General features: G+C 41.1%; 1 protein-coding gene across 2 annotated transcripts; it reads right to left on the reverse strand.

The window, feature by feature from the left end:
- Window positions 1-2036: 2036 nt before the first annotated feature.
- On the reverse strand, window positions 2037-46799 carry pcdh7a (protocadherin 7a). 2 transcript variants are annotated; one of them, XM_072383315.1, is made up of 6 exons: window positions 46310-46799; window positions 44202-45964; window positions 41500-42676; window positions 35741-36514; window positions 7659-7860; window positions 2037-5936 (listed from the first exon to the last, which is right to left on the reverse strand). In XM_072383315.1, the coding sequence occupies exons 2-6, from the start codon at window positions 45626-45628 to the stop codon at window positions 5398-5400; spliced, it is 4119 nt and encodes a 1372-aa protein (XP_072239416.1). In that variant the 5' UTR covers window positions 45629-45964; window positions 46310-46799; the 3' UTR covers window positions 2037-5397. The 2 variants fall into 2 exon arrangements, with proteins under 2 accessions (XP_072239416.1, XP_072239415.1); XM_072383314.1 differs by having other exon boundaries at window positions 44202-46178.
- Window positions 46800-72089: the final 25290 nt, after the last annotated feature.

Below are 72089 nucleotides of genomic sequence, written 5' to 3' on the forward strand. Positions count from 1 at the left end.
TACTCAGAGGCAATTCACTCCATCTTGCTGTAACTTGGGGGGGGGGGAGTGTGTTTAAGGCCCTGAAAAGCTTCTGACAGCTCTGAAGAACGTTTGATAAACTGGGTAGTGTAACTGAAGGTCAGGGATTTACCTCAGCAGGAGGCCTTGTAACATAACGTTTAAGAAATCAATAAAACACACATCTGCTGGGTCTACCCTTTGAATTTAATTAGGGGTTCAAAATAACCGACATCCTTTCTCTTTTTCCGGTGCAGAAAATTCCTCGTCTGTTTACCTGGTGAAACAATGTGTCATTTACAAGCCTTTTATTAAATAGAGCTGACTGATTTGATGAATGATGGTTTTGACAAAGAAGGTTGCCAACATCTTTTATTGTATAATTCAATGATTTTTCCTTTTTATGTGTGTTTTTATGACTTTATTGCCGGCTACAAAGGACAAAGATCCTTCTGGGATGGTTACGCCTGGTCTGCTCTCAGTAATTCAAAGATTTCTTTTGGTTAACAACAGACTTTTGTTGGATGTGGCAAACTCTGGCATTCTAATACAAGCAATTACACTGATTGAAGATTCTGAGGACACGATTATTTGGCTTTAGAATCCACAAATTGACATTTTGACAAAACTTCAACTCAACTGTGAGATTAAAATGTACCACACTCCTGAAAAGGCTCAGCGTAACCAAAAATTGGCCTCAGTCTTTTTCTCAAACGGCATCAATAATTCCACCTGTGATGTGGACATTCAGTTACGATTGTTTGAAAAGTCAAATAAGGAGGCTGCTTTGGATCTGCATGAAATAACGTGTCTGTGACCAGCACAAGACATCATGCGCTGTGAGGATTAACTCAAATTTTTTCTCAGATTTATACGTCTGAACTTTAAACGCTTTATACATCTGCAGTCTCTTATAGACCTAATATGACTTTAAAAATTACAACACAAAGAGCTTTTTCTCATAAATAATCTTGCCCCTGATTGTGCAACATTGAGTCTCTTTGTTTAGTTAACAGAAAAAGCATTCTGCAGTAAGTCAAACAAGCTGTTGTGTTGGCTCATACATTTTTTATTATATTTTATTGACTGAAAAATGAACAGAATTTAATTACTGATGCGTTATATTGTTTGGTGAATTCAAATGAAATCCTGTGTCCTTCTTTGTTTTCAGTTTAACTAACAGTTCTGACCCCTCAATGTGAATTTTAAAGAGAGAAAGTGATTAATAAAGAAAACCAAGAAACAGCGGTATACTAATACATGACCACATGGTGTCAGTGTTGCATACTGGACATAAAAAAATACACATTGCGGGACTTTCTTTTTTTTTTTGTGAGTCCTTCATACTAATCTTTGCAGCAGTTAACACCTGTGAAGCATTTTCTGATAAGTCTTAAGTCCAAATTGCTTCTACATTTGAAAAGTTTTCATGGAGCAGGATCAAGTTCAAAATATGCACCTTTCAGAGATTAAGTTGATGGACTGCACCGCATCTCCGGGCTATACCAGACATGTCATCCTGCTGCAAAACGACATTCCAGACATACATTAATATAAGGCATCATGCTGCTTAATGGAGGGATTTTCCTCCAGTTTAATACTGTTCAAATGTTGCCCTTGATAGTCCACGCTTGACCTTGAAAGGAAAAAGTTAACAACTTCAGCTCCCGGTCTTCTTAGTAACTAGTTCTGGAGCTTTTGGCTGCATTAAACTGCCACAATCAGTGGAAGAAATCAGCCCAGTTGAGTTAAACTGATATTCTTGAGGCAAATATTGTATATATTACAGTATATTGAGTCTGATATTGGGTCTTTTTTGCTTCAAACACTTCTTGTCTAATATTTTTTGAACAGCTGTAGACCCACACATCACAGCTTAGTGCAGTGTTCCTCAACCTCATGACAGTTTCTAACGAGGTCAAGGAAAAGGGCTCGTGAAAAGACTATGGAAGGTAATTCTCTGACAATTTGACCTATCAATGTTGCTCTAATTGAGATCATCCCTAAAAAAGTGAAAGAGTTAAAAGTCAAACGGCAGGGTTTGAAGCTTTTAATGCCAAAGTCAAACTTTTACACGATTCATCTTCATACCAAACCAATTGTTAACAACTCCTCTTCTTCCTCATAACAGCAAATGCAGTTAGTTCATGATGTAATTACAGGAAGGGAGTGGCAAAATGAACAAAAGGAGCCTGTCCCTTAAGAAGAGAAACCAAAGAAGAGGAAAGTAAAATGACCTTTTTTTTTCACATTTTTTTTCTCGAGTGCAGATTTGAACCTTAAGCATGCTCTTGTCTGTTATGGTTTCCAGTTGTCTGTTCTACAGTGTAGCTTTATCTGTACATGGCGAGGATAGCTGTAAGAGCGGTTGGACAGGTCCATGATGTTCACCAAAGTGTCTGTTTATAAAAAAAATGTCTTGATTGGTGGCTCACAGAACCCAGACCTGACCAACCCCCTTCTCTGTCTGTCTCCCCCTCTTTGTTTTGCAGTAAATTGAAACATATTCATGTTTAAACGTGCAGTATAAAAAAAGGACACACCCACACAGATTCATGTACAGTAGGTTCCCGTAAAATCCAGACTTAAGGGTTTGAAAGGTGCCATTAAGGAACTGCCATAAAACAGCAGTATGAAGAAATATGTGCCACTATGAGGAGGCAGGGCTGTGTCAAGAGTCTCTTTCCAAAACTGAATCCCCACGAGTGCTTCACGCTCCCCTGGGGACTGAGAAAAACAAATCCCAACTCTTTTATCCCCGAGAATGAGCATGTACGTTTTTGTCTCTCAGAAGATGTCCCAGTGCCGGATATCGGGATTGTTTTCAGCGGTCACCTTTTCAACACAAAGTCTCTATGAACAGAGAAATTCCAAAGCTTCGAATTTTGGTGCAGTTTTCAGCACAGTCCATCACAAACAGAGCTCAGTAAACAGCTAGGTCGGGGATTTTTGAGGGTAATGAAGGCGAGGGAGTAAATGCCTCAGTGGGCTCAAAGCTTAAGTAGTAAAGTTTGAAGTATATACAGCTTTACAAAGTGTGATCACACACAAAAAGAATCTCTCATCCTAATTACCCCATTAAAAGGTAAGGAGGTGTGATGATTACTGCTTTTTTTCTCTTCCAGATGTTGAGTGATCTGTCATTCAAGCAGCAGTGGTGTGAACGGGTTAAATACTGTCGCGCACCTGAGTTGGGTGCTGCTCTTTTTTTCTCACTTCCTCAACAAGGATGTCTCCTCCATCTTGTCTGATCCACACCAACCCGAAAAAATTAGGAGACACACTTACTGGCATTTTCCAGCAGTGTTACTGTAGCCTATCCAGACATTAATGAGATCAGTTTGGATCGAGGGAGGAGAGGAGAGGAGAGGAGAAAGGAAACTCATTAAGACCACAGGGACGACCTAACCCTATTATCCCTATCACACCACCAAGCCACACACACTGATGATGGGAATTAAGATGCGTTGGCCTCGATCCACACCCACTCTTCAGCCCAACGCAGCAGAGTGTGTCGGAAGTTGTGCAGCAGCTGATGGGAAGGACAAATGTGAAGGAGTCTGTTATCTGCTCAGTTCAGCACAGCGGTATGGGCGTGTTCAGGTCAGCACTGTGCAGTGAAACAGGTAGCAGCAGAACTCTGCTCTCCTGCTACAGCGTGTTCTCTTTAGTTACAGCCTCTGGCACACTTTGTGCCATCTCCTGGGCTGTGGAAAGTGAGAGAAAAGCCCAAACATGTTCACCCGCTGAAGCCAAATCTCTGACTGCAATCATCATCTCCATTTCCCTGTAAGCACGCACATTTTAGTATAGATGTATCCAAATAGCCGTACCGTCCCAAAAAATAAGCATGGGGTTTAAAAAAAAAAAAAAAAAAGAGAGAAGAAAAATTTGCATCATCTTCCAGACATGCAGAGTCTCTTTTTCCTTTCCTTTTTTTCTAACAGAAATTACAGCGATTTGGTTTTTCATGAGTCCTACTTACAGAATGCGGAGCATCTCCGACTCCAACATTTTCTATCAATTACTTACAGTAGATGTAATTGAAATTCCCTTTAATGTAGCCACACGCATCAGTCAAAGAGATGAGTAATTATTTAAATACATTTCATGTTTAAATACTGGCTGGAGAGGAGCAGGCAAAATGCTACAGCTAGTTCAATGAAGAAATATGTTAGAAAATTATGATCAAAAGCACACACACCTGGTTGTAACTGTAATATGTTTGTATGTTTGTGTGTGTTTGTATGTGCAATTATTTTTTTTTCTGTATGAAAAGTGAATGCAGGTTAATATATCACTTGTTACACAGCCACTAAATCATGTCACAAACTGTGGCCCTATGCATGTTCACGTTCTGTAAATGCACTGTATGAGTTGGAGTTTACATGCTGTGTCTGCATGCTTGCACGTGTATGTGGGTGTGTGTGTGCGTGCGTGTGGATCAGAGAAGGCTTATCATACATGAGCACTGTTGGGACACAGCAGATGTGAAATGAACTCGGCACATCTGTCTACTCTGGAATGGCGAAGAGCAGCAGACACACAACTCGGTTTCATCAAGTACACAGACATGATATATACATACGTACTGGGTGTAAAGTAGAAATGATAAACATTAGTTTCATACACGGCAGAATACTGTGGCACTAGTGACACTCCATGAGAACCTCATATTCCGAATAGTTCAATCTGAGCACTGTAAAAAAAAGTCTTTGTTTTCACCTTGTTGCCGTTTGTTCTGATTAATGTTTTTAAAGAACAGACTTGATAGTCAGAGTTTCATGGGACTGGTTAATATTTCCCACCTGTGTTATGATACATTTGATCAGGCATTAGAAAGTTTGATTGGTTCGAATTAGATCCAAGTTACTCAATCAAAGGCCCATTACTTCTTTTTATCTATTCTAACTGGATGAGACCTCAGTCGTTTTTCAGCAAAAGGCTCATCAGTTGAGTCCAAATCTGACCTCCTGTAGTCTCAGTTTTTAGATGCAGTCAGGCATTTAGAGCATCATGATTACCACAGTCTGAATCTCTCTCTTCTTCACACAGATTTCTCTGTGCTCAAAGGGTTAGGCATGCATTGGATTCATTAAAAAACAAGAGAAGATTGTCTTCTTCTACGTAAACATACAGTCTTTGCCTGTAGGTAGCTTTCAGTCGTTGTTAGAAACTTTTTTTTTCTAGAAAGTACTCCGAGTGAGAGTGCTCCAAAGAGTTCATCAACAACTTGCTTAAGTTTAAGTGCCTATAATCATTAGTTAAAGTTCAAAAGTTTGATGAAGGCTTTTGGAAACCGTCCTTTTCTTTACACTGATGACTTGCCAGTTCAGTTTCAACTCTCCTTTTTCAAAGAAGAGAGAATTTTGGCGAGGACTCCCCACAGCGAGGCCGTCACAGGTACACCTCTCGACGTGACAATGTGAGGCAGGATGTTGTCTTGTAGTCCCCTCCTGTCCGCGTCAGTGGTATGACCTCAGGTGGGTTCTGGCCTTCCCCTCCCTCCTCCTCTGGTTGGCGCCTCCCGAAGCCTGCGCTGCTAAATGTGTCGTAGGACGCCGAAGTCATCTTGCGATTCAGAAGGTTACGGTTGTGATCGCCCATGTTCCTGTTGCGGTCTCCGCGACCCAGGGTGCCAAGAGGATCCCCGTTGGCTAAAGGTAACCTTTGACCTTCATCAATGACCACCACCCCGGGTTCTGAGCTCCCCGCACTGCCAGCGCTCTCGCTGTCGCTCTCGTGGTTGTTACCACGGAGATTGTTGTTGTCATCTCCTGGGGCGAAAGTTGAGAGTCGTGGGGGGTCGCTGCCGTGGCGCTGCCGCTGCCGTGGTGAAGGGCGGACAGGCATCCAACACGTGTCAGAGTGGCCAAACTCATCGCATTCCCTGGTACACTTTCCTGTCAGAGCTACATCTGGCAGCTGTCTGGCATCTGGATACAGGACAGGCACAAGAACAGGTTAAAATAAAAGAATTGTTTCATAGCTGGAAGTAAAGAGCCACACTGGGAACATCATAAAAACGAGAAAGGGGGACTGTCACAACCAGAATAAAGTGCAGTGGCTCAAATCTTATGATATCCACAAGGCCACCTTGATGCCTCAAGAAGAGGCAATTAAACAGAAAGAGTAGCAAAAGAGATGAGCCAAACACTAAATGAGGGTAAAAGAAACAGAAACTAAAAACAAATTTAAAGACACCATTAGGTTAAAAAAATTAAAGGATGGGTTTGAGCTTGAAGGGAACAAGAAAGGAAAGAAAATGCTGGTGGAGCAAAATGAAAATTGCTGACTTTGAGTGTTCAAAAAACCCAGCTGTGCTCAGCATTACATGAAAGGTGAAAGGTGAGGTCAAGCCAAACAACGATCAGAGCCACAGGGAATGTAATTATCAGCCATTTGAATGGCAAATCTAAGTTTCTTTACGTGCAAGGACAAGATTACATGTTTTAAATATTTGCTGCTTCTCATGGGTGCTCACTGATGAGGTTAGTGAGGACACCACTTACTGAATGCTGATGTCCTGCAGGGCTCTGATTATTAGCTTTTTAAAAGCAATCATTCATATAGCTATACTCACAGCAAGTTAAGTTGAGAGAGATAATTACACAAGGAACGTAAAGATGACTTTCCTGCTAACAACACAAATACTTCTAATATACAGGAAAACATTCCATCAACATTTAGAGGACATAAACTCATTTAGGGTTTTTACATATTTTTAGGGTTCTCCTGTGGATTCGTGCGTGCAAGTCCATGCTGAAATGAGTTACTTTCTCCCATCGAGGACACTAGTGAAGCAAATCTAAAGTGAAGGCCGCAAAATAAACAAAAGATGCAAATCAAAATGCAAAAATCCAATCAAAAACTGCAATGGAAACCTATTGCTGTAACCTAAGCAGCTCCAGAGCTGCTTGGAACATTTAGCTAGCAGCTCAGGCTTGTCTTGTTTTTTATTGTTGCTTCACCATGTAACACATTACATGTAACCGTATAACATGCCTGTCTAGCGGCTGCCTCAGCATGCTTTAAAAAAAAAAAAAGGAGCTTGCATGCAACTATTGCTAACTAATCACCTGACCAACTCAAGGCAAGATTTCAAAATTAGGTGAAAAACTAAAAATTTTACTGGAAGCACACTGAGAACCCCAAATGTAACCGGTTACCATGGTCACTATGACCTTGGTGCGTTGCCACGGTTCCACTGTTTGATCACGTGCATTGTAAAGAGAAGGAAAATACTTCATATTTTTTGCCATTGACAGAGATGAGACTCTGTCAGCACAGACTGCCGCACATTAGCTTTTCTAAAAATCTCCTAAAATAATACACGGAGGCCTTGTACACAGACAAACAGCAAGTGCAGTGCATCCAGACACACAAATCAACTGCTTTCTTTTAGTGAAACACATGAGACCTTGACAGCAAGTCAAGGTTTCAGTGAAAGTCTTTCACTGGTATGTTTGGGTGTTTGTGTTTTGTGTATGTGTGGAAGAAGAGAAAGAAAGTGTGTGTATCATCAAAACATGTCTTAGCTTGTCACAGTATAAAATACGTACAGCCTTGAGATATAAAATAAAAGTATTTGGCAGCATCTCACTTTCAATTAATTTTATTAGCTGAGCATTGAAAGGTGTTCTGAATGACTGGTTTACCATTCTCTACGTGATCCTCTTCCCCTACGCTGCCCTCTGGTGTGGTTCGCTCGTAGCCCTCCTCAGGAAGCGACAGGGCTCCCAGTCGTGGCCCTGAAGAACTCTTGCTGCTAGGCGTCTCTGAATCTTCCATGCCGCTGTCATAGCAACCGCCGTCCTGGGGTTGGCTCACAACTGAGAAGGTCACCCGACGAAGGGTCCCCTGCAGAGAACAAACACACACACACAAACAATATGGGATTAATCCTCCAGGATTCTTAATCTGAGATTCTAAATCTGAGGATTAGACTGTTGGGGAGGGTCTGCAAAGACATATTGGGATTATCTGATCATGTTCGCCTTGATTATGGGTTTAGCTGCTACAATGCAGGGTAATAGTTATCAACCAATCCCAGCAGTCTCTCAAAGTTTTCAGTTGTCTTTTTTAATCCCAGTTTGGATTAATGCCACTGGACATGGCTGGTGTTTATAAACCTCTGGCCTGTCCAGAGACACTTACTTCCCATCTGGATGAGTGCCTAATAGGAGCAGCTGAGTAATACAGAATCCACTCTCAAAAACACTTAGTTGGTTCTCTATTGAAGCAATTGATGGATGGATAATGAGTGTTACAATGCTCAACATCTGCATCAAACTGTGAAAGAAATGTTTGAACTCCTTAAAAAGTTTTGTCTGTTTTTCCAAAGCTCCACAATTCAGCTTCTTCAATTCAATGTAACACTGCTCATGCTGTTACAGTTCAATGTTCTGATGGGAAAACCTTCATCACGGCATTCTCATTTATGTTACTTTGACAGAAGCCGCTGACCTAAATGTATCTGCACACTAGTCACCCCCTACCTTAAGGAAATAGCACTTTCCTTTAGCAGTAGCCTTGCCCAGCAGGACAGCAGTAGGTGCCAGAAAAACTCCCCAGATAGCAATCTGGTGTCAATCACATGACATCTGTGGGAAGCAGGCTCCAATCCACAAACTAACAAAACAAATACACAAAATCCAACCCCAAAAGATCTATTGCTAACGTCCCGGTACCAGACTTTTCAGGACACCCTCGGGTGCTTTGTCCACTCTATTGACTGATCAAGTATGTTTTTGGCAGCATAAAGAAGTTGTACTCCCGATAGAGCAACATCATTTAATAACATCTGCCACGGACAGAGGAGACTGCTTGAAATAACACTTTAACTTGGCAATTTTTTGTCATCAAAACAAACCTCAGTCTCTCGGCGAATGTATACCGATACACCTTCATATTTTTTTGTCATGTTGAGAGGCCACAAAGACGCCATCAAAAGCCGTCAAAAATGTCAATTGACCAAAAATCAAAAATGGTGTGGTGTGGAGCTGGAAACCAAAGTCATGAAATGCAGTATCGCAACCCCAAGCCAGGCCCTCCAGGGCACTTTCAGGCCCAGGAAAATGCATAACAAAAGAGCTCAGAAAGACATAGTTTTAAAGTTCACAAACTTCTCTAGTGTTGCTTTAACTCACAGATCATGACTGGTTTTGTTTCTTAGTCTTTAGTTCTGGATTTCTTAGTAATAACAGAAATATAAAACATTACAAAGTCTATGGCATTTATTCTTGATTTGAAAATGAATTAATTACATTACATAAATACTTTTTGTTTTTAAATTGGTTTTGTCCAAGCTTCTTTTCCCTTTTCATTGTACTTTGTTTCTTGAAATGACTGTTTTGAATAAAATAATTTTACACTGGGCAAAGGAATTGTACTTAATCACTAAGCCCATTAGGATGATTGTGAAGACTTGAAACGTAGTAATAAGCCTTTAAAAAGGCTGCACCCATCACTGTGAACGCAGAACAGTGAACTTTCTACAAAAAAAGCAATTCTGCTTTGGAGGTGGTTTCAGCACTGATTTATAGTATGCCTATAACATAAACTGAGCAACACAACTCCTGTGATTTTAGCATAGAAATTACCCCTTTGTTGTTAGCAGAGCAGTTTTAACTTTGGAGGGAAAATAAGACTGTAACTTCATGCTGGGAGAATATCAGAGAGAGCTAAATGACTCCATCTGGCCCAAAGGGATCACTTCACACCAGGAAACCTGTTTCTATAAGACACCCATCCCATCTCCTCTCATACTCATTTATCTGCTTACAAAATTACAACCCTTTAAATCTAGATCTGCTTTGAAACATGCAGTGTATAGTGAGGAAAGCGAGGGGAACAGAGGGAAGAAGACGATTAGGGCGGAAAAACTTCAGCTCTGAGTGTCACCTCTGGATAATCTGGAGGGAAACTGATGGACGGCTGGGATGAAAGCTCAAATAGCACCAATTCCTCCCTTTCTTTCAAGACAAAAAAAGAAAGTGAAACATTTGAACAGTTCATCTACTGAACACACAAGACAAGAGAGGAGAGAAGCCCAGCAAAATTAATTAGGCAGAAGGAGGGAATTAGCAGAGCAGTCGTTTCTTCTGTGACTTCTTAACAACTTTCAGATGAAAGGGGGATGAGAGAAAGTGACTCAGACAGCAGGGAGGGTGAGCAAAAGGAAGGCTGAGGAAGAGCAGAAGATGTTAGAGTCTAATAGAAAGCCATAGGTTTTTGGGATGTCAGTGGCTCCATCTCAACTCTCAGACAAAACTACTTTTGCAGCATTAGTCCAGATGAAGCAGTCCATTGTTTTTTCCCCCAATGCATTAAGATGCAAGCCAGTGCCACAGATAGAGAAAAATGCACAACAGAATACAAGTCTGAGTTTAAAGAGTCCAAGAAAGCATGGGAATGGCATTTTTGTTTTCTTGTACATAAATCTTGATGTGTAGACCTATCCCATTACGTTTTTTTTTTTTTTAAAAGTCAGAGATATATACAAATACAATACATAAAATACAGTAATTCCTCTATTTCTGGACTTAAAGGGCTGTCAAAGCACTTTTCTTTGGATTATAGGACATACCTCGTCAACGTCATTGCATATTGTGTGTTCATAATCACAGGATGAGTTTTTCCATGATAATGATGTAAATTTTGAATGATTTCTGACCTCAAGATCTTAGCACCCAGCCTTCTGTTCACATGATAAAAAAGAAAAAGAAAGTTAATTAGCATACTAAGAAGATAGGATCTTCATTAACTCCATTTTCTTATGCATTATCATACTATAATGACATTACTACAGCAGAGCTTTATATCCACTTTTTAAAAAAAGTACTCATCAATTTCTAAAAAAACTACTTAACCTATCTACCTAAGTGTTATTTTACAAACCTTTCACACTTTAAAAATCCCAAGACTTTTCTTTTTAACAAACTTAAAAGAGAAATACTAGTAGAAAGAAAAATGTAGCCACTATATTGGCAAAGCTGAAATTTGTACCTGTAATTTTGTAAAATGTAAATCAAAAACCTATTCTGCTTTTATGCATAAAGAGCAAGGACATGCCATTCTAAAGCAGTACAAAAAGAATTCATAATCAGAAAAACTAGCTTACAATCATTCTATTACACAACAGAATGATTTTGTTTTCACCTGGAAGTTTTATGATTCTGGAAAAACCTTCAGAACACTGTAGTGACATTAATAAAAGCTGCTCTATGATGCTGTATTTCAATACAAAAATGCATTGAGGGAAACGTTAACATGCTCACTGCTAATCTAGTGAGAGCAGTAGGTATAATGTTTACCATTTCCACAGTATAGCAGGCTAACATGCTAAGCTTTGCTAATTTAGTACTTAGCATTAATGAGTGAAATTGACAGAGAAACTAACTGAGGCGGTTCATTTTTGTGTCCCTTATGTTACTTATCAGTTAAGTGATTCTTAATCATTTTAAATTATATGAATTTCAATTACAGTTATCATGTGTGATATAATAGCAGCTTTAATCTTTTTATATATTGCCTCATATAAAGTGATGTGAACAAAGTCAAATGTCTGCATGTTATATTCAATTAGTATAAGACATCCACAACATTAAAATTCAGCAGATGAGTCAACAGAGTCGACGTTTAATGAATCAAAATGATAGATTTAAATGTTGATCTGATGATGGCTTCTGATAAACAGTCAGGGAATTATTAGGGTGATCACAAAATCAGACAGAGGGAGACAGGTGGGCTTCAGATTTCATGGTATTCTATAAGTTAAATAAGTCAGAAATATAAGAAGAAACTCAGGGGCTCTCCATGTTTATCAGGTTTAATCCTCTTGGTGGTCGAGCGGTCTTCTAAGAGATTTTATGCCGCTCCATCCAGTAGTTGACAAGTAACACAGTTACACGGCAGTTAATAAGTATTTATTGCTTTATGTTCTTGGACACACGCACAAAAAGTGGATGTGTCTACTTTGGGAATAATAATAATGTGTCTACTTTGGGAATAATATCCACATTTCACCCAAAAACTTAGGTTCATTGCCAACATGGGACCATTACATTATAAGTTACATATTAGTTTTCATACACTATTTGATTAGGTTTATGTACAAAACTACTTGGTTAGGTTTTAGCATCTAAACTACTTGGTTAGGATCAGGAAAAGGTGTCTTGGCTTAAAACAGAGCCACGTGCTTATAAATCTTGTGGGTTCCATATGCATGTATGCTTCTGAAAATCTTGGCTGTGTGACTTAAATGGAATAAAGTACACAAGTGGCACAAACTGGGACTAGGTTTACTATGTGACTGTAGGATCCAGCCGACACCACAGGGTGGGCCTTGATTGACAAGGGATACGTTCTTTGTGTTGGTGATGTCTGTTCTCTGTGTTCTATTGTAGAATTCATCAGTTCAGCAATGATTCCGTCCAATTCAATTTCCCTCCTTCAGGCCATAGCTACCCTCTCTCGTTCCTTCATCTTGATAAATTTGTTTTCTATTTCCCTCCTTCTATCCTTTTCTTCAGCCGATCCAACAGTTGACTGTGCTTTTTGCTGCTGCAACTCTGTCTTCTATTTGTTCCTCCATCTCACTTCCTCCCACCTCCTCCTCCTCCAACCCCTTCCTTTCCTTGCCAGTCAGCTTTATGATGTAGCGATCAATAATGAGTCCTTGACCTCGTTATGAATCCCTCTCTGCTTCCCCCACAGCAGGGTTTATTGACCCATAACTGCTCCTCAGTCCCTAACCCCTTTTTACCTCGCTTTTTTCACTTATCTTCCTTTCAATCTCAAAAGTATCACACTCATTGACAAGCCTCTCTTCCTTTGCCAAATGTCATATTTTGGCTACTATTAGTCATTACTTTCCACTGACTGTACACTTCACATGTCTGCACTGGTCCCTCCCTGCTTCTTGCTGTTGCCTTCCATTTTGTGATCCTCCTGCTACTCACTACCCATTTGAATAGTTTGTCATTATTGATTTTTAAAAATCTTTCCCCATGACTCTCATTTCCTTATATCTTAAATGACTTTCCATCTGCTTTACCAGCTCCAATCTTAGTAGAAATAGCATTTCTGGAAGTTTTCTAACCCAACTATATTTGTATATATTTGTGCTTTCTATTTATTGTCTGAGAAAATGCAATAAAGGTTGACTATAAAGTATCCGAAACATCCACTGAAAGTCGACACACATTCATCATCAGTCTGATGGCACACAAACACACATAAAAAAAATCGCCTAAGGTCCAGTGTGGCCTATGAATTCATGCCTGATGGAATATTAATTGAGTTTGACGGAGGACATAAAAAAACTTTCCACTTAATCTGACACGGGCCATTACAGTTCAATACTGACATGGGAGCCTCACTCATTTGCATGGTATGGTAAGAGTGTGTGGGTGTGTCATTATGTTTTTGAACGCAATGCAGCTATATTGTAAAAACATTACCTGGATACAGTATGGGAGATATTGTGAAGCTATTTTTGGCAGATGGCTGTGAATCAAAAAGACGCATGATGGGTCTGAGCTAAGAATAAGCGTAACCATGTGGATCGTGCAGCTCTGAAATAAAAAGAGAAAAAGTTCCTAATATAGCTTTCATTTTAGGGCACGAGTGTGTTGCAGTGCACATGAGTGTGTGCATATGTTTGTGCACGAGCGGGACTTCACACATTCATGTTTGCATTTTTGGACTGTGTATGAGTGCGAGAGTCTAAAAGCCTGCAAGATGTGTCATGTCAGCCCGTGAAAGTGTGTGTGTTTGCAAGTGTGAGGACCAGCATTTGTGTGTGCATGCACAGGTTGGCTCAGTCATCAAGGTAATTAGTGTGTAAACCTCCTCGCTGTCGGTTCAAAGAGAATTAACGAGCTCTAGTTAATTAACAGTCTCCCTCTCTTCTCCTTACATGTGTCTGCATATTCAACACATATGTGTGTATCTGCATATCTTAGTGTGTGTGTGCGCGCGTGCATATTTGGATTAGTGTCTGTTTGTTTGTTTGTTTGTTTGTCTATGCCCTGTTACACTGTGGTCTGCATAATGAATCGACAGGTTGTGGCTTATGCATAAACCAAAACTACAAATATGGTTGTAGGAGAAGAGCCACATTTCCCTTTGGCTCTCTACTCGTTCTCATGCTTGACATCATTTAGGTATGGGGGGAGAACCACCATTTAAAGGCTGACTTCATTATTTATCAGTTAGTTACAAATGCATAATACTCTGTGGTTCCTCTTTCATACACAACAAGTATGTTGCTTTTAACAATGCCCTGAGGTCAGGTTGCAGGTCAGATTCCAACCATGGAAATGCTTTTGTTCAGTTATTAACTTAATCCTAAGACACAATGCATGCCACAAGAGTCAGGCTGTGATGAAACGTCCATAGGTGACCAAGTGCTTTGACCTTCACTTTTTCCCATATCAGATGTTCTTCAACCCTTTACAGTCTACTTTCAGAAAACTAGGACCAAATGAAAAGAGAAAACAAACAAATCAACAGCAACTATTGTTTTTTATGCATCAAAAATTGTTACTATAGCTGAGGTCTGACTGCATCGCAAAATATTATTCTGCAGTATGGAAAAAACTCTCCCGCTTGTTTGCATTTTTTAAACCAGCCACGATAATCTCTGATGGCATCATACGTGAACAGCCAATGTTGTTAAAAGAGACTTTTGTGGCAAAGAACATAGTGAAATAATAGGTTGGCCAAAGCAGAATTTGATGTTGCTCCAAGCCGATCAGAATGTCGGGCTTAAACACATAGTCGACAATCAGAACAGATTGAGAACAATATATCTTTTTTTAAATAAATTGTCATTTCTAGGAAGATTTTTCTCTTGAACTTCACAACTGATCTGATGAATTATTATGTGCTGCTTCATGTTTGAATTTGTTGTTGAGTTAGAAAACAAGTTGGAGGTAGAATAGCTTTTTCTTATTTTGTGATGGGAATGTTTTCGTGTTGCAACTGACAATTCCACGAGCAACACATAAATCAACCAAATGTTTGACATCCTCTTTACAACAGCTCCCTCCAGACACCTAGAATTTCCCAAACAGTGAGGGGCTTTAGTTGTCTGATGTCCCTGACTGGTGATCTAAGCCTGAAAACACATCATCATGTTTGATGCAGAGTATCAACAGTGTTTGAAATATGATTTTCTTTTATGTCAGAAATTAGATTGTGTGACCCGAAAGGAATAATGAAAGTCTCAATTAAAGGTGCAATTCTTTAAGAAGTTTAGCTCTTTTAGAAAGCAAAATTACTTACATTTACACCATTTACATTTAAGTATAATGCATAAACACTGGAAAACTGGTTTCACAGTACATGTTGTCTTCAACGGCTCCGAACAAGCAGATATCTGATCTTTAATGCCAGATAAACCAAAGTCTAATCCTGTTATTCAAATGATGTCATCTCATGCTGTATAACTTAATGTAAGCGCTTACTTACAGCACTAAATATAATTGAGATGATTAAATGTCAGTCTCATGCATGTAACAACTATAACTGTGCAAAATAAGTAAGGTGATACAGTGTAGCGTAGCACACAATGGAAAACTAATATGCCTGTGTTGACACCAGATGGACACAGTCCAAAGTTCATATCTGGAATGCTGATCAGGAATAATGACCTTTTGCCACTGCTGTTGTTTAGCCTCTGTTTAGAGATCATGTTCTACTAATACAGCTGGTAAATGTGAATGTGCAACTCTACCCATACTTTCAGAGTAGAGTGAATGTTGGCACGAATAAGTGAGTTCAATATCAATGGCTGCATAAGAATTCAAATATTACTGAAAAAAGGTCTGTACAGAGTGTTTTATAGGAGGAATGTTGCCAATTTCAATGATTAAACTGCAATATAACGGTGCTATCTATTGACATGATATAGTTTAATTTTCTTCATTAACTTCAAATGAATGAAGAGTTAGAAAATCCTTTAGGAATGTTTTCTAATATTTCAGCTGCCACTTAAGATTCTCTTACCCATTCCAGATGTCTTGTTTCTCTCCTAAGGGACTTTTTTACAAGCACCTCAACTGTGAAATTTACTGGTGAGAAAACTGCATGAATAGCCAGGGTGTTTCAATCTCATCAACACAAACAAAGTTTGACTAAGTTCATTTATTCAGCATTCTATTGCAACCCCTTTCTCTGGTGCTGTGTCTTATCACCATGTCGATGAGGCAAGCAATTGAATAAACAACTCATCTTTGACAAAGCAATTGAGTCAACAGCTCAAATTTCTCTCCGGTTACGGTACACTTGCTGCTAAATGTAAGAAAATGTTCTGAAACCTTTTTGCTGTCAACTGTTAAGCTATGCAATAAAGGCAGTGAGAAGGAAAGAACAGTGAAATAGACAGAAAGGATCTAGCAACTGCCGCATGAACACGACTGATGGGTTAGAATCCTTTTGATGATGACACATTTACACTGGTTATCTAAATATAAACCTGATCTAAAACGGCATTCAAGCAGTTGCCGCTGTGATGGAACGTATTGGAATGCAATTCCCTGATGCTGTGCTGAAAAGGGAATGTGTCCTGCTTGCACAGTGTACCCACGAGGTCAAGCACCCCGACAAAAATGCTCTGAAAATAAAGTCGTCAATGCCAAAAGCGGGGAAGGGCTATTAGAGGATATAGTGGCTCAACATGTTCAGGTAGATGCTTCCTCAGTTTACTTTAAAACACGGTACCTAACAGGAACAGGCGAAGTTAAACTGATGTCTGGAAGACTAATCAAACTGTCAGAGATAGCAACTGAAGGATTGCAGCATTCTACTAATAGAGAGACAGTGATGCTAAACACCACTAAAAATGGGCTTGGAACTACTTCAGGAAGCACAAACTGTAGTTTTGTAGTGAACCTTTATAGTCCTTTAACTTAAGCATCATCAAAAATATGTACAAAGAGTTATTCACACCACACATTCACAGCCCAAGAATTTCACTGAACCAGAAGCGTCTTTCAGGAATAACGGGCAAAAATCCTCCCAACAAAAAACACACTCAAGGCTGTTACAAACTGAGGTACTTGTCAAAGAGGGTGTTTGCAGAATGGTCAAACTCTCCTTTTTTTTAGAAGCTGTAAAATATGAAGATAAAAAAAAGCAATCTTGCCAAAAACATTTAAGAAATGTGTCATCTTCAACTTCATGTCTACTGGGAACTGTCGCCTTTTCCTAGCTTAGCTAATCCAAGTAACAAAAAGTGTCCACACTTTTTCATGCCGCTCTGGCACAACTGACGGCTGAATAAAAAAGAATAATAAAAAAAAACTGACGGCTGAATAAAAAAGAATGATAAAAAAAAAAACAGTTTACCAACATTTACGGTAGAGTAAAAAAACAAAAACAACTGACAGAAAAACTGTTTTCATGACTGCAGTCTGTAGAAAGCAAGAGACAAAGAATACTGTGTTGCAGAATGCAAAAAAAGGTTTGGAGCAGGTTGAAACTCAACTCGGAGAGGGATGAAGCAATGAGAGAAGCATTTCATTCGTTTGTCTGATTCACAGATGTTGACGGCGCCGTATGACACGCGCACACATGCAAATACCATAAACGCACCCATTAGGCACACCTGCATGCTTCCACACACTCTTGCAGGTATGCACACACACAGATGCTCTTGCACATTTATACCTATGCAGCAGCATGTTCAGTGGGACCACCTCTGCAGTAAGAGCAATCCCACACTCTACTTCTGCTTTTCCCCTCGTCATATTTCTCCCCCTTTGTTCACTCTCTTCTCTCATTTTTCAGCATTCTTCTCCTCTTCCTCACTAGTCCTCTCCTTCTTTCCCTGCCCTTCTCCTCTGTCTTTTCCTCTGCCTCGGTCTCTCCCTCTCCATTGCTCCCTCTAGAAGCAGGTGATGTAGAAGGGTGCTCAGCAGTATCTGACTATCAGGCCTGACTCTGTGAGAGGAATGATAATCACTGTGCTGCACTGCAGAGAGAGAAAGAAGAGAGGGAGAGACAGGGAGAGAAAAGAGGGAGGGAAAGGGGCATGAGGTAGGGGAAAAGGGGGGTAAGTGCGGCAGTAGGAACGAGGGAACGCGGGGGTTGGGATGAGGAGGGCAAGAGAGTGAGACAAAGACAAAAGAGGGAGAGGTAGGAAAAGAGGAATGCGGGAAAAAGAGTTTGAAAGCAAGATGGGATAACAAAACTGAGCACTGCTTTAGTAGCATATATCTTCTTGGTGTCATGCTCCCTCTTCCCCCTTCTACTTTTCTAGTTCCACTAATCTCTCTGCTCTTGCATTCACATACTCACACACACACACACACACCCACACACACACACACCCACCCACACACGTACACACTTCAAACAACAACACCCCTTCCATCACAATAGCTTGTAGAACAGCAGCCCTGCAGTCTAAGAGAGAGCCTTAGCCTTGTGTCTGAGCGCCAGAGAACATTAACTGCAGCAGCGAGGTCATCTGATCGACACTATGCGGACCCTCTTTCTCTCTCTCCCTATACTCCTCTTCAGACTGCTGCAGTCTGCTGCGAGTTCCCCCCATGGCTGACACTGGAACTACCAGCCTTGCTGCCTCCTGGCACACCTGTCCGGAGTAAATGTTTTGTGTAGTTCTTTTATAGGGAGCCAATTTCACTTATTCAAACCCCTGCAGCCAGTGTTCATTATCATACCCGATGAGTGTGTGTGCTTTTTTTGTTTGTTTGAAGGTATCGTGTGTATGTTTCTGCAGGGATAGACTGTTTCACTGCAGGCGGATCTACTGCATCGCCATCCACCATGGCTTTGTTACCATCAAGCTGTCCACTCTGGCATTGTGCTCTCTCCCATCTCCCTGTCTCCATCTGGGCTCTCCACCCTGCAGATACACATTGGAAATCACCGACTCTATTCACAGTATCGGGCCTTTGAAATGTTTATCCTTTTGTGCAGCTGTGGCTGTCTATGAGTAAAACACAAAACAAGAGACAAAAGCTTGTAGAGTGAGATATAAAGCAAGGCTTTCCGGACAAATGCCCGTGATTCAGATTAGCTCCTTTGTTGGCGTGTGTGTGTGTGCGTGATGGTGATGTTCATCACTTTCCACTGCTTGTCCTTAAAACAGTCATCTCTTTTAATATCCCTGACAGAAGTCATTGTTAAGAAAGATGCAAACAGGATGGTGGCATACAACTGGTCCTCTGTGTGCATGCGTGAGTAACAGAGACCATACATATGTATGCGTGCTATTTGGATGGAATTTACAGGCCATTCTCTGTGTATATGCGTATGTGTGTGTGTGCATTTGGACCATTAGACTAATGTGTCTTAGGGACAGGCTTTCCCACCCACTTCTATTGTCCATTAAGCTTGACCAGATGAGTAGACAATAGCTTCTCTGTAGGGGCCAGTGTATGAAAAAGAATAAGTGAGAACGTGTCTAAAGATACGCGCTCTCACACACGGGGCTGGAAAACGAGCACATACACGCGAGCACAGACACATATAAAACCAAGTTCCCTGTTGAGAGTGATTAGGATTGCTGCTGTGAACAATAGACAGAGTCAATAAAAGACCTCAGAGACATCCGGATACGGAGGAAGGTCTCTGCCCCCCCACACTCGCTTCTCCATCTTCACCTTCGTTCACTGTCACATTTTTTTTCTTTCTCAGCATTCTGTCGCCATTCTCCTCGGTCTTTTTGTCACCACTAAAACTGCTCTTCCTCCTTCACTTTCCAAACCAGTTAATTTATCACATTGAACCCAGTTTCCTCTACGCCTCTCTCATTTTTCGCCTTGTTTCTCTGTGCCTTGCACAGATACTCGGTCTCCTTTGTGGCACGCTCCCGTCCTTTAGTGAAAGCGGCGCACGGGCTAAGCTGACAGAAGCTGACACGACGGAGCGCCGTGGCAAACTGAAATCCATCCTGTCAGTTTAGAATCAGTGTCACTCATTTTACAAGGTTAAAGATAGCTTTGCTTAATGTGCTGTCTGATGCAAACAAACACACATCAGCCACTCGTACGGCATCACAATCACACATACACTGCAAGTACACTGGAAGCCAGGCACACACTCAGACAAGCTCTGCACTCCAGCAGAGTGCCGCATTAAGTAACATACCTGCATTTAAATATGACCTGAAATGGTAAGACAGCGCATTTGTGTATGAGGGCTGGAACTTGATGAGGGTGTATGTGAGTGAGTGTGTACTTGTATTACTCATGTTGAAGGGTATTAAAGTGTTTACAGAGACACATCATCAGGACCAACCTCTTATTTGGGAACCAAAAGCAAAACCCCTATAACCTCTCACTGTGGGCTGAGGTTTAGGTCTAGGCTTAGGGGAAGACGTAGTGTTAGTTTGTTAGTTATGTAAGGGGTAACCGTTCACTGTGCCCCCCCCCCCCCCCCCATCTGCATCTGTTTTACCACAGTGAATCTAGGCTAATCTTGGAAGTCCAAAAATTGTTTTTTTCTTCTCTTTTGCCCAGCCACTGGGGAGCACGAGCCAGTGTATTTTTAGTGCCAGTCCCAAGCCCAGATAAATAGTGAGGTTTGCGTCACGAAGGGCATCTGGCGTAAAACATGTGCCAAATCGATGATGCAAGATCGACTCGCTGTGGCGACCCCTGATAAAGGGAGAGGCAGAAAGAAGAAGAAGAAGAATCAACTTTTCTCTTTATTGGCTTCAAGAAAATAACCAGCAATAATGCATGCTTTTTTATTGTGGAAAACTTACAGAGAAGCATCGACTCTGAACTCAGACCTTTAGTCGCAAGAAGCAATTCTTGCTCACCACTCAAAGTTAAACTTCAGAACAAACATTCTCTTTCCCCAATTCAACATGGAACACTGGCAAAAGTGACTCACTGTGACAGGAACCTTTGTCATGACAGCACATTACAGACCCAATTCAAACACTGTCCTCGGCCATACTGACATATCAACAGCTTTCCCACTTCCAAAAACACAGCTAAATTGATGACCAGAATAGAAATATGACATGCCAGCGAAGCTACAGCTAAAACCTATTTGCAGCACTCTGTGAAAAAGAAAAACGCTTCAACCTCCATGTCATTATTACTGTTTCAGGTACCAGGTAGTGTTAAGTATGTATAAAACAATGAACAATGATTTACTACACAGAGTCATGTAATTATTCACAATTAGAATCTTTAATTGCTTGACAAAATTACAAAAAAAAAATCCAACTTTGTCTCTGCAAATGTTAATGATGTGAAGGGATATGAAGTGCGATCGGATTTCTGCAGTTGTGTCTTTATTGAGCCGCTGAATTCCGTTTCTTTTGTGTCCACTATTCAACACGCAACAATGAGGACAAAGCAAAGTAAAAATCAATGGAAACACAAGCAGAGAGCTACAGTATGGAGAATCACATCCAAGGGACAAACAACACACAATGAAAAAACATCCCTATAAACTGACTCCTGGCATTCTGAGAGGAGCTTCTTGTCCAAGCAAAGCTGGATGCAGCCAATTGCTGGAAAACCTTATGACAAGATCAGGTAGGTAGTTACTGATGCCTACATGGTTACCACAGTAACCCGAACAGGTACCATCCTGATTTTTAGACATACAAATATAAGTTGTTCTCAGAAATCTTTCTTTTCCTTGCCTTAGCAAAAGCAGAAGTGACTGCTGGCAAAACATCTTACACCCAACAATGAACCCATATTGTACATGAATAAAACATGAAAGATTAGGTTATTCCCACTAGTATTTCTGGTGCCATCTAGTGAGAGTTGCGACGTTTAATTGACTCGTCAGTTAATTCTGCACATCCCTACAGAAAAAGACTGTTAAGTCCGTATAATGTCCCCTTAATTGAAGGAAACATGGCTGCAAGTGTGTGCGTTTGTGTGAACCCCATCTCTATCACCCCCCAGCCCTATCACCCCCGTGACAGACACAGTGCCACAGAAATGTCTTGGGGCGCCTCGCCCAATGTCTTGACAATCGTCTCAGTGTGTGTGAGTGACAGAGAGTGGCTTGGGGATACAGAGGAGGCGTTATACTGGGTAGACGGCACGCACGCAGATACTCGTGCACACAAACGCAGAGGCACACACACGCACATTAAAGCGGGAAGACAGTGCAGTCTTTCTCTCCCTCTGCGCCATTTCTCATTCCCTCTCTCCCTGACGCAGAGAGACTCAATCATTCACACACTCTGTCTCCTTTGACGCAGAGGAAAAGCATAAAATAACTGCTCTCTCAATCTTTCTGTCTTTTCCTGCGCTTTTGCGTGTGTACGCGCATGCGCACATGTGGACTGTATAATTAATATGGCTTTCATTTTTTTTGAGCTATGAAGTATGCTTTTGGTATGCAAACAGACTTCTTGCTTGTGAGTGTATAAGTGTGCATGGCCGAGTGTGTGAGTGCGTTCGATACACCCGAGACAGAGTGCAAAGTTGGGCCATTGAGCGGACGGAGGAGAGTTAATGAGAAAGCAGGGGAGAATCCAAGCGGTTCCCATCGATAACCTTGCACAACACTTCAAGAGTATATGTGTACATTGGCTCCTTTTTGCAATCCCCTTTGAAAACTGTGGATCAGCATCAGGGTTAAGAAATGACTTCAGAGAAGTCATTTTCAGTTTCACAGAGTTGAGCCTTTGCGGAGGAATCTGCCCCATTATTATGCATCTCCTGGCATTAAGACATTTTTTTTTAATGCTCATTATTCCACAGCTACTTAACTAAAATAGTTCAGTAGAAGTTGAAAACAATGTTCACTCAATGGGTAAACTTTGTTTAAATGTGTTGTCTTCAGCTGACAAGTGTATTAATGATTATACACCTCTGAGTTAGAACAGTCTCATGGCTGCTTATTCGGGGTGAAGTAGTCTATGCAACATGTACTATATCGCAATCTAATAACTAATAAACTCTCTGTCCCCCTTTTTATCTAATTTCACTTCTTTTGTCTTTAGACCTCAGGGTCATACCTGTTTGGGCTTTCTATAGGACAACATCTGCAAAAGCTTTTCATTATCAATTTTTTTCAGATTATTTTCACAATTGATTGACTTCTATTCAATGCAAAAAAATGGCTTTAAAAAAACAGGAAAAGGGACATATCTTACTTAAAATAACCAAACAGACAAAATTGTCAGATAACAATATGGGTTTCCTAGCAAATGAACAAAGATCAGTACAAGTAGACAGTGTAAACTAAAATTATAATTAACAAACTGAAGCGGTCACCAGTTTAGTTTCAATGTGGCGAGATTTTACTTCATTGAAAATATGCATTATTTCTTTTTCTATGAACTTGTAATGAACAGGGCAGCATCGTGCCATTAGTAGGTTGCAGGCTAAGTTGCTCAGTCGTTCACTGGAAACTAGTCCGAAACTAAACTAACCTTGGCCGTAAACGAGGGAAAACAGAGAGAGGTCGTCAGGAATGATTCTAAACTGAACATGTTGCGTTTATTCTTTCATGTCCACAAGTACTGGTCATGTTTGTGCTTGTTCGTGTGAGCAACATGTTTGGCATGCCTGACCTTATTCACATCTGGCATTTCCATTTCCATTAAACACTGTGACTCTCACTTGAAAAAGGCGCAAACCAGCCAAAGTACGAACAAAAACTGTTTTTCATCGATCTTCTCGAATGAGCAACTTTACCGAGCCGCAGTGGCACATGACTTCTTAGGGTCATTCTCACAAATGTTTTACAACATTTTTTGTTCGAAGACCACAGACCGTTTCCAGATGTTTGACTCTTTTCATTTATTGTGAGCATAATCATAATTTGTAAACTGATCTGTCCATTTGCAAACCACTGCTGCATTGCTATTGCCGGTGATATTCTAGAAAAGAGCTCGGAAACATGTTACTGGCAGAAAGTTTCAGTCTAATGTCTCACAAAGACCCATGGTTCAAAGAGCTGAGCTTCAATGCGAAAGACTTGAACATAACGTCTGTTCTGATGTGGGAACGCTTATGTGAGCCATATTTCCCCTCCAACTGCTTGTAGAGGCGTTACAAGACAACTTCTATTGTCTTTTTCAGATGAGGGACTTGTTGAATAATAATCCATCTTGTTAATTAATGTTGGGCCTCTTATTTCGTGGGTTATTTGGGATTTTGTAGTATCGCTAATAATAAAACTAAACATAGCTTTATCGAGTACTGAGTTGGACACCGATTACCACGGCAATTGTCAAAGCTCTGCAGCATTCAGAACCATAGAAATGATTTGATTCGTAAAACTTGCAGACAGAGATTTTTATTTTTTTTTATTTAGGGGAAAAAAAGCTGAAATTATTGCTGAGTGCTCTTGCTACATCTCCAAAACACGGATTTTTCATGAACTAAGCCAAACTGCCTTGTCAGAAAACAACCCAATTGCTTTTTGAAGCACATCAGTTGAAAAGGAGAATTTTTTTTATCAAGATTAATTTACTCCTTACACCTTATCTGAGAATGAAAGGAAAAATCACAAATAAACACGGTTTTTGTGGGAGAGCAATAAGACCATTCCATGACCTAATCCATACACTAAACAACCGGTCAGGCACTTTGAAGATGTACGTGCACTTGTTAAAATCTACATAAGTTAAGACATTCTGCATTTAAATTGGTTTCCTCCAGATCACGGTCTCATATTCTACGGAAATCCCCATATGGGAATGGGGAATTAATTATTAAACCATTCATAATGATTAAACCATTTAATGGCAACCCTGCTTTGTAAAAGTCACTCAGAGCCATTTCTCTGTTGCAGCGACTCAAAAATCAAATCAAAATATCATTTGCTTTTCTTAAACATATATATTCAAGTAGTGTAGTTGACAACCCCACATCCAATGTTTGATCATGGTTGAAAGTGTGCGAGTGTGTGAACTTTGCGGTTCACATCCACTTTAACTGTGGCCATACATGCTGGGAACGCTTAACTTCTGTCTTTAAAAATATTCAGGACAAAGAAAGGAGGAAAAAAAAGGAAAAAACCCAAAGGGAGCATGTTGAGGTGAAATCGTTGATTCAACATGTTTTTGACAGAAGGCTCCCTGCAACGGCTCTGCCGGATTTAAAAGAGCCGCTGTCAGCAAAGGCTGGCATTAAGAAACACTTTCACACATCACATTCTAATCAAAGCCGGCTCTTTTTAACAGCCGTAAAAGCTTTCATGTTAACACGACACCGCGACCAAAGCTTTATTCACGCTTTTAAAAGAGACTGACCGGTCAATGAGCATGTGTGTGTGCCTGCGCCTCACAATGCCCCATATCTGTGTCAAAACACTCTATCCCTGCTATCATCTTACCGGCGACACTGTGTGTGACTCCCCTTAACCATGCATAAATTGTCTGTGATCCCCACTTGTATCGTCTACACCTGTGTGAGTGTGTGCATGCATGCAGACAGAGATGCGTATATTTTCCACGCCATCTCAGATTGTCGGCTCAGATGTGAGCGTTCACTTATTTGGCCAATTAGAGGCTGCCGTTTCATCCCCATGGAAACCTGTTTGGGGGCCCTAATTGGCAGATGGATTTGCATGACTTTTATTACAAGTTTTTTTTTGTGTGTGTTTGTTATCTGTGCCTGTTTCCAAGTTTGTGAGTGTGGATGTGAGTATTGCTCAGCAAAAGTGAGCTGTTTTGTTTTCTTCTTTTCCTCGAGTGCTTTTAGCTGCCATCCTTGTGATATTACTTTATTGCTGAAAAAAGAGACGAGAGCCTCTTAAATAATGTATGTCTGATTTGTGCCTGTGCAGCGTTGGCCCATTAAGAGCCAGCTTTATGGAAATGGTGTACAATTATTGTGATGTATTCGGGGCAAGCCTCTGATTTAAAGTGTAGTTTGAATCCTCAAAGTTCAATTTGTTTTGGTTAGGAGTATCTGTATGTGAACAGGTGGGAAAAAGCCAGCTTACATAGTGCTGGATATTCATATGTAATGTCCATGGCAGTGGGTTTAAAACGCTGTGGGGAGTGTGATTACATAGACGGTGAGTGTGTGAGTGGGTCAGATAGATCAAACTATTTTGATACTTCTGCTTGAGGGCACCCGCTACAGCTTAGTTTTGGTGCATCTCTGGGTGCATGCATGTGTGTATATTTAGGTAGGTATCTCCTATCTTGTCTGTATCTGACATCAACAAGCAAGTGGAACTGAACAAAGATTGAACAAGCACACAAATTCACACATATACACTCAGATACATTGGGAGAGGCTTGGGTCAGTGGTGTAATATGGAGCATCGCTGCAGGCAGGGGCCTGCCCACTCAGATTTATGTAACTTCCTCAATAGGGCAGGTAGAAAGCTCTCATCCCCTCTCTCTCTCTCTCTCTCACACACACACACACACACGCCAAAATAGCCTAGAGAGTGTGAGCTGGCCTTACTTTTGGAGTTCTTCCCCTCCTCTCCCGGCTTCTTCCAACCCAAGACCCACATACCTCATTTCTGTCTTTCTCATTCCATCTCCCCCTTCCCTGTACTGCCCCCCATCAGCTTCCCACCCCTAGGCAATACCTAAGAACGCATTCTCATTTTGTAGCTTGACATCTCCCCCTCACCACTCATTGAACCATCGCCTGTTATCCCAGTCATCTTACCTCTCTTCATCTACCGTCCCAAATCTCACAGCTCTCGCCTCACCGCACCCCCCCCCCCCCCCCCCCCCTTCTTTCCAAGCCATGGGTACTTACCAGGAATTTTTTTTTTCTCCTCTCCCTGCTCAATTTTTTTTCTCTTTTTCTGCCTCTTTTTCTTCCTCTATCTTAATCTTGATCTTCTGATTTATCTGTCTTCCATCGACAATTCCAAAACAGATGGCTACACTTAGCCTGGGGCAAAAACATTGGCTTAGGACTACAGCACTAACAGGGCCAGTCTTTTGCACTCACGCAAGATATAATGAGATGATACCCGGCGAGAACTGTGCTCCGATTCGCTAGTGGCAAAAATGCATAAACCATCTTGCACAGTACAGATATTTTCACCTTAGGCTTGTTCCTTGGTAGCATGCTTAATTATATCAAATAAGAAAAACATGAAAAACAAAGATTAAAGCTGACTTTAACTACATTTGAAAAACAGAGAAAAAAAGGGGGAGGAAAATGGAAGGGGGTGATAAGAGCCATTTGTAAAATCTCAAGAAACTGTTCAGTTTGGTGTGGAAAAAAAGGTGGGAAACATTAAAAGATGGATCCAGATGGGGAGTGATGAAAGGAGATGAAACCACTTAGCGAGAACAGAGAGATCAATCAGGAGGAAGACAGATGGAGGAGAATGTCACTGTGTGTGTGGGTGTGTGGATGTGTCTGGGAGGGACACTTTAGACAGTAATGATGGAAGGTTGTAAAGTGATGTGTTTTTCCCTGGATAAGTTGTACAGCGTTGTCTTTAATAGTAGAGTGTGTGGGCATCGAGTGTTTTAATACTCGGAATTTATATTGGTATTAATGTAGATTTTCTTATCTGTCAGCAAAGTTTTGCAAGTTTGTTTATTTGGAGCTGTCATAGATTTTCTTCTGAGGTCTTACCTTCACTTTTACTGTGATTCTAGTTTTTCTGTGGATGAAAAGTATTTCAGAAGTCACAAAGCACAAAGAGAGTTATTCTCTCCTGCAGAAGACATTGCTCCTCCTCTACATCACGATGTAACACAGTTACATAACACCTGCCCACAGCCTAGTTTGGTGCAGTGTACAAGTCAGCTGCCTCCCTCAAGATTTTGAGCAATTAGCTGACCAATCAGAGCAGACCGGACCTTTCAGGGGGTGGGCCTTAAAGAGACAGGAGTTAAAATCAAGTGTTTTACTTATAATGTGCGAGGAGGCGCTGCAGAAGGGTACAGAATGAGAATAAATATGTTTTTTATTCTTTTTTTTCAAATTAAAACATGTAAATCTAGTCTAATACACTGCCAGAGGTAAAACCAGGAACCTTTAAGTAAAGCCGATATGGACTCTTTAATATGCGTCCGTAAACTCTATGTGGATGTCTATGTGCGAATCTGTGCTTGTAGATATTTTTTCCATTTATTTTAGCTGGATCAACCTTAATATCAATAAGCTGGAATATAAACAAATGTTTATGCATATGTATGTAAATGCATTAACAGACTTCAGACAAGTTAACTAAGCTGTGACCTTTTTCTCATGGAATTCATAATGTCCACAAAAAGGCTAAAACTTAAATGGAAGTTTTGAGGAATATTTTCTACAAGTTTTAACAGATGTTGTGAGAGTTCACTGCATGTAATCAAATCAATGACTCGACCGAACTGTCACTTGTGGCCTCCTCATGCAAGATAAACTAATTTAAATCATGTCAAGTCACTTCACTTTGGTTCAGTTTGAGTTGAGTCAATTCACCTTGATTCCATACAATCTGAATAATCTAATTTAGCAGAGGTAGCCTCAGCCCAGTTCAGATCAGTTTGAAATCCATTAAAGTCAATTTAATGCAGCCCAATTCGAAACCACTTTAAACAATGAGGATTCTTTTGTGTAGGTGGATAAAACCAGTCACAGGGCTACTAAGCTGTCTGAATTAGTGCCTTGTGTGAGAAAGAGTGCTTTTGTTTAGCAATATCAACCCCCAGACAGCCATTAAGGTAATGCTAGAAGGCATATGAGCTGAATGCAGAGCTGTACAATACCGAACAGAGTGTCAAGAAGCAAATAAAAGGAAGCATCTCAGTGAGGGGCCTGCTATGTAGGTCTTCGTGTGTGCTCAGGAGTGTGTCTGTGTCAGAGTTAAGAGTGCGTTCGGAAGCCTCCACGGAAGTGTGTGATTCTTGAAGACAAAGTGTGCCCGGGCTTGTGCACATGACTCCATCCAGAGGGGAGAACAGACTGATGTAAGAGATGGAAAACTTTCCTTTCTGCTCGTGTGTCATCATGTTCCTATCAGACTGTCTGCTTGTGTCGCAAAGTGTAGATGCATAAAGATGTGGGAGGGTGTGCAGTTATGTGCCATTACGTACACACAATAACGCGTTTCGATGGGCACGTCTGTCTGTGTTAAAATCGCAAGTTCACCACATGTGCCTCTGTCTCAGCTTGCCTGAGAGTGTGTGCACGCGTATGTGTAGGAATGACATTCCCACATTCCTGCCATTTCACAGATAAGTTGAAACAAAAGCTGAAGGGAGGACTTGTTAACACGGTAACATTATCAGCTAAACGGTCTTTCAGTATTAACTCATGTGGTAAGCAGCACAGGCAGGGAACTTCCAATCTCATTCCATCTCTCAGTGATCTTGATGTGAAAGGAAACTGACAATTCCTTTTTGCCGCCTCCTACTCATTCTCTTCTCACTTTGTCTTTCTTTGTCTTGCTTTTTGGCAGTTCTCTGACTCCTTAAACTGACCTCAGCCTTTCATTTGCCTTCACCTTTACTTTCATTCTGTTACTATTTTTCATCATCAGCCACACTGAACTGGCATTTAACCGTCTGACAAAAGAAAGAGAAAAATATGCGAATGAGAGGAGTTTTACTGGGAATTCGGCAGTATCAGTGTACACTTGAATGTTTTTAGAACAAGATGCAAAATGATGGAACTTTGGCCCTTTTAGTTTAATTGAGCATATACAAGCAGGAGCGATTTGGACTAAAATGTTTACATATATTTTAAGAGTCTGGTTTTAGTCAGACTAACACAATAATTATTTTTTCCTGTAGGGTTAAGTACACATGCTGACTGGTGCAAGACCAAAAATAGTACAGCATATGGCGAAAAGTATCAAATTACTTTAATGTAAGTACTGTATTAAAGTATCTGGGGTAGCCTACTCATCATTCATCAGATTATTTTAATCTTTTCCATCCAGCTTCTTTATAATTACATTCTACTACATTCAGGGTAATATTGTTCCTTTTATTTCTTTACACTTCTTTGACGGATTTATTATAAATCAAATTTAGTATAAATCAAACTCACACTCTGGGGAATATCAACAGCATCGCTGTTTCAAATGTCTTCGACTTTTGATGTCTGATAAAAAAAAAAAGCTACATTTTGTCATGATAAAATTTCAGATGTCTGTGAGTTTGTCAAGCATCTTTTTGCGCTAAATCTGGTTTATATGGTTTTATTTCCATGAACAATTAGATTAAATTATTTTAAGAGGAGAGAAAAAGCTTTCCACATTACCATATCTGGTGCAATTCAAATGAAACCTTCTGATCAAGTAAAGAAGTTCCAATCTCATCCTCCAAATTGTCCCAAGTTGTTCCAGCACAACTTAATTTCACGAATCGGTCAGATTATGAAACTTTAACTCCATTACAACTGAAAATAAGTTGATCATACAAGAAGATACAATACAATACAAATACAAAAAGCCATTAAGTTGACTTCAAGGTAAGATTCCTTTTGTCCAGCTCTTTAACCAAAGTGGCACTAGTGCTGGTACGGAGGCAGAGCCTGACTTAGAACCTTTTCTTTCTTTTTCCAAGCATCACAGTATTGGCTGTAAAACCTTTGCTGTGCTAGCACCAACTAGACTTTGCTAAAGAAAAGAACAAAATATTTTGATATCCAGATCCAATGTAGCATTTAATCAACAATAAAAAATTTGCTACAACATGGATGTGAAGTTGAAGCAGCAACGGAAGATCTCCATTCCTCTCATTTTCCGAGACACCGTCCAGTTAGCCACATAGAGTGGCATTCACAATTGTCGGCTTTTGTGAACAAAAATTGCTTTGCTGAACTGTGGTCCTCTACAGAAATTCAGAAAACACCGGAGAATGAATCAAACGTGTGTTGGAGGTGACGCTTAAAGTGACATAATAACATGGCTCTGCTGTGGTTCTCTGGCTGTGGAAAAAACAAACCAGCTCTTAGCTAGAACCAGCTTAGGACTGGCTCTGGAACCGCTTTTGTCAACAAGGGGTAAAAGACTGCTTAGGAAAGCCTCTAGGAACAAAAAGCCTAAGGTGTTGATCCAGTTCCAACCTCCGCAGAACCCAACCTAATGAAGCATCTGCTGGATGAGCCAGAACACACCTTAATTATAAAGGCCAATCCTGCAATCCAAAGAACCCAGGGGATCCCAGTGCAAATCACCAGATGATACCCTAAGGTTCAGTGGTCATTACCGTACAGCTCTAAGCGGTGCTGGTGAAATGAGGGGAGCCTAAATGCTATCTGACAAGTGGTGTTAATGCTGTGGCTGATTGGTGCATACTCAACTAAATTACATGCAAAGGTACAAATTAAAAAGGAATGTAACTTGTGACCAGAAAAAAACGTAATGTGTAATGTTTGTGCCGTATGCCCACACTGCAGGGCTAAATGACAGGCAAGCTGAAGAGCCAATAAACAGTCGATTCATGAGACTACATATTTTCAAATCTTGGTTTGGTTGCCATAAACTGAACTAAGAGACATAGTTGCTTAGTTTGTTTTGTTTTTTCTTTAAAACTGAACCACTGGAACTGAATAGCTGAAGTGAAAGGCCCCTTCAGACACTGCAGATTTATATCCATATGATGCTGGTCAGGCGGAAAATCCATGTTTATAAACACGTGTTCCACCACTGCCACTTCTAAGAGAAACACACATCTGTCTCTGTTTGCCTGGAATGTCTGAGCCTTTCTTTATCTCCCCTCATCACTTATACCTCTGTCCCATTCTGCCTCACGTCATTCTGTGTGGCTCATGTTCCCTCTCTGATGTCCACTGACTCACTGCGGCCATGTCTCCTCCCCCTGCTCTTTGTCGCAGGGTCAGTAGATCACTTTTCAGTCTGGCTCAATGGGTGATCCCCGCTTTGGTTACCTCGTCCTTCTCACCTTCTGCTAACCCCTACCTACTCACCTCTTGAGCATATGGCTGGCTGGCTGCACAGCCTGAACTTGGCGCAGCTTTAATAAATACATCAGAGAGCTGGTATCATTATGACAGAGGTTGTGGGTCGGTTACAGCATGCATACGTAAGGAGGGAAAGAGGGACAGGAGTGTGTGTGTTTTCCTTTCTGGTTGACAGTGCCTTTATCTCTATGACCCCAAAGCCTGCCGCATGTTACCACAGGAGGTGCCCATGTGGACGCACTCATATGGCAGCCTGGGTGCGTGGAGGGGTGACTTCGAGTGACAGACGCTCATCATATTTAATCCTAGAGGGATTTTGTCTAAATGAAAAGCTGCTTTTCAATTTCATAATCCAGCAGCCCTAATCTCTCCGTCCGCACTCATCCACACAGTCCAATTAGATGAACAAGACTGGTCGGATGAGTCCTGTTTACCACTAACTGCATCTGTGAGTTGTTGGAGTCCAGCACTGACCTTCACTGAGTGTTGCAGAGCCACGCAGTGCGCTAAAAGCTGCCCTGTCAACCCACCTGTTTCCACTGCAGTCTTGGCCTTGTTAACGAGGCATTGATTGGACTTGGACTCGATATTTGTGAGTGTGTGTGGAAGTGGGGTGTGAGTGTGGTTTGATTCAGCCTTTGTGGCACCGTGATCTCACCTGCCCCCGCTGAGTGCAGAGAGAAAGTGCACACTACAGTAAAAGAAGTCGCACTAGTGAAAGCGCTGACTTTCATACATTCCCAGAGGTCAGCGTGTCGCAGGAAGATGCAAAGGGAGCAGTGGTGGGGCGTTTAGATTAATGGCCAGGCGTATGGCGACGAAAGCGGGAGACTGACAGAGAGGAAGAGAGAGTGAGTGTCAAAATAAGAGGTAAAAAAGAAAGAACAGGAAGGAGCAAAGAGCTCAATAAGATCACATTACGCAGTGTAATAAGAAAAAATGAACGGCAGAATAAAAAAAAAACAGGGAAACTGGAGCACAAATGTTAGATTTGGTGTTTGATTGAGGACAGCAGACAGGAAAACAATTTTGTGGTGTGTGCATTATGTGTGCGCTGGTACTTAGAGGATAGAATGAGGCCACTTTTTCCATATTGACTGCAGTGCCATGTGACTGCTGTGATCATTAATATGTCCTGATGCCAACGGGTATCCTGATGACCCACATCTCAGCGGTCCACTCTCACTCTTTGGCTGCCACCCAAACCAGGCCTCTCTCTATCTCATGCAGTTTACCAGCCCTTCCCTACTTAGATGCATGTTCTCTAACCTTTTTCCTTACACTTTCTCCATTAGAGCACAGTATTCAACCTTTATACATTTCAGGCCCTGACTGGGATGCGCTTCTGGTGTACGACTGAAGGCTGGTGCTGACTGTCTGGGCAAATCTGTAGACTTGTCCTCACCTGGCAAACTTATGTCAATTATACAAAATAATTTCAGGTTTCAGCCCTTTTTTTTCTTTCTAATCTTAAAATCATTCAAAACTATTCCGTCCATGTTTGTTCCATGTGTGTTTGTTAAATAACGCAAAAGAAGAAATTGTCAAATAACATTGTATTTTATGAAATGTTATTTTTGTGGCATAATAAAAAAACTATTCATCTAAGATTAAATTCCTCTGAAATATACAGTCATCTGTCATCTTTTACCGTAAAACGGACACTTTTAAAGATATAAATTTGTTCTGGTAAAAAAAAGGAATAGTTAGTATACCAAAAAACGTCCCAAGACTCATGCTGAGGAAATCATTACTTGAACAGGAAGTTCTCTGAATTTCATGTTCAAATGTTCACTGATGAGTATAAAGCAGTGAAATGTAATAAAATATATACAGATATCATATACAGTAGATTTCACCAGGAAAAAAAGAGAACATAGTTAATTTAAAGTGCTATTTAATGGTTGAGTTGAGAGAGAATGAGCTACCTTTATAAGCCATTTCAGTAACACTGTGCTCACTGATATACTAATATACTTTACTCAGTCTTTTATCATTCCACCTTTTCCTCCTGTTCATTTTTATGTTATTCAATCCTTTGATATAGATATCCTTCCCTCCACTTCAGTGAACAATTCAGATTCAATAACACCTGCAACATCATTCACCGAGCTGTCTTGTCATGTTCTCGCTATGCGATGCAATCTTCCACTTCATCCGTGATGAAGCCCAGTTTTCGTTACTTGCCTTTCTTTTTAAATGAACTTTTTTCTCTCCTGTTTGCAGTAGCCTCATTGGTCTGATGATGGGCTGACTTCAAATGAAGAGTTTTTAATGCTTTCACTGACCCAGTAAAGTAGCTTTGAAATTTAGAAGTTCTTCCCCCATCTCTTTTACTCAAGCTTTCTCCCCTCCTAACCTTTTAGAAATCTCTTCCACTCCTGATCTAATGCTATTCCAATTTCTGTTGGCGTCCCAATTCTTTCATTTGGCACATACGTGCCACCTATTACTCCCTGAGTCTATCTCTTGCTTGCACGCATGTATAAAATGCATATGCCTTAATATAATAAGCAGTCCCTCAAGCACAGTGACAGGAACCCACCAATTCCAACCTGCCCATGTCGCCAAACTGTTCAAATGAACAAAAACTGACGTGTAAGCGAACGCAGCGATGCGTGAGCACACACAGTCTTTGACACACACACACAGAGCTGTGGATTAAACTACTAGCTGTTGGATATTTTGGGGTGTGGAAGGAGGGGGCACACCCCCATTGCACCAAGGGAGTTAATTACCCCATGCGATCAATAATTCATTACGCTGTCAGTTTGTGTGTCTGCGGGACTCTCTATGTGTGCTGGCATGTTTTGAGAGCACATAAGCATGAACGCCAAACTCTCCCAGTAAGCACTTTCTTTCCCTGGGAATGGCAGATTAAGAGGATTGACTCCGTAATGGATTAACCTCTGGAGTTTGTGTGCGCATGCATATGTGTGCTTGCTCCTGCGTGTGGATGTTGAGCAGGATCAGAGAGCCCATGTATGAATTGATTAGCCTAAGAAGCTCCTCTCCTTCCCTTTTAATGACCACATCAGCATTTTTTTTCTCCCCCACAAGCTGGATAAATGTAGAGTTGTCTGTCAAGGAAATTAGACGCCGCCCCTTTAAGCAGGGTTAGCTGTCACTTGGATATCACTCTTGGGAGGACTCCCCATGGACAGCGGAGACCCTGCTGTGTCGGTAGGTCTACGATGATAGATGGAACCTGTGTCTCTGTGTCTCTTGTCTGTGTGGGTAGAGGGGGCCGAGTGACCGTCTCTATCCAGAATTTATTTGTCAGCTTTCAACTGCAGCTTCTTGAACGAACACCAAAGCCAGTATATCCATCATCTATGCAACTGATATTGTTTATGGAACAAATATACATGCTAAATGGAAGAAGGATAACAGCTTGACAAGAGAAACAGAGACACGAAATGACCAATTACCCTGCTGGAAGAAACTGTTCGCCCACTCCCTCTGTGTCTTTGCACCAACTGAACTCCTCAGGGGTTCACACAAATGGTCTCACACAGACATGCACATACACACTCATGCATGTATACACAAGTATGCCTTTACATATCATTCAGATACAGTATAGACTTGACTCATGTGCCCTGCAGTGTATCTTCCTAAACACTGGGCACCCACATACACACTTTTGACAGCGGGGTAAAGTCACACTGCTCAAACGCTTAGGATGGTGACACTGACACAAGCGTGCCTGCTCATACTTCGACAGCTATTTTGTGAAGATAAAATGGTGTGTAGACTTTGGCAACAGGGTGTGCAGGACGTATGTCAGTAGATGTGGGAGTAAGAGAAGATGAAGCCGTGGAGGAGTCACGAAGCGGAATAAGAGTCTTTAAGAGAGAATTAAGATGGCTGTAAACAAAGAGGGAACACGGTAAAAACAATATTGAGGTTTCCAGAACTCTTACCTGTTTGCTGTACTTGTTCCCAGTCTGGCAGCCATACTCTGAGCACTGGTCAGAACCAAGGGACATGGCATCTGCGTTGCCACTACCCCCGCTACTGCTGCTGCTGGAGCCGGCGCTACCCACACATCCACCGCTGCCCACAAAGGTGTTGGAGGGAGGCAGCTCCTGGACCGCCTGGTGCTTCTTCCCCTCGGCCGGGGGTGAGTGGGGCTGTAGACTCACTGCAGGGAGAGGTGAGCTTGATTTGTAGTGCCTGGCCAGATCTGGGCTTGACTGGTGTCTCCTGCCACCACCCATGCGTGGGCTGCCAGGGTCACCATCCACAGCGCAGTAACGGGCTGCCAGGCGCTCACTAGCACTGCTTAAATCCTCCTCATCGTCATCATTGGCATGGCGACGCAGGCCATTGACAGTGACAATACCACTGTAAAGCGATCTGTCTGACTTCCCTCCTCCTGCCGCACCGCCACCACCGCGTTTGTCCCGTCGAGGTTTACGTCCACGGTCGGATCCTCCGCCTCTGGCGGCCTGTGGCTGAGCCCCCGAAGGACTGAAGAAGTCTTCCTCTGGCTCCTTTTTACCGGCCTCATAACCATTCTTGCCCTGAGCACCGCACTGCCTTGCTGTGACCACGAGAAGAATAACTAGGATGACCGCCGCAGCGCCCGCTAGGACACCGATGGCCACACTGAGGCGCTGTTTTCCCAAAGCACGCTCACTGTCTGGGTCCCCTGCAATGTCCAGTGACAGCGGAGCCATTAGACTTCGGGCCACCTGGGATGGAAGAGAAAAAGGAGAAGGATAAGGGAGAAATAAATTGCAGAGTAAAACAAGAAAAAGGAAGAAAAACAAAGAAACTGTCAATGAGAAAAGTGTCCAGTTGGCTCCTTTAAAAGATGACACAGTGGGTGTGAGCCACAGAGAAACATAAAACAGCATCTTCATCTTAACTGAACACACCATACTATTTAGAGTGGGAGCTTCTCTGTTATTCCCAGGCAAATAGAGTGCCACTAAATACATAATTTCTCTTGCCTCCCAGTTGCAGCATTTCAAGTTGTGCCTGTAATTCTTCACTTATGATCTCGCATCATCTCCAGCATTACGAGAAATTCCTTGGATTAGGCTGTTTAAAGCTGATTAACAGAAAAAAAGAAAACTTTAAACATCGAGGACAGGACCAGATAGAGGATGGAAAAACAGTCAATAACTGTGAAAATAAAGGCATGAGTGACTATGACTGCACATCCAGACAAGAGCTCATCAATGGACAATATCTCTATTGTAAATGATAGTGTAGGCGTGAGAAGGATTTGCTATCATAGTTTTTGCACTCAAAATTGAACAGATAGACAAAGAGAAGGTTACTCAAAATATGTGCGCTCTAAGCAGGCATTTTTAGAACCATTCTCATTTTGCCTCTTCAGGGTCCCGAGGCATAATCATTTCTTTGTTGTGGAGCAAATCCATGCAAATTCATTTCAATATCTATACTTGAAAATGTTTTGTATTAGGGTTTGAGATAGAAGCAGCACCGATCTTCCATTCTGAACACATATATGGGGCCGAGAGCATTCATACAAACACACACACTGAACTCGAACACTAATAGGAGGATCATTATGAGAAAGTAGGTTATGCTTGAACACAAGCAAAGCCATTACGAGTTAAAGTGCGTTTCTGTATGGGAGCCAACAAAGCTGTGGAATTCGAGTCTGTGGTTCCCAGTTGGTAACTTTGTTAGGGAGAATCATTACACAGACGCAACTTGAACTCAGACAGCCACACTGCTGTATTTTAATGCACCTATACAAGTCCAGACCAAGTAGAAGCCATCTGTTAGTAAGACAACTCATTCTGCAGCCTTCATCTTGTCTTTGGTCTGGCAGGGGTGGAAAAGACAGACTAATCATCTAATTCGTGCTGCAGTTGTTGGTAATAAGGCTTGCAAGAGTATATGAGAGAGAGAATGAGCTCTCTTGCTTTGAAATAGTTTGGTGCAATATTGTACAAACTGCAGTGTGGGTAAGAACAACAGAATTGTCTCATACAATTGCACTGTGTAACATGCTTATTATGTTATATTTACTCATATAAAGCGTCATTATTCACTCTCTACTCTGGTTTCCCTTGAGCTAAGAGTGACACTGCTATGTTTCATTGTTTCATCACCATCTATCTCTGGGTTAAGTTTAATTGTTTATCAGTGAGTTGTAGTCCATTGTTCTGCTTTCACTGCAGAGGGCTTCTCTGCCAGGCTCCACTCTCCTGTCAGCCCCAGAGCTTCTCTTTTGCTTGCAGTATTCATTTCCATTCTCATTCAGCTGGGCATCTTTGGCCTAGTGATATCCTGCACTGCCTCCATACTGTGTGCCCAAAACAAAGCAATAAAAGCAATCATGTGTCTTTGTGACAGTCCACTAACAAAGTACCAAACTTTCGGGAAAGTTTCAGTTTTTGGCCATAACCTTGTTGGTGCAACCAGGACACTGGTTTATTCCTTGAGTTAGTTGCCTTCTTTATGCTCCATGGGCCCTTAAAAGTGTTCAGCAGTATAAGCAGCCACCTCTGGTGTTGCATTTGAGCACATCCCTCTGACGCATCCCAAACTCCCAGAGGATTCTTTCATTCTGCTGCATGTGGCTTGTTTTAGTTAGACTTAGCATAGCTGTCTATCTCCTCCACTCTCCTAGGATTAAGTTATCAGCATGTCACTGCAGATACCCGTGATGTGACCGAGACGGGGAGCTCTCCCCTGACCAGACTTCTGACCCTAGCTCACAATGTACCAGATCTTTACTGTAGCTCTGAGCAAGTATGACTCACCATAAAATTAGACAGCTGCAATTTTGTGATTGTTGGCTTTTATTTTCAAATATGAAAGGTAAACCACCTGGACTTATTCAAAAACATTAAAAAGAAAATCTCAAGATCAGGGCTTTGAGTACGAGATGAAATACAAATAAAAATGTTCAAGCATTACCACAAAAGACTTCACCAGCTTATAGGTCTCCCAAATAACAGCAATGACACACATTTAAAATGCTGCTTCCCTCTTCCTCGAGCTTAAAATCTAGCGCATAATATTACAGATAATTACCGAACATGTGGTTCACCCAGTACTGTTGGAGAGAAAAGACTGGAGTCATTTTCTGCTGCGGTGTCGCAGCAGTAGCAGCCGTTTTCGTTCCCTAATTGCATCTGGCACCCATCCGCCACTCGCTCTGACTTCATTATGAGATGGAGGTCTTCTCTCTTAAATGACTTCTACTCAATTACTCCACCAAGTTCCTTCCTACAATCAAACTAAACCGTGTGTATTGTTATCAATGACAGCTTTTATACCAGTTTAGACGTATTACATGCTATTGTTTGATTCAATAGTCGCGGTCGCTTAGGCCCACTGCAGATCATTTCAGCTACTGATTCACAGCTTACCAAGTGTTCTGTTCTAACCCTCATCTGCTTGATTTTTTTGTTTTTGTATTTTTTCATATCCATGAGGCGTTCTTCTCACTGGTCAATGGTCAAATCCAACAATTTCTATCTGTACTGGATTGTTTGTCTTTGATAAACAACAGTGCCTAGTTATCTCGACATAAGGTGATCCCCTCCCAGCTTGTGATTATACGCTACCCCCCCCCCCTCTTGTTCAAAGGCAACATTTAGCTTTAAGTGTCATTCAAGACAAGGATAGAGACTACTCAGAGGACCCACCAAGCTGTTTTTTTTTCTGTTCTTGCTATGAGACTGTCATGTGACAGAGTATACGCAAAGTGTCACATGAAATAATAGCATGCAGACTAAGCAGTATGGTGTTAAAGTGATGAATTTGCATTGCAAGTGTCTTTTTGGACATCACAGTCTTTGTCATCATGGGGCAACCTTCAGGGAAGAAAAATGAAGTCAGCACTTAAGAGGCTAAATTTGCAGTTGCTCAGCCACTTGATGCTCAGAAGGGGTGTCAATCCTCAATCTAACAGCATGATAAAATGCCCACCAGCCTTGTACAAAAAAACCCAACATCTTTGGGCTCTATAGCTAATTCCCCAATCATGTCTGGAGAATGAATTTAATGCTTGTATTTCACGTTTTACACAGGTTAGACAGAGTGCCACGAGGACTTATTTCTTGTTCTTTCTAAAATGCAATGATCCTTTCATCGTATTTAAGAAAGCCATCAGCGGTTTGCCACATCTCTGGAGATGTGTGCCTCTTATTTGTCTAAGTGCTCTTTTCCTCTTAAATGTCTCAGAGCTTCAGGGTTAAATTTTCTGCCTCATGTTACAAGCACAGACCTGACAGTTGAGGAGCTTTTACTCAGACAAAATATAAGAATGTGTCCAATACCAGGTTGCAAGCAAGGTTTGAAACCACAAGCGGTTAGTCTCATAACAATCACTGGAACCACAAGGCCACTGAGACGTTTTTTTAACTCTCAAGTCAATAAGAATTCATTTAAGTTTGAAGTTTTTTGGAATTATTAACTGCCATAGTTTAAAGCATCATTGAACATTTTTTAACCCTAATAGAAAGTACCTTCCGTTAGAGGGAAGGCAGAAAGGAAAGAAGCATTTCCACCCGCAAAGCATAAGCTAATTTTGACCACTTATTGTTCTAGTTATTTATGGTATCTCAGTAATGTCTGAGTCTAGTCAATTACCTCTGCACACTGGATCTTTCAAGCCAGCTCTAATCTTGCTGTGAAGTCCTCTGTTCCAGGACTCCACGAAGATTTATTCAGTAATTGCACATCTGTATTTTACATTCTCCCTGTTCCCCAACTAATTATTACTCACTAAGAGGTTAGAGTGTTTTTTGTGACCTTCCTCCAAACACTGGCTACTAACCCCTTAAACCTCATCAATATGCAGGCATTTTGTAAAGAGCCACTACAGAGTTGAAACTCCTATTCAGATGTTCAAACATACTTCAACCTACTCTGTATTACAAAACCAAAACTGGGACGGGCTCGTCTCTCTCCCCCGTGCTTCTCCAAAAGATTTACCCCTAATGCTCTCTCTGTAGCTCTCTCTTTCTGGCACAAATACACAAACACACATATACACGTAACCACACCTAATGCTCTCATCTCTCAGTTCAATGTACCATAAACGAGGAACCACTTCAGTAATAACGGTTATTTCAAGCACACAGTCATTGCAGCAATGCTTGCTGGACAAAGAACACGCTCCAGTACAATCTAAACTACAAAGAAGCTGGCACTGCCAATAGAAACAGTGTTCTTTATGTGGAACAAATAAAGACACAATTATTTCCCCAAGAACAACAGAGAACTGCAACAAAATGTGGGCCGTAAAAATCACGCATTTGTGTCACGCTTTCGAGAAAAACCATGATTTTGTATCATTTTAATCTCCCCATTAAACAGCCACAGTCATTGCTACCCTGCTCAGCTGTGATGTGTTATCAGTGTGGACACTGTATGAATAGATAAGAGAACAGTTTCATCACTGTCATTGCTAGTTTCCATTGCCAATTGTGTGGCTCAACAGGTCTGCACACACAGGCAGCGGATTGTATATTCACAACATGTAATAGTAAGATATCATTTATTAGATGCCGCCATAAAACTTCCTCATACGCTTAGTTATGTCATGCCGACTTTTTTTTGTATTATAATATTTTCTTAAGTATCATGCATATATACAAAAGTAAGGCATTATTTGCTCTGTGTGAATGTCCAGCGGAATGTCTACTGGATGTTAGAATAATGCATATTAATGCATAAAAATTACCTGTGCATCCACTAGGGTGGCATTGGCCAAGCTCTCATTAATGAAGACGTGAACCAGCGCTGTGGCACAGAGAGAGGGTATGCCACTGTCATTGACTCGAACTACCAGGCGATGTAAACCTCTGTGGCGCCGCTCCAAAGGCTCCGCCAGGGTGATCACTCCATTGGTGTGGCCGATCTCAAACAGTCTGAATGGATTTCCCCCCACTAGAGTATAGCGAAGATCAGCATTCGGGCCTGTGTCTGAGTCTATGGCCGTTACGGTCCTGACGATGGTGCGGGCACTACTGGCAGGTGGAAGGAGGGTATAGGATTCATTGGCTGGGGATGTGATTGAAGGGGCGTTGTCATTTTCGTCCGTCACAAAAAGCGAGACCGTGGCGGTGGCAGTTTTGCGGGGCTCCCCTCCATCCACAGCTCGGACACGGAAGGTGTAGGTGGAGAGTTTCTCACGGTCAAACGATGCAGAGGAGAAGATTGTTCCGGTGTTGTTCTCAATGGAGAAGACCTCTTCTTGCTCTTTCTCACCATCCTCTCCCTCCACCTTCTCACCTGTCACCTTTACATCAACTCCATCCATCTCTACAAACAGGCTAAGCTCTGCATTGTCTCCTTCGTCAGCATCTGTCACGGTGACCATGCCAACTGGACTGTTGGCGAGCAGGTTCTCCTTGACATAGAATGTGAAGATTTCTTGAACAAACTTTGGTGCATTATCATTGCGGTCAGTCACCTGAACAACAACCGTCGCAGAACCTTGCAAAGAGGGGGTACCTTTGTCCTTTGCAATAACTTGAAGTTCATATCTCTCTCGCTGCTCACGGTCCAGAACCCCAGTGGCACGGATATCTCCATTGTCTGTGTCTATGTAAAAAGGTCCATTAGAAGCAGGATCGAGGGAGTAAGCCATTTCAGCATTCTTGCCACTGTCTGCATCAGTGGCTACAACAGTGACCACCCGTTCACCAGGCGAGTTGTTCTCAGCAAAGTGGACCTCCACAACACTCTGGGCAAAGGTCGGGGCATGGTCGTTGATGTCTACGACTCGCACCATCAATGAGCTGTTACTGGATAGGCTGGGACTGCCAGAATCTACTGCCACGATTGTTACACTGTACTCTTTTGTGGCCTCGAAGTCCAGCAAGGCAGAAGTATGTAAGAAGTACTTTTTCTTGTTCCTGTGGAAATAATTGAAATAAAAACACTTTATGAACACAGAAGCCATCTTTCGTGGAAATGACAGTGATCTTGTCTGCAAATATAATCAACGACTTTTGAAAGCTGTCATCGGGTTGGTGTTGTGTGTGTGTGTGTGTACTATTGTTCTATTATATGAAAGCCAGTTGATGTAAAAGGAATAGTGAAAAACTTCAATTTTACAAACCCAAAGTCTTACTTTCTACTACCAACAGACAAAAGCCTAAACATATACAGATTAAAAAAGAAATCGCACAGTGTTTGAAAAGCTGAGACCAAAGAATGATGAGTTTGAAATTGTGCCATTGCTTGTTAATTGACCGCAACGCTTAATAAATTGCCAAACTAGTGAGGCAATTTCTTTGCTGTCAATCAACTATCGGATTAATGAGTGAATAATTTTAGCCCTAATGTGCTTTACTTTAATACACATTACATTTTAAAAGATCTTCATGCATGACTGCAGTGATCTGCAGAGACAATACAAGTGTGAAAACTGTGATTGTGACATTTTAATAAATTAACTTATTGATTCGCTAAAGCCCTCTCATGATTATTTCTTCAACGGATTTCTTTAGCCAAGGAGAGCCTTACATTCAGAATAACAACCAGTATCACTGTAAAGGTCATACAGTATATAATGGCAGTAATATCCTAAAAGGGCCTTGACTTGTATCCCAACTCCATTTATTGAATAGCTTCAGGCAGTGTTCTACAAATGACTGAAGAGCACTGACATTTGTAGTCTGTGCTGCTGAAATCATATCAAAAAAGCATAAACCCCTTCACACAAATGAAAATGTATACTCAAAGTTTACAGATTGTTTGACAGCCTAACAGCCCTGTGGCCTTAGTGGGTGAGTGACACTACTTGAACCGAACTTAAATTTAATTTAATTTCCACGCAACAACCCTTGAGGCACTTTTCTCTAAATTCTTTGTGTAAGAGACATTTTAAAAATGCCCAGGTGGCTACTGCTTGCTGTAGGAGCGGCTGTCAAGAGGACACATGGGGTTATTAGGTATGGTATGCATATATAACACATAGTGTTTACCTATGAAGCATGCCAACAATTTGCAAAAATGCGTTTGCGGCACACATTTGGGTTGATACCAAAGGAAGAGTCAGGGACTCGTTTGTTGGCAACTTTAAATCCAGTCCTAAATAACAAAAATTCCATTATTATCTGCTTGATAACTATTTTCTAGTTAACACTGTGTACACCCTCAGGCAAGAAAGTGCCTCGCATTTAACTTTTATTCATATTGTAACATGACTTCAGAATTACCCTAAGACTGCGTACTGTTATAAGTCTCCTTAAGAAAAAACAGACAAGAGTTCTGTGACACAGACTGTGTATCAGATACAGGTTCATTAATATGCTATCTGACACTGTGCCCAAGTGATGCATTATCTATTTTACAACCCTTGCATTTGAAATATGATCCTGACTCTGCATTATACAGTGTTACGTACTTTGAGTGCTTAGATTTGTTTTTTCTTACCGGTCAAAAGCTTCATCTGCAGGTAGGGGTGGAAGTGCTGTTTCACCAGCTGGCTTCAGGGTGAATGGAACATCTCCTACAACTGTACAAGTCACAGCCCCATTCTCTCCCTGGTCTCGGTCTGACACCTGTACCAAGGCGACTGGTGTGTCCACCAGAACATTCTCTGGTACAAGTGCTGCTCCATCTCGTACGAGGATTCGTCCAATTTTTCTGATCTCTACAACTGGGACGTTGTCGTTCTCATCCCGGACAGCCAGAACTACTGTGGCGCGGTCAGTGCGGGGAGGCTGACCCCGGTCCCTGGCCATTACTGTGAACCTCAGTTGTGCCACTTCCTCTCTATCAATCCTGTGAAGAACGCTCAACCACCCAGTGGCCTCATCGAGCCGCAGGAGACGCCTGACGGATTCAGTGGCGGCTCCAAAGACATACTCCACCTGCCCGTTGACTCCAATATCACGGTCTGAAGCTCGCACCTGAAGTACAGGTGTACCTGGAGGAGCATTTTCTGTCATCTCGGCTTCATATGTAGACCTCTCAAATTGTGGACTATTGTCATTCACATCAGTGATAGAAACACGGAGTACAGCTTGGGAGGAACGTGATGGGTTTCCTCCATCTCGAACCCTGAGGACGAGCTCATAAGAGTCTTTTTGTTCACGATCCAGTGTGCCTTTGACAATAAGCTGTGGCTGTTTTTCACCATCTGGTATATCTGCTACTTGCAGTTCAAACACACTGCTCCTGGCTCCTGCTCCATTATCTCCACTTCTACCCCTCCGGTCAAGTCCATCCACTCTGGCAATGGGGCTTCCTCCCGCTGTGCGTCTTGTTGAACTTGACCCAGCTCCATTATCTTGGATGAGCTCATATCGGTCAATGCCATTTCGCCCAAAATCCCTGTCGGTTGCTGTGGGGAGCAGATACAGGGTCCCTATTGGGCGATTCTCCTCAACTGAGAGCTGCAGAACAGGTGAGGGGAAGGCAGGTGTGTTGTCATTGATGTCTGTTATGACAACGCGGCCTTCAAACAGGTCCACCCAACTCTGCAGTGGCCCGATCACTGACACTTCAAAGTCCAAGAAACACTCGTTTTCATCAAATATCATCTGGCACTGCGGGAGCTTCTCTCTGTCGATGCGCCGTAGGCCTGTTGTCAGCTCACCTGTCACATTGTCAATCTTGAAGTACTCTGAGCCACTCTCCAGGGCGAAGGTGACATCCCCGCTGCCTGTACCTGCCGTGAGGCCCAGGTCCACGGCTACATTGCCGATCTTTACGTCAGGTTGGCCCTCCTCCGCCACACGGTACCGGAGAGCTGAGTCTGCACCCGGTAGCTGAGTCAGCAGCTGCAGCAGCAGCAATATCACCACGAGGCTGGGAGCCTGCGCCGCGGAGGAGTGCACTGCGCCAAGCCTCTGCATGGCTCTTTCTTCAACTCGCCTCTCCCTTTATAGCTCTGTCTGCCTCTCAGCTGGGGCTTCGTCTCTACCTTGTCGGTGTTTTGTGGACTGATTTACCTCACGGCGTGGGTGTTTGATTTATCCTTGCGTTGCCTTTCCTCTGCTGCTGTCTGCGGACAGCAGCCTGAGGTCCGGAGAAAAGCTTCTGCGCTCAGTGTAGTTCACTTGAGCGGCGCAGGATCCTCTTTTTTATCCTCCTCCTACACTCAATGGTGTGCTTTCAACTTTTATAAAAATAACTCTGCAGTCTTGCTGGGCTCTTCAAGCCTCGGAGATATAAGAAAGAAATCCATCCCGCTGCGGAAAAAAAGAAACGAATTCATCAGCTTTTGATTAATCCACTTTACTCTTCTTCCCTCAATTCCCTCCCCATATAACGGAGAGCTATCCCGTTGTCACAGGAGGACACTTGTCAGTTCATAATGCCTTTTGTAAGTTCTTCTTATTCCAGTCACATTTGGGACAGCGGCTTTTCTCGCCTTTTTCAGTTAGAAACTGCAATGCAGCACCACTACACAAAAGAAAAGAGGGGGGGAAACACTGCTCAGTTCTTCGGACGCCGGGAAAAAATTAGCTCACATCTCCAAAGTAGAATAAAAATCAGTTTGAGGGAGGGAAGCTCCAACTGGACCTTTTTCTTACCTTCCAATCAAGCTGCGTTCCCCTTCTTTTTCCCGCAGTGAAGCAACGTGCCAAGCAGTCAGATTCCTTAACGCAAGTTATGAGGAGACAAGAGTGCCTTTCAGAGCGAGTTTCTCGGCATGTGTTTCCTCATGAAAACAGAATATAAGAGCCTCTCTTGGTGGGCTTAACTGGGTATCCCGTCATCAGTTTAGAGTAATCCTCTGCACTCCGTGCTCGGGATGGATGTATTGTTGATGGACTGAGAGTAGATGCGGCTTTTTTTCCAAGAGTCCCGCATTCTCTCTCTCTCTCTCTCTTTCTCTCTCTCTCTCTCTCTCTCTCACACACTCCAGCTATTGCGCCTCCTCCTCTTCCTCCTCTGGCTTTTTTCCCCCTCTCACCTGCACTGCTCGGGACCGCTGCTGCCTCCGGTCTCCAGCGATGCTGCAGTCTCTCTCTCAGTCTCTCTCTCTCCTCGCTGCTGCAACATTTTCCCCGGCCACGTAACTCGATCACTGAGCTGTAACAGGAGAGGCAGCAGAGGCGGTGTTGGGTCGCTGTGAGTGTAGCCTGTGTCGGTTACCGGGGACAGACCTCAACCCCCTCCTGTCATATAGGAAGATTAAATGGCTCGCTGTCCCAGCTCCTGACAGCTCCTGGTGGGAAAATATCTTTATTCAGATATTCATAGAAAGGACAAAGAGAGACGGGGAGAAAAGAGCGCTCTGTCTCTAATGCAAGTCAGCCTCGTGCTCAGTTATATTTTTGCTGGTGCAGCTCTTTTGTTGGGTGAAGCTAGAGATAGTTTGGTTCATTCTCTAGCAAGAAAAAAAGAAAAAAGAAAGAAAACTGATATCGTCCACACTTTGCCTTTTTTTCTAAACATTTATATCCTGTAATGTAGGCTGGTGGTAATAGGACATCAATAATAATAATAATAGTAATAGAGAAAAGAACAGTACTGAAAGGAACAAAGACAATCACGCTGGAAAAAAAATACTTCAATAGGCTACAACTTTTTTGTGATCTACAATACTATTCTATGTCAAATTTGTATTCACATTCGAAAGTGATTTTGTTATTTCTTTGTAATTGGCAGTAGTACCCACTTACAGACTGTAACGCTGCTGAGAGGATTTTGTTCCTCAAAGGACCGACCTGCTCGGCGAGGAGCGCAATGCAGCATCGGTGTGCTGTTATTGAACACTACCTTTCCACGCCGGCGCTTTTTTAAATCCGCCTCTGCGTATCTCATTTTCAAGCAAGTCAGGTCGCCGTAGGAACTGCCAACCAGGCTGCAAGACAAGAAAGGGAGCGGGGAGTCCCCCTCACCCTCTCCCCCGCATCACCCCCCCACACCAACATATTGGTATTGACGGAGAGCGCTCTATGCGCCCGGCCATTAGTGAACAGTTTATGGTTGGCGGAGAGTAGAGAAGGGCTGGCAAACTGCAGACTGAGGAGACACGTTTTTTTTGTGTGTTTCTCTCGCTACTTTACATCTCGTGCACTCTTTGTCCATTCCACCGTTTCTCAGCCCCAGCAGAAGGCGCGGCCTTTAAAACAGCGTTTAGGTGTTAAAAGTAGCCCACATGACATTTCAGAGGCAGCTGCACGCGCGTATCTCCAAGCGCACGCCCTCTGTTGTTCGACCGGCTCGCGCTTTTATTTTCCTCGAAATCTACCGCAGGACTCGACAGATGTTTGACAGACGTGTGTGTTATTTGCATGTTTGTAAAAGAGAGGAGAGAAAAAATGTAGGGAAAATGACAGAGATAGAGAGAATATGTATACATTGTGTATACCTGCTGAACGAACTGATGTTTAAAGTCTCACTCTGGCAGTTGTACCCTCACCTGTACCCCTCAAAATGGCACACTGAAAAGTTTTTGCCAAGAAACCTCAAATGGCCAAAACGTGGCTTGGAATATAAGTGTCACTTTTTCCTCCCCCAGTGAATATGCTAATTTCGCCCCACCCATGTCTCCGCCTGCCAGCAGATGACACTGCCTTCCCTGTTTGCTCTGACTCGGTTTACGCCATGCTTTGTTTAGCACTGATAATATTGGAATAATGTTGTAAATGTTTGAATCAGAATGTGATTCTCAAGAAGAGGAAGCTGAATTAAACAAGGTCACATATCTATCCCTGCTCTGTTCGCTTCCAGCTTGCCTGGCCTGGACGCCAGCTCTTGGCTAGTATCCCTTGTCGCTCTTGCAACTCGAAGATCGTAGCCAACAGTCACATCTTCCAGCTTGGGCTTGTCTCATCCATCTTGCATACACTGGTTTCTAATTTAATCAATTCCTCGCAGTGTTTGTAAAAAGCCATTCCCAGCACTTTTTTAGTATTAGTACATTCAAGCTGTGAATTCCAGGTGGTACCATGATAGGTGGTGCCCCCTGTGCAACAAGTCCAGTCGTGAAATTTCCTCCACAGTCAACTGTCAGTGGTATTACAACAAAGAGGAAGCGATTGGGAACGACGCAACTCAGCTAAAAAGTGGTAGGCCCCGTAAAATGACAGAATGCTGAGGAGCATAGTGCACAGAGCTCACCAACTTTCTGCAGAGTCAACTGTTACAGACCTCTAAACTTCCTTTAGATGAGCTCAAGAACAGTGGACAGAGAGCTTTGTGTAATGGGTTTCCATGCATCCAAGCCACACATCACCAAGTGCAAAGCAAAGTGTTGGACGCAGTGGTGTAAAGCACGCCGCCACTGGACTCTGGAGCAGTGGAGACACAATCTCTGGAGTGATAAATCACGCTTCTCCATCTGGCCATCTGATGGGCGAGTCTGGGTTTCGCTGTTGCCAGAAGGACAGCACTTGTCTGACTGCACTGTGCCAAGTGTAAAGTTTGGTGGAGAGGGGATTATGGTGCGGGGTCGTTTTTCAGGAGCTGGGCTTGGTCCCTTAGTTCCAGTGAAAGGAAACTCTGAATGCTTCAGCATATCAAGAGATTTTTTGACAATTTAATGCTCCCAACTTTGTGGAAACAGTTTGGGGATGGCGTCATCAAGGTCCATGCTCACACTCATATGGATGTTTGTTCCAACATGACTGCACACCAGTGCACAAAGCAAGGTACATAAAGACGGATGACTGAGTTTGATGTGGACGAACCTGACTGTCCTGCACAGAGTCCTGACCTCAACCTGATAGAAAACCTTTGGGATGAATTAGAGCAGAGACTGTGAGGCAGGCCTTCTCGTCCAACATCAGTGTCTGACCTCACAAATGCGGTTCTGGAAGAATGGTCAAAAATTCCCATAAACACACTCCTAAACCTTGTGGAAAGCTTGCCCAGAAGAGTTGAAGCTGTTATAGCTGCAAAGGGTGGGCCAACGTCATATTAAACCCTATAGATTAAGAATGGGATGTCACTTCAGTTCATGTATGTGTAATGGCAAATGAGCAAATACTTTTGGCAATATAGTGTTTGTGACACACCGGAAAAAAAACAACCTTGTTTTAACCAGATTAAAACTTTATATTTAGCAGATGGAGGCCTTTAAAGGGACTTTGGAATTTGGTGCAAAGGATTTTGAGTGTGAAACACTTACTTTCTCAAATACAGGCAAATTATTTGGCAACAGTTTGTACCATTTTTATACAAATTTCTTAATGTAATGGAAAATACAAAACTTAGGTACCAAGGGACATTTCAAAATATTATGGAGCAAACTCTTAACCAGGTGAATCTAACAGATTGAAGTAAAGTGTCGACACATTGGATATGCTCTGAAATTTGTTCACCTTTGCTCTAGTAGGCTAATGGTTGCATGAATTAGTCAGGTTCTGGGTGTGTAGATAGTGACCACTTGGTGCTGAGAGGTAGCACATTTACCACAAAGTATACACACAAGCCACAAAGATCTGGAGATGGACAATATACAGACCTAAATCCAACAGTTCGGATTGGTGTTTAGGCTTATTTCGGAGCTTCATTCACATCAACATTATCTGGAATTATCTGGGAAATCACTGAGGAGCGGCTATGCCTGAAGGAAATACACCCAAAGGCCTTCTGGGACAGCCATCGGATATCCAAATAAAGGAAAACGGATATCCGGGTTAAGGTTTGCTTTTCTGTGTTCCAGTAACAAATACATTTTTCATTGTTTTATAAAAAGCTAAATCAATGTCAGACGTTGTCAGTGGTTTTGAGATTATGTTTCTATCAATCTTTTTTGTATCTTCTGTTCTCCAAGAGAATGCGATTTGTTGAAATGGCCCTAAAAATGAAGAGCAAATTTAAAGATTCCAGTACCATTATATGCCAAAGCCTTGCACATTGTTTCACAGATATCTGTTCAAAGAGAACATAATTCCTGCTGAGTTAACACAATTACAAAATGATTATACTAACCTGTCAATTTGTTTGTTTTTATTTTTATCTATTTTATTTCAGCCACAAATCCTCTTGAATGTGCTGACACATGCATTTAAAAGTTCCTATATGTTTCAGTAGGAATCCTGTTCATATTTAGCACTTTCTGAATAAATATGGTCTAACAAGTTCATATAAAAGCTAAAGTATAAACAAGATGGCAAATTCAGGTCAGTTACTCTGTAGGTGGGTCTGCTGTCTGGGTCAGGTCAGTTCACTTTTACTTCAGCTGATTCAGGTTATTTAAGACATATTTGACCCAATAAAAAAAGAAAAAATCCTCCTATAAAAATCTGTCGGCTTGAGCATGCTGTTACATCCAACCCATTAAGATATAATTGAGCATGAATCCTCTTTCATCAGCAAATGAACTGCGGTTTCAATTTGCATATTGAATTAAAAGCGAACTGCGGTGTGTTTGTGTGTGTGTGTGTACGTGCACACGGTGTACGTGCACACTGTGCATGTGAGAGCTCGAGTTAAAGACAGGATGTTCTTTGGAGAAACACAGCCTGCTCTGACATCCCATGTAGCCTAAAGACCTAATCTACTGTTTATGTCATCACAAAAGCAGACCACAGTTTTGCACGGGGTGTGGTCCACAGAGGTAGCTGCTGTGAAAAAAAACAAAAAAAAAAACACTTGTAACAAGTGCCTTTGATAGAATCTGGCAATAAAATCAGATGCCCTGAAGACAAACAGAGTGGTGGCTGGTGTGAAAGTAGTAAGAAACTACACATTTATGATTCATTTAGTTCACATAGCCTTGTTTTATATCAGTGCCATGTGGATTTCACCATAGAGCCCCCAGTTTACAACCCAAACAGTCTGTTCGATGCCATTGTCTACTTTTTCCTTGAAATCAGTTTAGTTTTTCAATGTCCACGCTTTTACAAAACAAATTGCAGCATAAGTGAGCACTGCTAATTGCTTATTGATTGCTGTCTGGTTTGGTGGAGGAACAAAGATTTCTGGTCCTGGATTCTGGGGCTTGTCTTGTAAGACGACACTACCTGCAGTGCAATTGTGACACATTTGGATGTTTTAGCAATGTCCTCAAGTGCCACAGTCCTCTACATGGAAAACAGCAAACAAAGGTCTGGTTGATAGAAGCTTGCCACTGCGTCAGCAGACACATAAAAAATCTATAGTCCACCTAATAGTCAAACTGGAGGTAACAAGCACAGGGATGTCTGGATTAATTCCTCCTTCGGTTGGTCTTCAGCTCAGTAGTCACTGATTTGATCCAAAGGCTGCTTTACACTTTGATTTTCCAAATTACTCTGTATGTCTCCATCTTTCACAAGAAGAGCAGCTTTCTTATTGGTAGGACATGGAAAATGAAGCTGTAGAACATTCCTGCTCTTTCCAATACTCTTCTGCACCTTCACAAATGACTACACCTCAGTGGAATAATTTAAATCCCTTTTGAACTTTTAAGTTTGCATGCAACTCAGTTGCTGATAGTCTCATCAGGGATGCTATATGTAGTTAATTTACTGGTAAGTTCAAAATCTGTGACAGCTCAAACACTCTGAAGCTCACATTCTCAAAAAAATGGGATTGAGGTTTCACTAGACAAGGAGTTTTTGCACGGCTTCTGCCAGGCTACCAGACTTTGAAGTGAGGGTCGGTAATGACCTTTGAATTCCTGTCAACTACAGTGAAAACTAAATAGAAAGCCTTGGAATACCCTTTTGAACATAGGTCAGACAGAGAATGCACTTGTTACGAATGTGGACAAAATACAACTGTCTGTCAAGTATGTCTATGTTACTAGAGAGGAAATGAAATCCATCTGAAAATCCATCAGAGATAGGCAGGAACATCAGGGAGCAGCCGAATCAACAGCCTGGTACATCCTGAGAGAAAAAGAGCACATTGATGAGCTCTGCAACACAGAAAGACCTGGACGTCCTTTGAAGACAGCGGGGGTAAATGATTGCAGGTTACTTTACATGGTAAAGAAAATCCCTTCACAATGCTCAGCAAGCTAAGTAGAGAACTCTCAACAGGAGGTAGACATAACTCTGTCCAACTCAAGCATGAAGAGAAGACTTCATAAGAGCAAATACAGAGAGTTCACAAGACGCAAACCATTCACAAGACTCAAGAAGAATAAGGCAGATTAGTCTTTGTTAAAAAAAGAAAAAATCTCTTTCTTTATTCAGGCTTCTTACACCTTCATTTGACAGAGACCATTAGTGCAGACAGGAAAGCAGGGGTAAGCAAAAAACTAAGTGTCAGAGAAGCATTCCTCCAAAAGTAGCCTTTAAAAACCAGAGCTGTTTTGGAACAGCATTTTTCTACACAATTTAAATCAAATTCAACCTGTACCAGAAAGGCAGGAAGAACAAAGGTATGGAGAAGGCTTGTAACTACTCAGAAACTAAAGAATATGTAATATATGTAATCACACTGCCTGTGTGGACTAAGTGTGATTACATGGCCACACCTGGCTTCCAACTGCACAGGGTCACTAATGCTGATGTTATTGATGTGAGGACAGAGGCAGCAGATAGGAGTGCGTGAGGATATATTGATTGCTCAGATTCAGTCAAATGTAGCACAGTTGATTAGATAGCACTTTACAGTACAGATGGACAATCATCCAAAACAAGCAACTCAGGGGTTTCGAAGGGAAGTGGAAGTGAAGCTTTCTTTGATGGCCGAGTCATTAACTTGATCTAAAACTGATCGAGCTGCATTTCACTTGCTGGAGACGAAAGTAAAAACTGAATAGCCCCACAACCAATCATAAACACAAGACAGCTGCATTAAAACCATGGGAAAGCATCACAGAAGAGGAAAGATGTGTCTTAGTGATGTCCAGGATTTCCATAATTCTCACAAATTCAAATCAAATTATTTTCACAAAATCTGTCTTGCTCTAGTGATCAGCTTTAGTATCTGACCCATCAATAACAAGTAATTTTGTAGTCTCTCTTAATGGTATTTTAGAAGTGGGTGGTGCCTGATGAGGCCAGTCAAGCTGACCAATCAAAGCAGATTGAACTGGCTTTTCTGCTTTACTCCTTCCACTCCCTCTGCCCGTTCCACTTCCCCTCGTTTGTGATTCACAGGAAATATGCAAATATGTGGACACAAATAGCACTCAGTGAGCTGTTTCGTGGGGGCTTTAGGAGTAAACATCTTACCTTTTGTTGTGTTAATATGTCCAATTGAGCCACTAAAAAATATTGATATCTTCAAAAGGGTTTAATATCTACGAAAAATTGATGATTTTAAAGTATGCATTCAATTGCTCTTGAAATGAAACTGATTTACACTTTTACATTTGACTGGACTAAATCATCCTCTGCTGTTTGCAAAGAGTGCAGAGTGGCACAGTCAGGAGGTCCATGTCCTTCACTGTGTCCATTACCCTTACACGGGACGCTCAGGAGCTGGTGCACTCATCTTTATGATAAGCTTGAGAGGCAGCAGATTGGTAAAGCTAAATGGTCCAATAAGCCAGTCAAGAAGGAAAGCTCATGCAGGATTGAGCCCATATTGTCTGGAGGGGCTCAATGAAAGTGGGATGAGTAGAAGGACTGAATCAATCCTGCACGACCTTCATCCTCTTTATCACAGTGATAGACCCAATAAACCAGCACCTTTAGCAATAACGTGGGACTCCAACTCCAACCTTTCCACCACTCTTTGACTTTCAACATGGATCACTCTTAATATCTGGTGAGACCAGTGCACTTTGCTGTGATATATTGTAAATGTGCAGTTGTATCATGATACACGCATGTGCAGTGTACTGTCATATGTGTTCAGACTAAAATTTCAGTTCTTAAATACTTCAGGTTTAGATTTATAGAGTGTTGTCATAGTTATAACTCTTTGGACACACATGCTCACTCAAGGTTATCAAAATAGTGTAAACATTCGATAAATTGGACTCTGGTTTAACTCAATCAGAACTACAAACACTGCCACGGAGGTGGGGTGCATTAGATGGAATACCAATTAGAAGCTTTTGTCAGTTAAATCAGGCCTGCTAATCAACAGTGTAACGTCTTTTCACAGCAGCATGAAACAAATACTGCAACAATGCTTTACCGAGCCTGATTGATTAGCACAACACACTCTTTCCCACGTACTGCTCCTTCATGTCAGTTTTCAATATATTTTTCTTTATTTCTGGGCTGTCCCAAAAATTCTCTGAAAGGTTTCCAGCTTATCCAAAATGCTGCAGCCAGAGCTCCAATGAGAACCAGCAGGAGAGATAATATTTCTCCAGTTTAGCTTCTCCTCATTGTCTCCTTGTTAGATTCAGAACATAATTCTCCTCGAATTTAAAGCTCTTAACCTCTTCAACCCTGGAGTACCCAGTACCAGGGAGTGGGAGGGGTACATCCAGCCCTGATGAAGTCTCACAAGTGTTAGCTTTATTTTGATACCAAGATGGTTTGTAATTGCAGAGAAATAGCTACAGTAGCCCTCGAAAGACTTCTGGGGCTGAATAAGTTAATGACCAAGCTCCATCATATCTTAATGATCTGAGTTTTCCCAACAGAGCACTTTGCTCTCAGACTGCAGGTTTACTTGTTGAGTTTCTAAAAGTAGAATGGGAGGCAGAGCCTTCAGTTATCAGGCCCCTCTCTTGTGGAACCAGCTGCCAGTATACGTCCGGTAAGAAGACAATCTTCCTACCTTTAAGATTAAGCTTAAAACCATCCTTTTTGATAAGATAATTTCCAAATAGTTACAGATGGCTCAGATGACCCTGAAACATCCCATCATTATGCTGTGCTTGGCCTAGACTGCTGGGGGACCTCCCGTGATGCACCTTTCCTCACTCTGCTCTCTGTCATTCTTCATGTACACACGTGGACAAAATTGTTGGTACCCCTCAGTTAAAGAAGGAAAAACCCACAATTCTCACTGAAAGCACTTGAAACCTACAAAAGTAACAATAAATAAAACTTCATTGAAAATTAAATAATCAAAATCAGCCATTACTTTTGAATTGTTGATTAACATAATTATTAAAAAAAAAAAAACTAATGAAATAGGGCTGGACAAAAATGATGGTACCCATAACTTAATATTTTGTTGCACAACCTTTTGAGGCAATCACTGCAATTAAACGATTTCTGTATTTGTCAATGAGTGTTCTGCAGCTGTCAACAGGTGTTTTGGCCCACTCCTCATGAGCAAACTGCTCCAGTTGTCTCAGGTTTGATGGGTGTCTTCTCCAAATGGCATGTTTCAGCTCCTTCCACGGATGTTCAATGGGATTCAGATCTGGGCTCATGGAAGGCGACTTTAGAATAGTCCAACGCTTTTCTCTCAGCCATTCTTGGGTGTTTTTGGCTGTGTGTTTTGGATCGTTGTCCTGTTGGAAGACCCATGACCTGCGGCTGAGACCAAGCTTTCTGACACTAGGCAGCACATTTCTCTCCAGAATGCCTTGATAGTCGTCAGATTTAATTTTACCTTTCACACATTCAAGACACCCTGTGCCAGATGCAGCAAAGCAGCCCCAAAACATTGCTGAGCCTCCTCCATGTTTCACCGTAGGGACAGTGTTCTTTTCTTCGTATGCTTGGTTTTTGAGTCTATGAACATAGAGTTGATGTGCCTTACCAAAAAGCTCCAGTTTGGTCTCACCTGTCCAAAGGACATTCTCCCAGAAGCTTTGTGGCTTGTCAACATGCATTTTTGCAAATTCCAGTCTCGCTTTTTTATGATTTTTTTTCAGCAGTGGTGTCCTCCTTGGTCGTCTCCCATGAAGTCCACTTTGGCTCAAACAACGACGAATGGTGCGATCTGACACTGATGTACCTTGGCCTTGGAGTTCACCTTTAATTTCTTTGGAGGTTGTCCTGGGCTCTTTGGATACAATTCGAACGATTTAATTTTCAATGAATTTTAATTTATTGTTACTTTTGTAGGTTTCAAGTGCTTTCAGTGAGAATTGTGGGTTTTTCCTTCTTTAACTGAGGGGTACCAACAATTTTGTCCATGTGTGTACATATGAAATTACTGTTGTCATTAACTTGTGTTTCTCTTTGTCAGCAGGTATTCTTGGCCTGGTGTTATGGTGCTTGTTATACCCTCTTTCCTGTCCTCTCAAACCCCAGCTGGTTGAAGCAGATGTCCGCCCTTCCTGAGTCTGGTTCTACCAGAGGTTTCTTCCTGTTAAATGGGAGTTTTTTCTGTCCACCATCACCTCGTGCATGCTCAGGATGGGGGATTGAATCAAAGAGAAATTTTGATGCAATCTGTTGGTTTCCTTGTAGAAATTTGGACTAGTCTGGAATTTATTGAATTTAATTGGCTTGTATTGGATCCTTGAAGAGCCTTGAGATTAAATTTTTTTGTGATTTGGCACCATATGAATAAAATTCAATTGAACTGAATTAAATAGATTTTAACTGAATTGAATTAGAATAAATTACTGGCACACACATAACTGCTCTACATACATATTACCAGTTATTCGATGCTCTGATTGTAAACTGCGACAGGAAAATGTCATTCTATAGTGCTGGGTTATAAAAAAGTACCAAAAACTGTGTAAATACGTATGAGAAGCAGAGGGGCGTGGACACCTGACTCCTAAACATGCAAACTCCCAAACATGACTTGACTTCCTTTGCTCTTATGTTGAACTATTTCAGAGCAGACTGATTTGCACTATAAAGTAATATTTGTGTACAGTACTTACAAAGTGTGTGTTTCATACCTGCAACAGACTGCAGTCAAACAGCTCTCAGTTTTGGAGAATCAGATCATTTTCCAACCAGGAGAGCTAAAGCTAAAAGCTACTCAGAAGGAGGCCACCAAAATAGCAAGCACTCAAACTGTGAATATTTACAATACGTTGCTTCCCATCAGACCTTTTTACTGAGTGCGGCTGTGTCACACGGTCTGTGTTGCCACATGTTGTTGTCACCCAGAATGTTTGAACACACTGTATTGCTACATCGCCCTTCTGTGGTTAAAAAAAAAACAAAAATGGTAGAAAAAAGAAAAAGATTCCTTTGCAATAAGTGCAAAAGTATTCCTCAAAAACGTTTTGAATATTGAGAATGAAAAACGGTCTCCAAAACTGTAACCACATGAGAGACAAAGTGCAGTAACTAAGAGGATCAGCAGTCATAAATTGAAACTGTTTAATACTAACATGACCATGATTATTATTGTCAACATTTGTAGTATTTAATTAGTTTGACAAAACCTCTGATATAATGTTTGTCTAGTTACATTTCAATGTCATTTTCACTATACTTGCATGTCCGGTATCTTTAATCCTACACAGCACATGCCTAGAATTTGTGCTATTAGCATTGTGAGCTATTCTTTTAATTTTTCAAGTTTTTAGTTTATCCTATCTATTCTATGTATTATTTCTTTACATTGAATGTAATTTGCTAAACTTAAATCTAAATTTAGCATGGCAGCTTACATTGTTGTTTTGTTTACACTGCACCCCTGATTAGTCAGTCCAGAGGCAATGGCAAGTCCTGAGAGGCTGAGAGGCAAGTCGAAGAACACAGAGAATTGCAGTGATGTGTGAAGGGCACTGGCTCGTGTCCAGTCCTCTCTGCCACAATGAAGAAAAGCATTCAACTATTCTGGATAAGAGGGTTAAAGAATTGTAACTGATCTTGACTGCAGCTGCTGCTATTAAAAACATGTTTTTAGTTTTGCTTTCAGTTCTGTTTTTTGAATTTTTCATGGTTTTACCTGCTCAAGCTAAATTTGCTTCTGCTTATAGTTTGACTATGCTTCTTACAGTGGTAACACTTAGCGAGCAGCTGCACCTCTCTTGACAGTTTGAACAGTTTAATCAGACTGTAGGAGCCAAACTTTGACAGCTGAAAGTGACCAGTAGTATAAGTAAATGTGTATGTGTCTAAAAAAACAGTTGATACTGGAGCATTACATCTATTCATTCTGAGATATAGGGTAAGCCAACAGGAAATTAGTATTTGTAATATGCTTATATATATGATGAGTGAGTGTTTGATAAATCTTTGCTACTTCAGCATTTGTAGTGTCAAAGATGGTCTGAGTGAATGAAAGCTAAAATAAAGCAGATCAAAAGCTTTATTTTCTTTACAAAACTCTACTATGTGTTATCTACCTCTGTTGATGTTGTTTTGTTGCTTTTCGTATTAATACGTGGTCTATTCAGCATTTGACTGAATTACAAATTATTGGATGGATGGATTTGTAAAAAATACATCAGTAGTCCAACTAGTTAGTATATTACCTCCAAGCAGGAGTTTTGTAGTATATTATTATCAATCTAAATTTTCTTACAAGAGAGAAGAATCTTCTTCTGCCTCTGGCTTATTCTGCAGAATCTGCATAGGTTATCTTGTTATCTTTGGACTGGTGCCTACACACCACCCTTTGAAAGATAACTGTGTTGGGTCAAAAGATAAAAGACATTGAAGGTTGGATTGCACTTTAATGTATTATCAAGTAATATATCTTGGGAGACCTTGACACCTTAATTAATTTGGAATGTGTTTTCTTTTTAGTAATGGTGTCACACGGGGTGGCTTAAGAAATACCATTTTCACCACTTCCAATTGGAAGATTTTATGATGTAGAATATTAGGGATCGACATATCTTATCTTTATCAGACTTTATCAGACAAATCCCATTTTAGTGTGAGAACTTATTCGTAATTGCCTTACTTAGGTATGAGATCCTACTGTCTATGCAGGACACCAGACAAAAAGTTTTTTAAGTACAAAATTCAAAGCTTAATGGAAAAGTAGGGGTCAAGCACAGGGAGGATGTGGTGGAGATTCAACACACAAAGCCTAGTGACTGGTGGAGTACATGAGACCTAAGGTGGACGAAAAGAGAACATAAGCACTGGAGAACTCTGGTGGAAAGGCAGAGGGGCAAGGCGAACAAGTCTAGCTGTTCAGAAGGCCAGTCCAGAGGTAGAGCAGACAGATGAGGCAACTCAGAAGGATGACCCACAGAATGGGCAGGACAGGCAGCTGCAGCAGCTCCAGAGAATGACAGAGATTCTGAGCAAACACGCGTAGTGGCTCTGGACGACTGCCCAGAGGTTGGGCAGACAGATGGAACCAATGAAGACAGCAGAACGTAACTGAGAGTGTGACAGCAGAGCAGTAAAGCATTAAACATCTGGGGGTTGAGCAGGAGGCTGGTGAGGAAATGGACAGTGGATTTTTGGGTAAGGAGTAGGACTGAAACACTGTTGAAAACCTAAGTTGTATGACAATTATAGGACAAGATTTCAGTAAAGAAAGCAGAAAGATTCCCCACAGATTCTGATAAAGACTGCAGCAAGAGACACTAGCAGATCTCAACAAGATAACAAAAGAAATAATGGCTTATCCAGGACCAGTCTCTAACTGGATTGCTGTTGAACACAGAGACTAAAGAGTCAGCAGGCTCTGACTTTGGGACTGGAGCACCATTGATCAATGGTGGATGTGCTGCATCAACCCACCAGTGGTAAAAGGAGGAGCTGGACCTTACAGAAAAAGAAGAGCTGGCAACACAGGAAAAGGTGCTTTGAGAGTCATACAGGCGGGATCACTGCTAAATGGATAGATTTTCACTGGCTGGCCGCTTGTCAACTCTGTTGCAAGCCCAAAAGAAAGAGGCAGGGAGTTTTCAGCTCAGTCTGAGGGCTATCAGATGAATCTGTAGTGGCCAGCAAAGCACTTAAGAGCTCCTCAGTTCCAGTCGAAATCAAGGGCCAGATGTATAAAACTCTGTAGACTCAACATTAAAACTGTTTGTGTGTACAATAGGGACTGGATAGTGTAGTGGTTCAAATCCCCTGCATGAAAAGTACTACCTCCAGTAGGGGTCCTTAGGCAAGACCCCCTTACCCTACCTGCCTACCTGTAAGTCGCTTTGGATAAAAGCGTCTGCTAAATGCATAAACTTAAACATAAACAATAACAGAAACAGAGATGTGTATGGCTTATGCCAGATTTATAAGGCTGTGCAACACAGGCCCACTGCTATAAATGTCAGTCGATTTATTGGAATTGCACACAGACATACAAACCATACAAATCCACTCCCATCACATAAACGGATGATATGTTGAGGAATCATGAACAAAATAAGCTTGTCACTAAATAAAAGTAAGGGAGTCGACTCAGTGCCCCAAAACAGATTAAAAAAGAAAGAAAGAAATGGTTGCACTACAAACAAATATAAGTACATACTCATTCATTTTCAAAGCAAAGTGAATGGATAATTTTACATGATAAAATAGGTGTGTGCATAAACCAGAATAAAAGAAAACAGTCACTTACCTGCCATGCAAAAGAAACAAGGGTGTGCAATAAGGATTTTTGGGACTAATCCGATTGCTTAAAGCAGAATCAGCTGATACAGGCCAATCACAGGGCCCATTCGAATTCTTTTGATTCATCACTAAAATCATTTTCAAATTGACAACATTGAGTATAACATTCAGATATGAGAGGGTGTCATGATTTAACATCTGTTGTGCAACATATGGATAGTATTCCTCTCTTAAACCATGGCAGCCTAAGTATGTTATTGGAAGTGGCTCAAAGCTTAACATAAATAGATTTCTTGTGCTATAAAATAAGCCACATTTTATGAAATAAGAATCTGAATGAAAGCTCAGAACAACACTCCAAAGGTTTATACTGAGGAAAGGAAGAAGAGGGCATTTCCTTGCGGCTGTCTTTTACTTAATGTTGTTTTGTTCAATTTTCTAGGTCTGTAAATAAAAATAAAAACTGAATGGTTGATCATTAAAATGTTATTCCTCCTTTGCCTTTGAAACGAAACCGTTCTCAGGATAGGCTTACCTCAGTCAATCAGTTTTTCACACTATGTACATAGTGCTCACTCATAATCTGTAATTATGTTTTCATAGTTTCTAGAATTAGAAACCAAGAATCCCTTTATCTATGTTGAACTATTCACACAAACTACACGCTTCGACAGAATCATTGTCAGTGTTTTTTGTGCTACTAAATACAGAAAAACACTCCATGGAGGAACAAGTCTGGCAGCGTTACACAACACATTTAGAAGCTGTAAAAGGTAGCGGTTGGTGTAACATGCATGGCAGCCAAGGTGATGAGTGCAGATTAAGTCCTGTTCCGACCACTCGTGTTTTCAGGTACCTTTTGAAGAATGAAGCAACATGGTAAAGGCAGCATTGAAAAGGAGATGGCTATGGTTCGGAAAACATCGTGGCTGTAATGATGTACCCCATCAAAAAATCCTTTTCCGAGCAATTGAGATCCGCCTCCTCCGTTAGACACACAATACAAGCTTGACACACAAACCACAAATAATGAAAAACATAACTTTCAGAGTCATATTGGGAAGACGTTAGGAAGTATAGATTTTGTTATCAAATGGAACAAATTTTTCTGTTTCATTACTACTTCGGGTTTTGTCGTGAGGCCATGCTGTTATGTTTTCTTTGATTAAGCCACTTACATCTACAGTGGTAGTGGGTTCTCTCCTACAGTGTCTACCATTTTTTAACACCATGTTTTTAAGAAAAGGGCACAAAGAACAAACCAAACTATTGCTCTACAGAGAACAGATGTTTTCAGTAAGCAAAATAGGCTCTCCTATGCAGAGAAGGTCAGATGGTCTTTAATCTCCAACCTCACAAGATGTTTCTTAATTTTTGCCATTTCTACTCTCTCACTGCAGTCCACTGTCAAATAAAGGCATAAAATGTCAAGGACAAATTATTTTAGAAAATCCACTGTGGCCACATTTACATTAATTTTCCTGAACTTAAAGGATAGATTACAGAGATGCTTTCATGATTACACTTTAAACTTAACTTCAGAGTTTGACAGAGGAAAACAACATTATCATGATAATCCACCACTCTTTCTTTTCTACACATCATTTTCATATTTGTACCCAAAGGACTGAGTCACTTCTTGTCGCCTTAATGTTTACTTAAACATAATCTTCACCTTTGTTATCCCTTTAATCTTTAATGAAATGAAATTTCAGGGAAAGTCTTTTTAATATGTTTTCATTACTTCTTTATCCACAGTAAGAATTTCTCACTTGGGTTTTGAGAAAATTGCCAAAACTTCCACCAGGCATATTCATTAATTCAATGCAGTGTATACTGAGACTGTGATTCTTTGCGTCATTGGGGCTTTGGGATTCAGATTCTGCTTAATGGACCTGTGACAGTCACATTGCAGAGAATAAGTCTCAGAGGTGAGCCTCAGAGAGGGAAATATACAAACGACTCTTCTCTCTCTCTCTCTCTCTCTCTCTCTCTCTCTCTCTCTCTCTCTCTCTCTCTCTCTCTCTCTCTCTCTCTCTCTCTCTCTCTCTCTCTCTCTCTCCCTCTCTCACACATACACACACATGCACACACATCTATTAAACCATGATGCAGTTAATGGAAGTTCTAGCTATCTCTCAGATGTATAAAAGAAAAACTTGTTCTAAAATATATCATAACACACGTAACTGAATTTGCTGTTATTCCCTTTTAATAGCTCTCTTCTGTCATGTAAGCATTCACGTAAAGTTGCCTTTAGAGGAAAATTATAGGTGCAAATAAATCCTGACCAACTTTATACCTTATACACAATGGACGTTCAGTCATACACATACACACACTGGTACATTCTCAAAGTAAGTTACAGATTTGTTCCCCAGTGACCCTTCACATCTGTGGATCGTCCTTTGAGACTTACCTTTACACCATCTCTGTCTACAGACACTGTTGCATTCTTCTTTTTTTCTGACAAAACACTGAAAAGGGTTTCAAAAACCGACTTTTTTTTTCTCTTTTCAACCTATCTTACGTTTTATGTGTGTTATAATTCTATATACTTGTATATAGAAATCCCTCTTGATCCACTACAGAACTTCACTTTGCTTTGTGAATGCATTGCTATTCAGCCATTTTTGCTGCAGTGGAAAGAAAAAGAAAAAGAGAGAATGCATAATGCAGAGGGAGCTACTCCCTGCAATATTGTAAAAATCCAGCCTAGACTTTTAAATGGGATTCATAAAAGAAGATAATGAGCAACCGATCACTTATCTAATACAATTAAAGATGAAAAAGTCTGTAAAAGCTTTTTATTTATGATACAAATAAACCCCTATCTCAACAGAAAATATGTTACCATTTAAGACAAAAAAAAAAACAGGTTTACAAAGGTTTAAAAGTACAAAGTCAAATTATCAAATGTTGAATCTGAAAAATCGTTTTTTTTAACTATCTGCTCATTTTGAGCTTGATACTTGCAAAAACGTTGAGGCAGAGGCATGTTTACTACACTAATGAACTGCTTCACGTAAATATTTCCTCATTCTTGCACAATTTGGGATTTCAGTTCAGAGCCTCTTATTTTCACATCTTATTTATAATAATGATCCGAATGTTTCCAGTGCTCAACTGGCCTTTACGGCAGCTCAGCCAGGCAAGGACCTGGACTCATGCAGTGAAGTTTATCTAAAGTAAAACAGAATGTGGTTTTTTATAGTCTTCCTGCTATAAGCTTCTGGATAGCAGAATATTTTTCTCTAAAACATGTTTTGTTGAGCAGTAATAGTACCCTCAGGAAGTTACACATCCTGTCTGTGTGTAGTAAAGCGCATCATGATGCTTTGTGGATTTTGAACTGTGAGCAGATTACAAGCTGGATGCTACTTCTCCTTAATTGACAGTGATTTTCAGAAGTGTTACCAAACCTACGCATTTACCTTTTTACACAACTGAATCGTGTCTTCTTCTAACAAAGGGATTCTCGAGAGCCTGAAAATCATGAGCATTCTGTTATTTGTTCTCAGCCTTGTCTCGTACAAATTGAGACTTTCCCCGAATCGCTGCATTTTTCTGGGTTATTATTTACTGATGATGATGGTGGAAATTTATGCTGAATAATGTTATACTTGAACATATCATCTTCACTGAGAGGTGAACACCTCTTACATCTGAAAGCCTGTCTCTCTCTCTCAGTCACGTAATTGACCTTTTGTGTGATGTTCCAGACTTTCTTTTTCTTTTTCAGGATGACACAACCCAGTCCTTTTTTGTTACTGTCTCGGCTTTTTCCGAATGTTTTGCCCACATCAAATTCAAACTCCTGTAACGAGCCATAAATCAACACAGTTTAAACAAGCTCATGTAAATAATTGAGTACGGGTGCTGTACACTTTAATACCCAATATTCACAAGAATTTGGTTTGTCAATTATCTCTCAAAAGAAGGCTGTTTGGATTGCCTGTTTATTTGTCTATTTGTTTGGAGGATTATTAAAAAATGTCAGATTGGTGTCAATATTTTACCAGAGTTGGCACATGACCCAAGTGATTAATGATTAATGTCGATCTAAACCTATATCCAGAACTATGCAATCATCTTTGGAAGACACAAGCAGTTTCACATTGCTCTTGTCTTATAAATATTAGCCCAAACCCGTGTAAGTTTATTTATAAAGGAGAAAAGACTGAAATATGTCTTAAGTCCTCTTCATAAATTACTTTAAGAATAGAAGAAGCACTTGTGACAAGTGCCTTGTGGTTTGATCGTCTCCTCCACAGACACGTGTACAAGCCATACACCACATTCCTTTTAAGGTACAAATAAAGCAGGTTCGCTGGTTTGCATGGAAACAAGTTATAAATGGTTTGAAAAACAAAATGGTTTGAAACATGTTAAGAGGCTGAGAAATATGGTGCTAAACAGTGGAATCACTATTACCAACTGTTTTAAATGAAATGTGACCAAAGCCTGCTAAAAAGTCTCCAAAAGTCATTAGATCCTTATTTACTAAAAAACATATCTACATCCAGTTGACCACACAGACACAACAACACTAAAAGTGACTAGCAACACTCTAGGGTAATGTTACAGAACCTATCAAGAATAATATGGCATATTTTTTATATACAATGAGATATGAGATGAACAAACACGCCTACAAAAAGACAGAAACACACAACAATAAAATATTCTTGTTTATCTGTAATACAGTTTGCTTTTCTGACTTACATTTTTGAGGCATTTCAGTTTGGCCGATGTGGGAAATGTGTACATGTGCAATTAATCTCCATTGTACATGTTACATACTTTAGCATGAGATTAGCAAAAATCAACCAAACATTTTTACATGAGGAAGAACTTCTTGAATGTCTGCCTGAAACAGGACTGAGGGGGCAACTGAGCCTTCGTCTGTGAAGCAGAGATTATAAAAGTGAGGGAAGACCTTGTGTTTCTATCTCTAATAAATAATAGAAGGATGAACACGCTGCTGTTGTAACGTTGTGTATTTCCCATTAGCTTTAATGCAGAGCACTAATGTAAACGTCTGGTGTACATAAACATGTTTCACTCGTTTATCATAGGAATCAGCAAGAGCTTAGATCTGATTTACAGCCTGGTGCTTAACATGGTAAAATATAGCAAAACAGTGTGGTGCCGGGCTGGAAACCAAAGTTGTAAACTGTGGTGTCTCAGCAGTGTTGCAGGGCAGTTTCAGGCCCATGAACTAGCATTACAAAGATTAGTGTACTTCAAGTCAGAAGCACCTGGTTTTAAAGCTCACACACTTTCTTTAATGTCGCTTTAAAACTAATCCAGCTCTATTTGCCCCATAACTCTGGTTCATTTGATTTTTTTCGAGATCTGTTAATCAGTGTCTTCAGTGGACACGCCCCCAGCTTTTCAGAGCAGAGAACATTTATATTTCGTACTTGAAAATGAATTGTATATGCTTGATGAGTGTTTTAATCGTTCAAGTTTGGCTGGGTGGTTAATTTGACTTTTTTCTTTTAGTGTAATAAACTCAGAAACTCATGATTTTCTTTTCTACTTTATTCTGACTTAGATAGTTTTATTCGTGCAATTTAATTTAAGCCTTGGTCTTAAACTCTCAATCCCTGTATTGAATAGTTCTCCCCTTGAACGTCATCAGCTTTAGAAATGCTGACAGACAGAAAAAGCAGCTGAGTCATTCCTAATGAAGATCAGGAAGCTTTTCCTCTTTTCCCTCCTTGCATCGTCAGAATAACAAGCATGCTGGCACAGACAGCGTTGGCTTACCCCACTGGAAATTTACTGCTACAGCATCAGCTGTCAAAAAGTTACAGACTGTTGGCAAATACAAGGCAGAACAGGGACAAATTCTTACTCTGCACACTTCACCTTTATTTGTCATAATATTTTTTTCCCTCTGGGTGATTTGCATTGTTCAGAATGTTGCAAGAATTTTGAGTTAAACCATTCAGAATGACTGTGGAGTGACCATTAAAGTAAATCAGAGGTAAAATAGCAAAGAAAGCAACTCTATTACAGAATCAGCAGGCTCTAAATGTTTTGAAGCATTATTCCTCTGCAGCAGAAAAAATGTGGCCACAGTCTTTTGAGGAAGGATGAATTTTTGTGCGCTTGTATTGCAAATATGACACACTGATATTTGTTTAGTAAGATCCTTGGTTTCACATTATTTTGAGCTGTAACCTCTGAAATGGTTACTTTAAGTCATGGTCATGCATGGAGCGTAAATGTTCATTAAGGACTACAGAAGGACAAGATTTAATGGATGAATAAAATAATAAGAAGAACATTCAAAAGGAATAACAGCACTGTGCAAAAGTTCTGAAACAACCCTTTATTTCTTGATATTTTGCCTCCAAGGAGCCAGACGTTCTTGTAATCTTTCGAAGTGGCCTTGAGCAACAGTTCTCCAGACTTTGTGAAGGTCTTTCAAAGTTTTTCTTTAGACATTGGCTGCTTTTTCACTTTTTTTCAGCCCAGTCCTTCAACCTGACCATTTTTAGAGAAATATGCTTTTTTGTTTGTTAAAATGATTAACCCAATAATTATTTAAGTATCAAAAAGACACCTCTCTGAAGGGTTGAACCAGTGTTATGTCTACAAATAACAGATAACTTAGCAAAGAACATATTTCAAAGGATTCTTTAGCACTTTGTTAGTAGCAGCCTGTTGAAAGACACATAACTTGCTCCCTTTTTTTCGTTGCATCTAATGTTTTTGCACTAATACAGTGATTCTCAAACTGGTGTTAGCCAAAAACCTGGCATATCTCAGCAATGTAGGCAAAGCATTTTTAAAGCAGCAAGACGGTAGAGAACAAAAATTAAGAAAGGATTGCTGGATTTTTTTGGCTTTTTGTAATTAGATATTAGCTGAGTTTGACACAAAGCAACAACAAGCTTTCAACAATTACAGCGTATAAAGTTAAAGATGGCATATTTAAAGGAATGCCACACAGGAAAATAATCATTTAAGTCTTATAAAGAGCAAAAGAAAAGTGTCATTAGTTGACGGGAAAAGATTAAGCCCCTGAGTAAATGCACTGTAATCTTGGCAGTGTTATTTCTCCTCACACCTGCCCAGAGACGCCGCACAATGTTTCCCCTCTTCATTAGCAAGGGGCCACTGCTGTGCACTAATGCATGTTCTCGGCTGATGTTCATGTCCTGGTTGTTTGTGTCTGTCTGAGTGTGTGGCTCAGCATCTGCTTATGTGTGCGTATGCACCGGCATATTTTTTCCCCCCACTGATTAAACTCCTGCAGCGAAGCGATACCTCCCGCGTATCTGCAAACTCCTCCCGTTTTTGACCTTTCTGTCGAACCTGTGCTCACACAGCCTGGCGCTCGCATGTTCCCACAAGCTGCTGATGGATGGTGTTATTACCTGAAGCTTTTAAGGAGCAGGAAGGTGCTTAAGAGAACAAACGCACCTGACTGTTTGTGTTTTATCATCACAAATTAAGAGTCAGACACACATACACATACACACACCAGAACACACTTTCAGACACACACGTATCCAACATACACAGTGTCTTTGAACTTCAGCATTTAGCTAGGAAAGCAGGTATGTTCTCACTGAAATTTGTTTTCAGATTTTCCACGCACACATGCTCTCACCTGTGAAAATGATTCATTAATGATTTATTGAGACTCTTACGAGCTACCCAGGCTTGAGAGGCTGAATTAAGCTTTGCATTACAAACACACCATTAAGTACAGATAAACACACACACAAATATATCTTTTTTTTCACACGTTTAGTGGGCTTTCACCAATTGAGATGACCTTGCTTTGTTACTTTTTAGAATAAAAGCCCCACTGGGAGAGACATGAAATGATATTTGTGAGCCAATCATGTTTTAGGTAAATGTGATGATTCAAAATGCATAGTATTATTTTGCTGATTGTTAAGATGTCACAGCAGGACTGACAATAAAGATATACTGCTTTCATCCACCTCTCTTTCTTACTTTCCCCCTCTCTTCCACCTTCTGTCTACCCCATCTCCATTTTTGCTGATTGCTTTTCACCATAAATATTTCATGTGTAATGTGGCTCTTTTGGATAGACTGAGCATGTGTGTGCATGTGCGTGTGGCCCCGTGAGCCTGCGTTGTGTGCTTGCGTCTGCATATGTGCATGCGTGCACGTCTGTGTTTGTGTGTTTGTGCCGCAGTATCAAATTCTGCTCTCACAGCTGTCGGCTAGTCTCAGCCTGGTTGTGATCTGTCTGTCTACCTCTCAACCTTCAACCTCTCCTTCTGTTTCACTCTCTTTCTTCCTCTCCTCTGAGTTTTTTCATCTGCATCCCCTGTTTCAGCAGCTCTCTGTCGCTTTTCGTATCCTTTCTTCCCCACCGCTTCACTGATTTTTTTCTTGCGCAGCATCTTGCTCCCTTTCTCCCTCAACGCCCTCTTCCTTCCAACCCTCCCTCTGAGCTGTTACAACCACAGCTTTTGCTCTTGCATTAATTTAGGTTTTCCTGGGTCTGATTGTTTTGATCTCTAACTTGTTCTTTCTTCAAACACATTATTTCAGATCTTGGCTTTATCCAAGAAATACACTGTTTATCTTAACATTTTTGCTCGGGTTTATTTATGCCTAATCAGTTAAACCAAAAACAACATTTTCTAAGTTAGACAGTGAAGATGATAAATGGTGGTGCTGTTGCATGCAGCACTCCCTGCCCAATTCTTGATAGAACTCAGTAGGAACTCAGAGGCGGCAATAGCAGTCAAGTATAGCTTAATTTTAACATGTAGAATTTGCTTTGCCCTCTCTGGAAATTGAAAGAAGAGAACCAGTCTGAGGATGTGGTTATATAGACATGTGGGTATGGAATGTTCTCCCTCGAAAATGCTGCTACAACAAATATATATCTATCAAAATACATGTAAAATACCCTTATGAAGTATATTAATAAACCTATAAGCTATATATATATATAAAAACTTTTGTTTTAACATTTTGTTTTTATTTCTTCTGAACAATGATTCAAATGACCTGTCATGGTTACCTCATTTGAGACAAACCAGCAGCACCGGTCAAAAGTGTCCTTGAGTAAAATAATTCAGCCCACATTTCCACAAAACACCTTGCGAGTGGGTGTAAATAACAGGCCACTCAATCCAACTGGGTCACAATGTCAGAGACCTTAAAGTGGCCATGTCTTGTTGAGTCGTTAGTAAAGTATTTTCTATTTTATTCTCGACCATAAGCTCATATATCTTCCATCCATGCTTTCACGAATGAATGAAGACGTGTGGGGTAATAGGGGATTAAGTATCTAATTTATGGACCCTTTACATTGCTGCTGCTGTGATGTCTGGCAAGGTCAGACAGTCATACCTCTTCATTTAGATAATTGAGATGCATTGATTGATTTAAAGTGTGTTCAGTTGTTTTATTAAGTGGAAAAAAGTGTGATTAAATTCACTTTTACTTTTACCTCATCGTTTTTATGTTAAAAATGTACGGTTGACATATTCTTTTGCCGAGTTATATATTTTTTCTGTCTTTGATATTTTCATCATATTTTTGTGTCTCTGAAGTTTTGTTTTGTTTTCTTTTGCAGTGCACCCTGCACTTCTGCATGAAAACTGTGAAAAAAATGAAGAAATGTAGAGTTGAGATCAAATAAATAAAAGTTGTTCATATAAACTTGAATCTATATTATTATATCAATGCAGTATGTCAGGGTATTCATTCTAATATCTATGTGATATAGGGATTTCATGCTTGATTTTGTAGGCATGTGTCATGGACTTATCTACTTATTTATTTGAATATTTAATACTGATTGAAACAGCATTCTAATCTTACAGGTTTGGAGTTTGTTTTGGAGTTTTGGAGGTCTGACATAGAGCATCTGTAATGTTAGACAGCCTTTTACGGTGTGTATGTGTGTGTGTGTTAGCGAGTGAGAGAGCATGTGCTCCAAAAACCTCCTGCTGATCATAGGCACTCACTGTTCTCTGCACCTTAATGAACAGAATTACCACTGACGCACACGCTTCCTATTTATTACTCTTGTCTCTCATTATGGCTGGAATTTCTGTGCGTGCATACGCACCCCGGAAACCTGTGTTCATTCCTGTTGGTGTGCTGCTGTACGTATACGTGTGTGTCCATGTGTATGCATTAACTCTGCTCCACTGTGGGTCCAGGCGTGCGATTGGCTGCGGATGAGAGCTAAGGTTGGCACAGCAACATTTCCGCAGAAGGCCGTAAAGCAGTAGGCCTGGAGCGCAGGCAGCATCTGCCCCTCCGCTGCTGCCAAGATATACACAAACATCCACACTCACACACTCCTACATGCACAGATTTGCATCAACACTCACACAGATTAACATACATGTAATGACACACACTAGATAACTCACAGTTGCTCGTTTTGTCCCACATCCTGCGGTCCCTTGTGCCAATCCATCCTTGCTGCTGGCACTGTGGTGGCTTTCTCTCACCTTGCTGACCTCTCTCTGTCTCTGTTCTTCGAACTCTGCTCCCACTTTGTCCCTCATGAACTATCTCTCTACATCTTGTCTCATATTCTCAAGCCCTCCGCTCTGTTTGTTATTCTTTTAAGCTGTCCTTTTGTATCACACATGCTGAGTTAAAGTGTTTCTGTAGAGCCACTTCTTCTGTAGGGTGCTCATTGTCGTCCTTCTCCACCTTCTCTACCTTATGACAGCGCCACACAGTCATTACAGGCCTGCCGGTGTTCTCTCTGTCTCTCTCTCACATACACACACGCACACACACACACACACACACACACACACACATAAAGAGAACAGCACAGCACAGAGTGTTATGGGGTTATTCATCTGTCTGAAGCAGTGGCTTATGAAAGGTCAGCCTTTGAGTTATGACAGAATCTCCTGGCCAAAGCAGCCTAAGCGTGGGTGGTGGAGCATTGACTCCGTGTGTGGGCGTGCACATGTGTATATGAGATCAGTTTAGATAGCTGTCTGTGAGCAAGTGTATGTTATTGTTTGTGGACAAGTGTGTATCTTTGAGTGTATGGGTGGAGTGGTAGCAATGCATCATGAGTTTCTGCCTGTGTTCAAGGGTTTTTGATTGCATTTGTGTGTATGCACGTGTGTCAGCACTG

The sequence above is a fragment of the Leuresthes tenuis genome, unplaced genomic scaffold, assembly GCF_036924035.1.
Source record: "Leuresthes tenuis unplaced genomic scaffold, fLeuTen1.0.hap1 SCAF_4, whole genome shotgun sequence".
In the NCBI taxonomy this organism is placed as follows: Eukaryota; Metazoa; Chordata; class Actinopteri; order Atheriniformes; family Atherinopsidae; genus Leuresthes; species Leuresthes tenuis.

Excerpts from the sequence above, each read along its gene's own strand:
- pcdh7a (XM_072383315.1), bottom strand. The coding sequence starts at position 45,628 with ATGCAGAGGCTTGGCGCAGTGCACTCCTCCGCGGCGCAGGCTCCCAGC. Across the intron at positions 42,677-44,201 it reads GCAGATGAAGCTTTTGACCG|GAACAAGAAAAAGTACTTCT; the intron begins GTAAGAAAAAAC and ends TTATTTCCACAG. Across the intron at positions 7,861-35,740 it reads GGAACAAGTACAGCAAACAG|GGGACCCTTCGTCGGGTGAC; the intron begins GTAAGAGTTCTG and ends TGTTCTCTGCAG.